The sequence below is a fragment of the Quercus lobata genome, chromosome 9 (genome assembly GCF_001633185.2).
Source record: "Quercus lobata isolate SW786 chromosome 9, ValleyOak3.0 Primary Assembly, whole genome shotgun sequence".
Taxonomy (NCBI): domain Eukaryota; kingdom Viridiplantae; phylum Streptophyta; class Magnoliopsida; order Fagales; family Fagaceae; genus Quercus; species Quercus lobata.
This window is the reverse complement of record NC_044912.1, coordinates 13,084,104-13,156,192: the sequence shown is the minus strand read 5'-3', so window position 1 is coordinate 13,156,192 and position 72,089 is coordinate 13,084,104. Positions and strand designations below refer to the sequence as shown.

The 72,089-nt window shown below is 33.9% G+C and overlaps 5 protein-coding genes and 2 pseudogenes across 9 annotated transcripts in view; 4 read left to right on the top strand and 3 right to left on the bottom strand.

Moving 5' to 3' along the window:
• The window catches only part of LOC115960365 (scarecrow-like protein 8), a 2,216-nt gene extending 660 nt beyond the window's left edge, over positions 1-1,556 (top strand). Inside the window, exon 1 of the mRNA XM_031079235.1 lies at positions 1-1,556. This exon is cut by the window's left edge and continues 660 nt beyond it. Coding sequence (XP_030935095.1) covers positions 1-1,473 — 1,473 coding nt within the window. The 3' untranslated portion in view covers positions 1,474-1,556.
• A 25,237-nt stretch (positions 1,557-26,793) lies between these two features.
• On the bottom strand, positions 26,794-31,418 carry LOC115961252. The gene is made up of 6 exons (XM_031080259.1): positions 31,056-31,418; positions 30,489-30,966; positions 27,980-28,195; positions 27,785-27,813; positions 27,326-27,557; positions 26,794-27,245 (listed from the first exon to the last, which is right to left on the bottom strand). Exons 1-6 carry the CDS (start codon positions 31,416-31,418, stop codon positions 26,794-26,796), a joined length of 1,770 nt encoding a protein of 589 aa, XP_030936119.1.
• Positions 31,419-32,614: 1,196 nt separating this feature from the next.
• On the top strand, positions 32,615-36,329 carry LOC115961251 (annotated as a pseudogene).
• A 950-nt stretch (positions 36,330-37,279) lies between these two features.
• LOC115959119 (protein PATRONUS 1-like) lies at positions 37,280-40,120 on the top strand. Its single transcript, XM_031077422.1, has 5 exons — positions 37,280-37,404; positions 38,674-38,765; positions 38,865-39,314; positions 39,406-39,464; positions 39,572-40,120. The coding sequence occupies exons 2-5, from the start codon at positions 38,708-38,710 to the stop codon at positions 39,785-39,787; spliced, it is 783 nt and encodes a 260-aa protein (XP_030933282.1). The 5' UTR covers positions 37,280-37,404; positions 38,674-38,707; the 3' UTR covers positions 39,788-40,120.
• A 765-nt stretch (positions 40,121-40,885) lies between these two features.
• Positions 40,886-48,260, top strand: LOC115959901 (proline--tRNA ligase, chloroplastic/mitochondrial). The gene is made up of 11 exons (XM_031078557.1): positions 40,886-41,336; positions 41,454-41,510; positions 42,106-42,216; positions 42,391-42,477; positions 42,593-42,706; positions 42,795-43,001; positions 44,619-44,756; positions 46,310-46,471; positions 47,009-47,208; positions 47,387-47,470; positions 47,787-48,260. Exons 1-11 carry the CDS (start codon positions 40,929-40,931, stop codon positions 47,926-47,928), a joined length of 1,710 nt encoding a protein of 569 aa, XP_030934417.1. The 5' UTR covers positions 40,886-40,928; the 3' UTR covers positions 47,929-48,260.
• Positions 48,015-52,956, bottom strand: LOC115961250 (annotated as a pseudogene). The gene is made up of 8 exons (XR_004085292.1): positions 52,695-52,956; positions 52,142-52,244; positions 51,857-52,072; positions 51,112-51,346; positions 50,350-50,677; positions 49,900-50,143; positions 48,911-49,617; positions 48,015-48,638 (listed from the first exon to the last, which is right to left on the bottom strand). The product of XR_004085292.1 is annotated as a ferric reduction oxidase 2-like (transcript).
• Positions 52,957-60,119: 7,163 nt separating this feature from the next.
• Positions 60,120-66,423, bottom strand: LOC115959900 (ferric reduction oxidase 4-like). 4 transcript variants are annotated; one of them, XM_031078555.1, is made up of 10 exons: positions 66,202-66,423; positions 66,020-66,122; positions 65,669-65,857; positions 65,117-65,351; positions 62,889-63,002; positions 62,675-62,753; positions 62,363-62,600; positions 61,220-61,929; positions 60,754-60,905; positions 60,120-60,605 (listed from the first exon to the last, which is right to left on the bottom strand). In XM_031078555.1, the coding sequence occupies exons 1-9, from the start codon at positions 66,350-66,352 to the stop codon at positions 60,766-60,768; spliced, it is 1,959 nt and encodes a 652-aa protein (XP_030934415.1). In that variant the 5' UTR covers positions 66,353-66,423; the 3' UTR covers positions 60,120-60,605; positions 60,754-60,765. The 4 variants fall into 4 exon arrangements, 3 of the variants coding, with proteins under 3 accessions (XP_030934415.1, XP_030934414.1, XP_030934416.1); XR_004085043.1 differs by having other exon boundaries at positions 60,711-60,905; positions 62,675-63,002; XM_031078554.1 differs by having other exon boundaries at positions 62,675-63,002.
• Positions 66,424-72,089: the final 5,666 nt, after the last annotated feature.

Below are 72,089 nucleotides of genomic sequence, written 5' to 3'. Positions count from 1 at the left end.
ATCGGAAACAGAATTGTCACTACAAACACCAACACCAACACCACTCAGGCCTTGCCTGGCGTTCCGTGTGTCAGTACGTCGTCGTCCCATGTTTCGGAGCAGAAGATTATGAATGATCGGCTTCAGGAGCTGGAGAAGCAGTTATTAGACGACGACGACGACGATGTGAACGAGGAAGAAAACGACGCCGTTTCGGTGATCACCAACGCTAACAGCGAGTGGACCGAGACGATTCAGAACCTGATGAGTCCGACGAGTCAGAAGCCACCAATCTCGCTCTCGCCAACTTCGTCTTCTTCGTCCACGTCTTCATCGTCGGTTGCTTCGCCGAGTTCGGCTTGCTCGAAACAGTGCATAATCGATGTTGCGACGAACATTTCGGAGGGCAAAAGCCAGGTCGCGTCGGAGATCCTCACGCGCCTGGATCGGTTCTCGAATCCCAAAGGGAATTCGGAGGAGAGGCTGATGAGTTGCTGGGTGTCCGCTTTGAAATCCCGAGTTAACTCGGTCGAGAACCCACCTCCCGTGGGTGAGCTTTTCAATAAAGAAAACGTCGAGTCGACTCAGTTGCTGTACGATATGTCGCCGTGTTTCAAGCTTGGGTTCATGGCTGCCAACCTCGCAATTGTCGAAGCTACATTAGATGAGTCCGATGCTAAATCGGACATTAACAACCGCGGTAACAAAATTCATGTAATTGACTTTGATATTGGGCAAGGTGGTGGTCAGTATGTTTATCTTCTCCACGCGCTCGCGGCGCGTCAGAACGGGAAGCCCTTCATTGTAAAGATCACAACTGTAGCAGCGGATAATAGCTCCCAAGAGAGGCTAACGAAGGTTGGGAACGCACTGACTCAAGAAGCGAAGAAAGTTGGGGTTTGTTTCACATCTAAAACAGTAGCGATTCTGAAACTCGGCGAGCTGACTCGCGAGTCGCTGGGATGCGAACCGGACGAGTCGCTGGTGGTGAATTTCGCTTTCAAGTTGTACAGAATGGCCGACGAGAGCGTTTCGACGGACAATCCTCGCGACGAGTTGCTGAGGCGCGTGAAGGGGCTGGGGCCGCGCGTGGTGATTTTGGTAGAACAGGAGATGAACACAAATACGGCGCCGTTTATGGCGCGGGTGACGGAGACTTGCTCGTATTACGGTGCCCTGTTTGACTCGTTCGAAGCGACGATGAGCAGGGATAACTCGGAGCGAGTTAAGATCGAGGTGGGACTGAGTCGGAAGTTAGCGAACTCGGTTGCTTGTGAAGGGAGGGATCGTGTGGAAAGATGCGAGGTTTTTGGGAAGTGGCGGGCCCGGATGGGAATGGCTGGGTTCGAGTTGAAACCACTGAGTCAAAACGTGTCCGAAAAATTAAAAGCTGAGAACCGAGTCAGCCCGGGTTTCATGGTTACAAATCAAAACGGTGGCGTTTGCATTGGTTGGATGGGTCGGACCCTCACAGTCGCATCTGCTTGGCGTTAACTTCACTCTTTTTCTCATTTTCTCTCTCTTTCAATTTTTTTTTTGGGTTTTCCTTATTATTATTAATTGTTAATGTTTTCCTGAGAAAATGGAAAAGGAAAAGGAAAAGAAAAAAAAAAAAAAAAAGAAAAAAAAAAAAGAAGAAGAAGCAAAAGACAAAGCCACCAAACGGAAACAATTATAAAAGAGTGTTTGGATTATAAGGAAATTCTAGTGCCACTGCATTTTATTTGTTTTTTCTCTCTTATCATTTGGGTTTGCACTGACCACTTAGTGAAAGTTGTTTTAGTTTGGTATATGGCTGACTTTGTTGCTTGGAATTGCCTTTACATTACCAACAATTTGAGGGCTCCACTTAATGAAATTATATATATATATATTTTTTGGGTGGATTATTACATTTGGGTTTTAGTTTTTTCGAAATTTTTGCTATGTTTGGATCATCAAATGCCCACGGTTCATTGGATTGTAGTACAAACTAGAAAAGACCAAGCTATTTCATTAGGAAACATATGGTTGTCACTTGCGTGTGATAACGATTCACAAAGCACATGTTCTGTTTTTGTTGCCACGACACTTTTGCTGCGCAAATGCATGCATTGTTACCGAAAAATAATGTGTTCCTTGAAATTTGTCGATGTGGGAACGATGCACTGTTTTTCTCTATTGCGAAAATAGAATGGAACCTAACAAGTAACATGGTGATGGAGGAAATTTCGCTACAGTGTATTTTTCTGTGAACAAAATGTTTCTTTTGAGACAAGTTTACTTTTAGAACCCACAATGTTATTTGCTAAAGGTTCTGCCAAATCTGAAAGGGCTATTTCCAATGTAGAATATGCTTTAGATCTAGGATGACCTTAATGTAATAATAACAAATGAAAGTATAAAGAAAAATCACATTACAAATCCCTAACTAAAACAGCATATCTAGCCTACCATTTTTGCCCATTTTAATCAGACAAATTATATTCTGTAATCAACTTTGAAATTATTTAGTGTTGCCACTAGGAATTCTTGAAAGAATACTTCATTTTAGCAGTAATATTATTTACAGTATTCAAAGGAGAGCACAAAAATCAAGCTTCAACTTGATGGTGTTTCTTGATTAATCTTATACATATTTCTAGTGATTCTCTCTTTTTCTCTCTCTTACATACACATATGGGTGTGCTTCAAATAAGTAATTCAATTTTTTTAATGATGACCTGTGTTACTAGTTTAAGAAAACAATAGGATGTTGAAGATTTTGATTATGGAGGCATGGAATTCTGTTTTACTTTCGAGATTCGGTCCATTCATGTTCTTTATTAGTGTAGGTCCTTTGTTTTAGTTTTGTGGGATCATTGGCTAGTATGGTGTCATGGTGTGCTCCTTGTTCTTTACAGCTAGTCCTTTAAGACAAAAATACATAGGTACATACATTGATCCACATTTCTTGATCAATGCGTCATTGTTCCATTCAAATTTTGTATTATGTTGACAAGAACTAAATAGATAAAGGTGTGAGAGAAAATATGAGGGAAATATTTCACGACAACAAGTAGAGGATATGATCATTGATTTAATATTTGTTGAGTGTGTGTATGACATTATAGTTAAAAAAAAAAAAAAAAAAAACTTAATTCACGTATGCTTCAGAATAAGAGAGAAAGGAGGAATTTGCATTTATTTTTTTACATCTAGTACGCATCTCTTGAATTGAGATACGGTGTAATAACCAAGATCTTTTTAGAATACATATTCTTTCATTATTCTTTTTGCACGCTAAAATTTATATTAATCAGATTTCATTTATCATTTGATCTATGTATTTATGAATTTAATATATTATTATATTTTAAAATATAAAAATTAAACTCTAGAATAAATTATATCCACTAATATATCTAATATATATATATATATTAATATTATTGGATACTACAGTTTTCCGAAAGACAAATAGAGAAATCAGACATGATTTAATCTTGGTGGAGAAACATGAATGCTCAATATAATGGGAAGTGAATGGCGCTTTATCATGATGGCAGATGGTAAAAATTTATTGTTGTGTTTCCTAAAAATAGGAAGTGTAACAAGTACTCAATAAATAATTTGCATACGAGCAGAAATGAATTAAATGATATTCATCAAAAAGTAAATGGTATTTATTACTGGATTTTTATTTTTTTATTATAGCAAAGTAGTGGTAGCAAACGTGCTATAGAGGAAGTGAATTGGATTACATAATTCAATGAGGTATTATGTAATCCAGAGACCAAAAATAGAGAAGAAAAATAAAAGGCATGGATTCAGAACAGTAATGATAGGCAGAGAGCCAGACAGTGTGTTGGATTTGATGGCCCGTGGATTATACTAAATGTCACCCAAACCAAAAGTAAGAAGAAAAAAATATATATGTCACGTAAGAAAAAGGCAATAAAAGGTCAAAATACTTTATTTTATGGTATTTGGTGGCGAAGCTAAAACTTTTTTTAAAAAAAAGTATCGTGAATGAAAATTAAAATATGTTTTTGTTTTTTTAAAGAAAAAATTGCATGAAAGAATACTGGAATAGGTGATTTTTTAACACCTAAGGGGGCCACCCTCCTCCAACCTCCCTCCGCCAACCATATTTTATTTTCAAACCACAAATAAAACAAAGTATTTTTTAAGTTCTATTTTTTTTTCTTTTTTATAATTTGATAATTAGGGAGAGAAAATTTGAATTCTAGTAGACATTTAAAGATGTTAGTTGAACTACAAAATTCTTGAGTTTCTGTTCTAAATTTCTAGTACACTTCTTTTTTTTGAGAATTTTTCTTTTCTAATACACTTTATAATTGATTTTGTTTTTTTTTTTTTTTAAGTCGGTGACATCAAAATGGCTTTCCTATATTCTTTGAAGAACTTCATTAATGAATATCTTGAAGACATAAGTTAAGATATATTTATTTTTAATTAAATAATAATTTTTACTTTCTCAAAAAAAAAGTCTATACCCAAATTATAAAAAAAAAACAATGACTTTCGAGATTGCGATTTATTTATTTATTCTTCTTTTAAGAATTTTATTTGCTAAGTGTTAAATTTATCCTTATGCTTTTTTTTGACCTTTTGAGTTATATAATCCTAAGCAGACGTCATGAAGGTGGGAAATATATATATATAGTTGCATGATTTTCCTGGTCCAAATTCTATTGATCAGGCCTTGGCCCAAAGCGCAACCTACAATAAATATTTGTAGAGGATGGGTCAAAGAACTTAACCTCAGTGAGCCTATTCGGTCTGGTACATGGACAATATTATTGCAGAAAACAAAAGCATAAGAATGGATCTCTCAAGTGTAATTCTATTTCTTCAGTTCGTAATACAGTTTCTCCGTCCCCTTCTTTGAGGGACTCCACTACATTATATAGTTCCCCTCCTCTCATCTCAACCTTACACTTGTTAATCATCTAAGCATCTAATTGAGTACCTGTCCCATCAGACGTCCTCATCTCTCCCTTTGTGAGTTGCAGAGGCCAAGACGGTACTGTTCAGGGGTTTTTTCCTCATTAATGCGGCCAAGAGGGTGGTTGGGGCGCAATTAATGTGGTGGTAGCTCTCCATAAGATATTTTGGATTTTATTCATTTTATATGTTGGGAGGATGAACTGAAATGGCTGGGGAGAGTTCCTCGTCTGGGCTTCGTGATGTCTGAGGAGGAGTTACTCCTCGGACAGGTTTCCTTGGCGTTTATTGGGATTGGGTAATGCTTCATATGTGGTTTCTCTTCGGACAGGACGCTCCTCGGACGGGCCTGAATTTGGAATAACCCATTATTTCTGGGCCGGGCCCCACAATATATATATATATATATATATAGTGTACATGACTACATTATTACATTAATTATCGGAATTATCCATCTATATTGGACATTGGACATGATTTTATCTTAGTGCTTGCATCTTTGCATGTGGTAGTGCCTGATCTAATGGAAAAACAGACCAGAATTGTACTTAACGTTTTTTTTAAGAGAGGTTTTTTTTTTTTTTTTTGGGTAGAATTTTAAGAGAGTTTTATCATATGAAATCTGCTTTTAATGATTGCTCTTTGTTATCAAATCAAAACACCATTTTTTTTTTTAGAGAATTGAATGATATATGGGTGTTCAAATAAGTTTAAAGAGAAAAGAAAAAGTAACCCTTAAACAAAATTATTGGCTAGTATTATTTGAAAAATTTTTAATATGTAAAATTTTGTTTTTTTAGGTACCCCGTGTAAAAGTATCATTTGTTGCCTTAACACTTCAAGCATTATTATTGGTTTGCTAGTTGCTACCAAACAGCTTGGAATAGGAAAATCCCTACCTTAAGTCCTTACTGTGATGCCTATTTCTTTATCTATTCTTTATATTTATTTATTTATTGGCTATCATGTGGTTTACAATCTTTTGCCAGACCCCAAAGTGGTTGAAAAAAAAAAAAACTATGTTCACATATACTTATTGCATAATTTATTAACCAACACTCTATAAATATTTTACATAACAAATTCATACCAAACCCTTTTATTTTATTTATTTATTTTTTTTAAATATCTCAAACTCAATTTGGAAAACCAAAGCGTATCCTGTTTCTCTTACCATGAGTTTAGTAGAGCGGGTGAACAACTAATATACTACTCAGTATTTAACTAAAATAAAGTATTAACTAGCACTCTTACAATAAGTATTATAAATTTATAATTCTCAAGTTTCAGGTTAATACAACATGTTTAAACCACTAAAAAAAACATAAAATCCAATATAATAGTATAAATTGTTTCGCAACACATAATTTTAAATTATAAAAAAACACTACAGACCAAATTACCACCTACATTTTTATATTAAATCCACACACTTAGCTTGGGTTCGAGTACTTAAATTGTAAAAAATTAAATATTTTCAAACACAATTGAAGATTTCCTGATACTTCATATTAAGGTCAGGCTGAGTTAAAAAAAATCACTAAACCTAACCTATTACCATCCCTTTTGGTTACATATAATTAATGAGAGACAATCCTCTATATTCTTTGAATTTCCACTAGTGTAGGTGAGATTCATGGAATATCTTATTTCATAGCAAATTGATGCAATAAATTTGAGGTAAACTACTCTAACCTCTTTGGAACAAGGATCTCCTTTGTGCTTTTGAAATTACACTTTATATTAGAGGATTTTATAATCATAAAATAAATATTGATACAATCTTACTCTAATTACTTTTAACAACAAGACAAGGATCATGCATGTTTCAATTCTAGGAAGAAAATTTAAAATATAACATTGCCTATTAGGGCTATAGAACCTGGTTTTGAAAAATTCAAAATAGAAAAAAAAAAAAACGTTTATAATATTCTTATAATGACAAAATTAAAGGTATTTTAGGTATTTCATACCATTTTAGCTAGTGCTATTCTTTCCAAATTTCAATCAGTCAATGACAAATTGAACTTAGTGTATGTCACATATATAATATGGGAAACGTTTTGAGTAATTTCTAAGGGAAGTTAAAAGTGTTTTACTTTTACCCATATATGTTTCTTGTATGAGCAAATGAGACACTATTTACACGAATAAAAGTTGACATTTTTGTTCATGCTAACAAGGTGTGTATGTTTTCGTGGTCTGACCACGTGTAAAGACTAATAAAAGACCATCGAGAACATTATTTCAAACAAAATGCATGGCTATTACGCAAGGTAAATGGGAATGCAGCAAATGTGTAAAATGCTCATGGTTTAGACTTTTATCATTTTTTTTGGTTCTGTATCCAAATCGATTACTTGACCCCTTCATATGTACCATTGACTAAATTAGAGGCGGTAGGTTTCACATGTGATACCCCAACAGCTCTAGAAGTACATCTTTTAGGGAGGAAAAAAAAAAAGATTCTAGTAAAATATAGATTCGAGTATGACTTGGACTTTTCCGATTTTGTGATATGCCGGACTGTGATTTATATGCCACTTTACCTCAAAAATAATTGGTGATAAGAAAGTCGCATTCAATTATTTTATGACAATTGATACTGTATTTTGTCAACCTATTAATTTTTAGAGTGATCGTAGAGAGTCGAATTATGGTGCCCAACGTAATACATAATGTATCAAAGATTATGAGTATGTATTTGGACTTTTCCTCCAAACCATTGCACAAATTAATTGATTGTTAATGATATGAAGGTGGGCCACGAACCCATGACTTGTGCACGAGGGATTCCATTTAAAATTTCCATTGGACATTTATCGTAGACAACAATTTTTTAATAATATGATATTTAATTTGAAGACGCTTTATAATGCTAGCTGGAGGAAAGGAAAGAGCAAGTTGAATCCTTATATGGGAGTTCACGGATTACTTTATGTTAAAATATATAATATGGAAGTCGAACATGTTATAGTCCATATATATATATATATATATATATGGACCAACTTTTGAGTGATAGTTTAATTTATAGTTTTCGCTTTTAATAATTGTTCTTTATTATTATATCAAGATATCAATTGACTTTTGATTTTGGTGTAGGTGAGGTTGAAACTTAGATCTTTTATTTTACAATAAGAGACTTTACTAATTAAGTTAATTGAAATCTACTGGTCAAGATATCTTTAATGGCTTTTTTACTTTTATTATTATTTTATAAATTTTTATTTTGTATGGATTGCTCTTTTTTGATAAAAGAAGAATTTTATTCAAGAAGAAAACAACTACAAAACAACAAGGCATCCAGCCTCCCTCCTGAGAAGTGAGAACATCAACTTTTGCATGAATTGCTCTAATATATATAACTATATATACGAGATGCTTTTTAGCAATGTGTAATTAAATATCAACTACTTTATAGGGGAAAAAAAAACCCTTTTAAGACTAGCATGTCAGTATTGCCATCAGACAGGGTTTCAACAAAATTAGAAGCTAGAGTATAACATGAAAGCTTATCTAGATGACTAGGTGCAAATTCATTTGACTTTTCTACTAAAAAAAAAGAGAGAGAGAGAGAGAGAAGGAAATATAGGGAAAAATGGCATTGGTTGCTCAAGAATTTAGTGAGGGAATCTATATGCTGTTCCCCACATTATATGTGGACTGGAAGAGAGTACACTGCAAAATGCTTTTATTTGGTTGAACGGTTGGATAAATAAACAAAACAAGCAGTCACAACAATTACAATCTGCCCACAGCGGCTAAAGTATTGGCAACAATCCTATAATAACACAGCCCATTTTTATCTGCTTCAATCAGTACATTCAGATCAGCAGAGGGGGCACACTGCAAAATGCTTCTGATTCTTTTTAGTTTTTACCCATTTTAGAGAAATTTTCTTTAGCTTTATTAGTCTTCACAGCTGATCCTTTGTGCTTGGAGCTTGAAGTAAAATAAGGCCTTGTGCTCTTCAAAGCCCTTCAATGCTCCTGACCCTGATGGGCCTTAATCTTAGGTCACAGTGGGGCCTTCTCTTTAAAAAAAAAAAATTCCAAAACATTAAAATAAGACATAAAGATATTAATAAATAAAAAGAGGCTCACCTAATTTGATTGTCCTTTATAATTTAAGAGCCTGATTGTTTTTAAAATAGTATAAAAATAATTTTCAAAAAATTGAACTTGAAACTAGTTTTCAGATAATAATTTTTATATCTTAAGTGTATAATTCCCATTTTTAAGAACAATTTTCAAAATAATAAAAACAAAAATAATTATTTGGGAGATTATTTCTATTTTTGAGATTTAAAAAAAAATTTACAAAAGTAATATGTAGATTACTTTTTTTTTTTTTTTTTTGTGTGGATAATGATAAGAGAATAAAGCTCATCATTAATTTGAAGTGTGAAAGTTCTTTTTGTGAAAAAGATAAACTCCTTAATTTAAGAGATAAAAGAGTTTGGACAAATATGTGGAGCCTATTGTTTTCAATTATTTACAACTATGTCATTAAAAATATTTTCTGTGTATTGAAAACACTCCCTTAACTGTTTTCAAAATCCTATTTTAAATCAAGAAAATAGGAATTTCAATTTTTTTCTTATATATTTGATTTTGTTAACTTCGTCCCTCAACCATTAGTTGTATCAATTTTATCTTTAATCAACTTTTAAAAATACATTTCTCATTTTATTCCAAAAGTATCAAATTAAATCAAAAGTACTAAAATTCTAAATTGACATATAAAATAAAACAATAATTTCTCATTTAATTCCAAATTCAGACTTGCTATTGTCTTATATTCATCATGTCTATACATAAAAAGAGTCAATGTGCAAAGCTACACTAGTTTTGGTTTATTCAATCAAAATTGTTTCACTGGTTTCTTTTTATTTTAATTATTATTTTTTGGAAATATCGCCTATTGGATACACTTTTTATTTTTTATTCTTTTATCTATGTATGAGATGTTACCTTAAAAAAAAATATTAACATAATAAATTGCCACAATATTTTTCACAATTGTTGAGGTGTTAATACCTTATGTGGGGCCAGAGAATTTGTGATCCCGACCCACTTTACATTAGGGCCCAAGGCCCACGTCGAGGAGAGGCATTGCCGAGAACATGCAACAGAAGTCCAAATGGCCTAGAGATATAGCCGATGACGATTCTTTCCTCGGCATCCCAAAGCGCTCTTGAAAGAAAGGGCAAGTACAGTATAGGAATAGTTTAAGGAAAAGTTGAACACCTCCGCATTGATGGAGAAAGGACCCCTGAACAATATGGTGACAAATGACAAAGGAAAGACTGCCATTATTACAATTAAATACTCTGCGCCTGACAGAGCAATACTTTTCAGCTTTTACAACCACCCCCAACCACTTTGGGTATGGGCTGATAGGACAAGTATCAGCCCTAGAAAGCTGAACCTACACGTGGACGTTGGAGGGAGGGTAAATGCTAGTATAAAAAGAGAAGTAAGAAATCCAGAAAAGAGACTAGGAAAAAAGGCCAAGAACCAGAGCCTCCCAGGCCGTGCCGAGGAGAAAGACTTCTTGGACAAACTTGGTTCACTTCTGAGCGTCCACTATGAGCACCATGACTAACCACTGTCCGGTGACCAAAGCCTAGCCTTTCAGCCCACGCTCTACAAATTTTATTGTTTGGATCTTAAACGTTCGAACCCAATAAACCAATTGGGGTCGTTACAAATTGAGTCCTTACACCTTATATGCCAAAATAAAATAATAAAATATCATATTGGAACCAACTACAACTAAAAATAAAGGTTTTGTGAAAAAAAAAGTGCGACATTCATAACATTTTTTACAACACTTTTATAACAAATTATAGATGGTAAATTGTTATCAGTTCTAATTTAAATTTATCAATGATATTACTTTTTTGCACACCAAAAACAACCCGTAACAACCTACTATTTTATGATTTGTTGTGAAAATGTTGTGGACATAACATTTCTCTTATGAAAATATTAAAACGCTTTGTTGTTGTTATAATATTTTCACAACTACTAAAATGTCATTTCTTTATAAGTCAAAATAAAATACAACAAAATTATAAAGGTATTATGAAAAATGTTGTACCATTATGTTGTGTTTCTAGAAATATTTTTTTAGTTTAGTCAATTTTGTTGTGCCAAAATTCACCATTTCACGTATAGTTTTCTTGGGTTAACTTTTTATATTTCTTATTGTATTTTTATCTTTACGCACTATTTTAAGTAAAAACACATAGTTTTACACACAGAAAATAATTTTAAAAAAAACTTAGGATAAAAACACTTTTCATCTATTATGTTTGGGGTAGTTCACAATTCTACAAAAAAAATAAAAAAATAAATAATAAATAATCTTTTTCCTTTTCCAAAAAAAAAAAAAAAAAAAAAATCCGTTATGCATGTTTAAACCACACAAAAAAAAAAAAAAAAAAAAAAAAAAAAACATAAAATCCAGTATAATAGTATAAATTGTTTCACATCACATAATTTTAAATTCTAATTGTCCAAAAAAACATTAGAGACCAAATTGCCACCTACATTTTTATATTAAATCCACACACTTAGTTTTGGTTCGAGTACTACTGTAAAAATTTAAATATTCTCAAACACAATTGAAGATTTCCCGTTAGTTCATATTACAGTCAAGTTGAGTTGAAAAAAGTCATTAAACCTAACTTTTACCATCCCTTTTGGTTACATATAATTAATGAGAGAACAATCCTCTATATTTTTTGAATTTCCACTAATAAAGGTGAGATTCATGGAATATTTTATTGCTTAGCAAATTAATGTAGGGACGGACTCAGATGGGGGCCCAAAGGGGCCCAAGCCCCCCTAGGTCCATTTTTGTTTTTGTTTTTGTTTTTGTTTATAGTTATTATATATATATCATTTTTGTTGTTGAACCCCCTTTTAAAACCTCAGACCCTTTCTCCTCAATCAGCCTAACTAGTATAACCCAAATAGCAACTATTCAACTCAAAAACTTAACAAAAACAATAAAAACATTCACAATAGTGATTGTATTTTAGCCAAAAAAAAAAAAAAATTTCACCAAAGAATCAAAGAATCATGTGTTATTGGAGAAGCTAAAACTAAATTTTTTGCAACTACAATAAACTGGTATAAATACCAATAAATTTTTTGCAACTACATTAAACTAGTATAAATATTAGTTGACTGTAGCAAGTTGTTAAAAATAAAATGCAATATTATGTTAAGATTATATATCTTCTTTCAATTAAAAAATTCAAATTCTTTTTCTTTATTTATTATTTTAATGAGTTGTTTATATTATTTTAAAGGAAGTGATTAAAAAAAATAGAACATTTGATATTGGGTGTATTGTAAAGTGAGATAGTAAAATAGATAAAGTAATTTTTAAGGTGCTTAAAGCTAAAATTTTTAGTACCACCACTGTGAATGCTATAACTTCAAAAAATAAAAAATTAAAAGTCCTAGCTAGCCTACTATTAAAAATAAACATTATTTTGTTTTTGTTTTTGTCTTTGTTGGTAGATAATTGCATATTAATGTATTTAAAAACAACGATTTTGTGTATTTATAATTTTTTAATACTATATGGATGCCTATTTGGAGTTTTTTTTTTTTTTTTTTACTCCGGCCCCTGTTAGTTTAAAATTCTGGGTTCGTCCCTGAATTGATGCAATGAATTTGAGGTAAACTACACCTCTTTGGAACAAGGATCTCCTTTGTGCATTTGAAATTACACTTTATATTAGAGGATTTTATAATCATAAAATAAATATGGATACAGTCTTTTACACTAATTATTTTTAACAACAAGACAAGGATCATACATGTTTCAATTCTAGGAAGAAAATTTAAAATATAACATTGTTTATGAGGGCTAGAGAACCTGGTTTTGAAAAATCCAAAATAGAAAGAAAAAAAAAATCGTTTATAATATTCTTATAATGACAAAACTAAAGGTATTTTATGTATTTCATACTATTTTAGCTAGTGCTATTATTTCCAAATTTTGATCAGTCAATGACAAACTGAACTTCGTGTATGTCACATATATAATATGGGAAAGGTTTTGAGTAATTTTTTAAGAGAAGTTAAAAGTGTTTTACTTAATTTTACCCATATTACTTTCTTGTATGATCAAATGAGACACTATTTACACAAGACAAAAAGTGGACATTTTTGTTTGTGCTAATAATGTGTAAAAGCTTTCGTGGTCTGACCACGCGTGAAGACTAATAAAAGACCATCGAGAACCTTATTTCAATCAAAATGCATGGTTAAGGCAAGGTAAATGGGAATGCAGTGACTGTGTTAAATGCCCGTGGTTTAGACTTTTATTTATTTTTGGTTCTGTATCCAAATCGATTACTTGACCCATTCAAATGTACCATTGACTAAATTAGAGGCGGTAGGTTTCACATGTGATACCCCAACAGCTCTAGAAGTACATGTTCTAGAGAGAAAATTAAAAAGAAAGTAAAAAAAAAAAAAAAAAAAGGAAGGATTGTGGTAAAATATAGATTCAGAGTACGACTTGGTCTTTTTCGATTTTGTGATATGCCGGACTGTGATTTATATGCCACTTTACCTCAAAACTAATTAATGATGAGAAAGTCATACTCAATCATTTTATGACAATCAACACTGTATTTCGCGAGTCTATTAATTTTTAGTGTGGTCGTAGAAAGTTAAATTATGGTACCCAACATGATACATAATGTATCAAAGGATATGAGTATGTATTTGAACTTTTCCTTCAAACAATTGCACAAGTTAATTGATTTTTAATGATATGAAGAGGGGCCATGAGCCCATGACTTGTGCACGAGGGATTACATTTGAAATTTCCATTGGACATTTATCGTAGACAACAATTTTTTAATAGTATGATATTTAGTTTGAAGACGCTTTAGAATGCTAGCTGGAGGAAAGGAAAGAGCAGGTTGAATCCTTAAATGGGAGTTCACGGACTAATTTATGTTAAAATGTATAATATGGAAGCCAAACATATTATAGTCCATATATATATATGGACCAACGTTTGAAGACGCTTTAGAATGCTATTCTTGATAATTGTTATTTATTATTACATTAAGATACTAATTTGTTTTTAGTGTAAGCGGGGTTGAACTCAGATATTTTATTTTACAATAAGAGATTTTATTAGTTAAGTTAACTAAAACCTACTAATCGAGATATCTTTGGTGACTTTTTTACTTTTATTGTTATTATTATTATTTTATAAATTTTTATTTTGTATGAATTGCTCCTTTTTGATGAAAGGAGAATTTTACTCAAGAAGAAAACAACTACAAAACAACAAGGCATCCAGCCTCCCTCCTGATAACATCAACTTTTGCATGAATTGCTCTAATATATATAATTATATGTACAAGATGCTTTTTAGCTATGTATAATTAAATATCAACTACTTATAGGGGAAAAAAAAAAAAAAAACCCTTTTAAGGCTAGCATGTCAGTATAAGCATTAGACAGGGTTTCAACAAAATTAGAAGCAAGAGTATAACATGAAAGCTTATCTAGACTTTTCTACTGAAAAAAAAAAAAAAAAAAAAAAAAAAAAAAAAAAAAAAGGACAGAAAGAAATGTAGGGAAAAAATGGCATTGGTTGCTCAAGAATTTAGTGATGGAATGTGTATACTATTCCCCACATTATATGTGGACTGAAAGAGAGTACACTGCAAAATGCTTCTGATTCTTTTTAGTTTTTACCCATTTTAGAGAAAATTTCTTTAGTTTTAAAAGTCTTCACAGCTGATCCTAAGTGCTTGGAGTATGAAGTAAAAGAAGCCTTGTGCTCTTCAAAGCCCTTCAAGGCTTCTGACCCTGATGGGCCTTAATCTTAGGTCACAGTGGGGCCTTCTCTCTTTAAAAAAAATCCAAGACATTAAAATAAGACATAAAGCTATTTATAAATAAAAAGAGGCCCAACTAAATTGTTTGTCCTCTAGAATTTAGATTACTAGAATAATTTCAATTTTTTTCTTATTCGTTTGATTTTGTTAATTTCGTCCCTCAACCATTAGTTGTATCAATTTTATCTTAAATCAACTTTTAAAAATGCATTTCTCATTTAACTCCAAAAGTATCAAATTAAATCAAAAGTACTGAAATTCTAATTTGACATATAAAATGAAACAATTAATTTCTCATTTAATTTTAAATTCAGACTTGCTATTGTGTTATTTTCATCATGTCTATATATAAAAAGAGTCAGTGTGCAAAGCTACAATAGCAAATCTACAATAGTTTTAGTTATTCAATCAAAACTGTTTCACTGGCTTTCCTTTTCTTTTTCTTTTTATATTTATTTTTTTGGAAATATTGCCTATTGAATATGCTTTTTATTTATTTATTTATTTTTTGATCTACGTATGAGCTGTTAACCTAAATATATATATATATATATATATTAATACAATAAATTATTACAATATTTTCACAATTGTTGAGGTGTTAATTCTTTATAGGCCAAAATAAAATAATAAAATATCATATTAGAACAAACTAAAACTAAAAATAAAGTTTTTGTGAAATAAAAAAGTGCGACATTTACAACATTTTTCACAACACTTTTATAATAGATATATGGACAAAGTTTGAACCCCAAGGCCAAACCGTATGAAATCCTAGTCCAAAAGGCCCAATACAATGAATTTTGTAGAGTATGGGTCAAAGAACTAGGTCTAGATGAGTTGAGCAATGACTTGCATGGGATTAAGGAACAAACAGACAAGAATAAATGCTATTATGATCAAGAGACCTTCTGTCCGAAGAGACTTAGAATTTTATTTATGAATACAGATCACCACATTAGGGTTCTTTCGCATGCTCCCGTCTTCTTTTTCTCTTTTTTCACCCCTTTCTTCATAGGGGCTTCTCTATATTATATAGGCTATTTCTGATTATCTGGGCCTTACACTTGTTGATCATCTGGACCTCTACTTGAGAACCCATCCCATCAGACACCTTTTTCAGTCCTTTGTGAGTTGCAGCAGCTAAGGCAACACTGTTCAGAGGTCTTCTCCACATTAATGCGGCCAGAAAAGTAGCTGCAATGCATTTAATGTGGTGGTGGCAGCTTTTCCTTAGATATTTTTAGTTTTCTTCCTTTCACGTGTTTAGGGGGCGTACTTCAACCGCTTGAATACACATTTGGACTGGGTTTGCCGTGTCCAAGGAGAAGTTCCTCCTCGGACTTTCTTCCCTTTGTCTTCCAATGATGAGGCTTGTAAAGTAGATCACCTAAGTCATGTTTCTCTCCTCGGACTTGTTAGTGTCCTCGGACAAGGCCCAAGGCCCAATACATTATTTTGGGCCATAGTCCTCATAATAGATTATAGGTGGTAAATTTTTATTGGTTCTAATTTAAACTTATCAATTAAATTACTTTTTTGCCCACCAATAACAACCCGTAACAACCTACTACTTTATAATTTGTTGTGAAAATATTGTGAACATAACATTTCTCTTGTGAAAATATTAAGATATTTTGTTGTCATTATAATATTTTCACAATGACTAAAGTGTCATTTCTTTACGAGTCAAAATCAAATATAACAAAATTAAAAAGGTATTACGAAAATGTTGTATCATTTTATTGTGTTTCTAGATTTTTTTTTTTTAAATTTTTTATTTAGTCAACTTTGTTGAGCCAGAATTCGTTATTTCACGTACATTTTTCTTGCGTTGACTTTTTGTATTTTTTGTTGTATTTTTATTTTTACGCATAATTTTAAGTAAAAACACATAGTTTTACACACAAAAAAATAATAATAAAAAACTTAGGATAAAAACACTTTTCATCCTTTATGTCTTTGGTAGTTCATAATTCCACTTTAAAAATTTTCATTGTGTATGGTTAAAGGTATTCAATGAAAAACTTCAATTGTAATATACAACATCATTCATTATGAAAATTTAAGTATTGTAGCAATGTCTGAGCAAAACTCAGTTGCTTGTTGTTGGAAGATAATGATATTCGTTATCATTTTTAGAAGTTTTTAATAAGTGGATATTGCCTTTAGCAAATAAGTATTAAGAAACTATTATAGTAAAATAGATATTCATATGTTGAATAGGTACCCTAACTTTGTATGTGGCATACATTTTTTATGTATATAATTTCATACTTCTTTTTTTATTTATTTTTTATTTTTTTAAATTATCTTAATTTTTTCACTTAAGAGGTAGCAAAAATTAACACCTGCCTTGCACATGCCACCCAAAGCCCTAAACCTTAAAACCACTAACTCACACCAGAGAGACTATAATAGAACAAACCAGAGGCATCCATATTAACAAGAGAGGAAATATCAGAGTTAGGAGGCGAAACAAAAATAACAAAATCCTCCGACATAGAACAACCCCTGTTTGTTAAAAAAAAAATTATACCTATTTCTTTATCTATTCTTTTTATTTATTTATTATTATTTTTGGCTATCATGTGGTTTACAATCTTTAGCTAGACCCCAAAGTGGTTGAAAAAAAAAATTATAGGCGTAAATGCACTTTTAGTCCCTACATTTTGACGTTTTTCCATTTTAGTCCCTACATTTTATTTTTTCCATTTTTAGTCCCTAAAATCAATTAACGCGTTCCATTTTGGTCCTTTCCGTTAGCCCACTACCGGAATTTGCTTAGGTGGCAGCCGGAGGGATTAAAATAATAATTAAAATGCCACATCACCATGACACTTCAACATATAAATTTAAAAAATTAATTTATTAATTTTAAAAAAATTTAAAAACATAAAAACAAAATTTAAAACATAAAAATACATCAATTTGAATCAAACACACAAAAAACCCAGAATTGTGGTGACTTTTTTTCTCTTTCTTCATTCTCTCATCTCCTCTCTCTCTCTCTCATGTTGCTCTCTCTTCTCTTCAAACCCATTCTCTTCAAGGCTGAAACCCATGGTCATGAACACCATCACTAGAGCCACCCATGGCCGAACCCACTGTCACAGTCCACTGCAAGCCACCACCCACTCTTATTATTTCTCTTCCCTCTCTTCCTTCTCTCTCTCATTACAAATCAGCGGATGGTGTCGAGATTGGTGTTTAGGGTTTGGTTGTTTGAAGATCGGCATTTGGGGCGTGGAGATCTGCCTTTACCGTAGTGGAGATCGGCGTTTAGGGTTTCTATAGGGTGTGCAGATCAGCGTCGGCATGGTAGAGATCAGCGGGTTGTGGAGGTTATGGGCCGTGTGGGTTGTGTGGTGGAAGTTTTGGGATGTGTGGGTCATATGGTAGAGGTGGCTTGTGTGGCAGTGGCGTGGTGGCAGTTTCTGGGTTTGGATATGGTAGAGGTGGGTTGTGTGGCGGTGGTGTGGTGGCAGTTTCTGGGTTTGGTTGGAAGTTTCTGAAAAAGCAACCCATGGTCTCCACCAAGCAAAACCCAAACCCACAACAAACAAAACCTAGACCCACGGCGAGCAAACCCACGACAAACCAACAGCGAGCAAACGACGAGCAAAATACATGCAAACGGCGAGCAAACCGAAAACCACCAACCCATATCACAACCACCGAAACACAAGACCAACACTCTAAAACCCAGATCGCAAACCGAAAATCACCAACCCAACTACCACCCAAATCGGCCAGCCACCACCATTGAAACCCAAATCGCAACCCACTGACCAAAATCTTAACCCACCGGCCAAAATCTTAACCCACTACACCCAAATCACAAGACCCACTGATCCACAACCCCTCCAATCCACTGCCAAAAAATCGAGAGAGAGAGTCCAAGAAAGAATAAAGAAGAAAGCAGAGTGAGAGAAGATGATTTTCTAGGTTGTAAGTTGATGGCTTATGACGGATGTTCTTGGTTTGATTTTCTGATGTATTTTTATGTTTTAAATTTTGTTTTTTATGTTTTTTAATTTTGTTAAAATTAATAAATTAATTTTTTAAATTTTTATGCTGATGTGTCATTGGTGATGTGGCATTTTAATTATTATTTTAATCCCTCCGGCTGCCACCTAAGCAGATTCTGGTAGTGGGCTAACGGAAAGGACCAAAATGGAATGCGTTAATTGATTTTAGGGACTAAAAGTGGAAAAAATAAAATGTAGGGACTAAAATGGAAAAACGTCAAAATATAAGGACTAAAAGTGCATTTACGCCAAAATTATATGCTATGTTCACATATACTTATTGCTTAATTTATTAACGAACACTCTGTAAATATTTTACATAACAAATTCATTCGAAACCCTTTTAATTTTTAATTTTTTTATTTATTTATCTTAAATATCTCATACTCAATTTGGAAAACCAAAGCGCATCCCGTTTCTCTTACCATGAGTTTAGTAGAAGTAGAACGGGTGAATAACAAATATACTACTCATTTTATTTAACTAAAATAAAGTATTAACTAGAACTTTTACAATAAGTATTATAAATTTATAACTCTCAAGTTTCAGGCTAATATAGCATGCTTGTTTAAACCTCTAAAAAAAACATAAAATCCAATATAATAGTATAAATTGTTTCACATCACATAATTTTAAATTCTATATGTTCAAAAAAACATTAGAGACCAAATTACCACCTACATTTTTATATTAAATCCACACACTTAGCTTGGGTTCGAGTACTTAGTGTAAAAATTTAAATATTCTCAAACACAATTGAAGATTTCCAGAAACTTCATATTAAGGTCAGGTTGAGTTGAAAAATCGCTAAACCTAACCTATTACCATCCCTTTTGGTTACATATAATTAATAAGAGACAATCCCCTATACTCTTTGAATTTCCCCTAGTGTAGGTGAGATTCATGGAATATTATATTGCTTAGCAAATTGATGCAATGAATTTGAGGTAAACTACTCTAATCTCTTTGGAACAAGGATCTCCTTTGTGCTTCTGAAATTACACTTTATATTAGAGGATTTTATAATCATAAAATAAATATTGATACAATCTTACTCTAATTATTTTTAACAACAAGACAAGGACCATGCATGTTGCAATTCTAGGAAGAAAATTTAAAATATAACATTGCCTATGAGGGCTAGAGAACATGGTTTTGAAAAATTCAAAATGGAAAAAAATAAAATAAAAAAACGTATATAATATTCTTATAATGACAAAACTAAAGGTATTTTGGGTATTTCATACTATTTTAGCTAGTGCTATTCTTTCCAAATTAAATTTTGATCTGTCAATGACAAACTGAACTTCGTGTATGTCACATATATAATATGGGAAACGTTTTGAGTAATTTCTAAGAGAAGTTAAAAAGTGTTTTACTTTTACCCATATATGTTTCTTGTATGAGCAAATGAGACACTATTTACACAAGACTAAAAGTTGACATTTTTGTTTGTGCTAATAAGGTGTATATGTTTCCGCGGTCTGACCACGTGCAAAGACTAATAAAAGACCATCGAGAACCTTATTTCAAACGAATTGCATGGTTAACGCAAGGGAAACGGGAATGCAGTGAATGTGTAAAATGCTCATGGTTTTGACTTGTTTTTTGGTTCTGTATCCAAGTCGATTACTTGGTCCATTCAAATGTACCATTGACTATATTAGAGGCGGTATGTTTCACATGTGATACCCTAACGCCTCTAGAAGTACATCTTTTAGGGAGAAAAAAAAAAGGAAAAAAAAGAAAAAAGATTCTAGTAAAATATAGACTTCAGTATGACTTGGACTTTTTTTATTTTGTGATATGTTGGACTGTGATTTAAATGCTATTTTATCTTAAAACTAATTGGTAATAAGAAAGTCGCACTCAATTATTTTATGACAATCGACACTGTGTTTCACAAGTCTATTAAATTTTAGAGTGGTCATAGAGAGCTGAATTATGGTGCCCCAACATGATACATAATGTATCAAAGGATATCTTTAGTGACTTTTTTACTTTTATTATTATTTTATAAATTTTTATCTTGTATGAATTGCTCTTTTTGGATAAAAGAAGAATTTTATTCAAGAACGAAACAACTACGAAACAACAAGGCATCCAACCTCCCTCCTGATAACATCAACTTTTGCATGAATTGCTCTAATATATATAATTATATATACAAGATTCTTTTAGCAATGCGTAATTAAATATCAACTACTTATAGGGGAAAAAAAACCCTTTTAAGACTAGCATGTCAGTATTGCCATTAGACAGGGTTTCAACAAAATTAGAAGCAAGAGTATAACATGAAAGCTTATCTAGATGACTAGGTGCAAATTCATTTGACTTTTCATCAGAAAAAAAAAAAAAAAAAAAAAAGAAGAAGAAGAAGAAGAAGAAGAGAGAGAGAGAAAGAAATATAGGGAAAAATGGCATTGGTTGCTCAAGAATTTAGTGATGGAATGTGTAAGCTGTTCCCCACATTATATGTGGACCAAAAGAGAGTACACTGCAAAGTGCTTCTGATTCTTTTTAGTTTTTACCCATTTTAGAGAAATTTTCTTTAGCTTTAAAAGCCTTCACAGCTGATCCTAAGTGCTTGGAGCATGAAGTAAAAGAAGCCTTGTGGCCTTCAAAGCCCTTCAAGGCCCCTGACCCTGATGGGCCTTAATCTTAGGTCACAGGGGGGCCTTCTCTTCATAAAAAATCCAAGACATTAAAATAAGACATAAAGCTAGGCCAAAATGGCCCATTAGCATTAATTTTTGAAATATTTAGCAACAGAGCACTGTTTCGAAAATAATTAGGGAAATACCACTTTTTCGGGCCCTATAGCGGCGTTTTCCTGCAAAATTTTTTTATAAGTCCTATAACAAGTTCAAGGGGCCCTATAGTGGCGTTTTTAAGCCCTATAGTGACGTTTTTGGGCCCTATAGCGGCGTTTTCCTACAAAATTTTTTTATGAGCCCCATAACAGGTTCAAGGGGCCCTATAGTGGCGTTTTTAAGCCCTATAGTGACGTTTTTGGGCCCTATAGCGGCGTTTTCCTGCAAAATTTTTTTATAAGTCCCCATAATAGGTTCAAGGGGCCCTATAGTGGCGTTTTTTAAGCCCTATAGTGACGTTTTCGGGCCCTATAGCGGCGTTTTCGGAAAAAGTGGTACTTCCCTAATTATTTCCGAAACAGTGCTCTGTTGCTAAATATTTCAAAAATTAATGCTAATGGGCCATTTTGGCCCATAAAGCTATTTATAAATAAAGAGAGGCCCAATCTTGTCCCTCATATGGTCTATACTAACTTGGATGGCATAATACAACCATAAAGGCTCCCATTTTTAGTTTAGAAAAAAAAAATAATAAAAAAAATAAAAAGAGGCCCAACTAAATTGTTTCTCCCTTAGAATTGAGATTACTAGAATAATTTCAATTTTGTTCTTATACATTTGATTTTGTTAATTTCGTCACTCAACCATTAGTTGTATCAATTTTATCTTTAATCAACTTTTAAAATGCATTTCTCATTTAACTCCAAAAGTATCAAATTAAATCAAAAGTATTGAAATTATAATTTTACATATAAAATAAAACAATTAATTTCTCATTTAATTCTAAATTCAGACTTGCTATTGTGTTATATTGATCAGGGCCTATATATAAAAAAAGTCAATGTGCAAAGCTTCAGTACCAAAGCTACTATAGTTTTGGTTTATTCAATCAAAACTGTTTCATTAGCTTTTCTTTCCTTCTTTCTTTTTTTTGAAATATCGCCTATTGAATATGCTTTTTATTTTTTATTTTTTTAATCTACATATGAGTTGTTACCCTAAAAAAATATTAACACAATAAATTGCCACAATATTTTCACAATTTAGAGGTGTTAATTCCTTCTAGACTAAAATAAAATAATAAAATATCATACTAGAATCAACTACAACTAAAAATAAAGGATTTGTGAAAAAAAGTGCGATATTCATGACATTTTTCAGAACATTTTTATACTAAATTATAGATAGTAAATTATTATTGGTTCTAATTTAAACTTATCAATGAAATTATTTTTTTACCAACCAAAAACAATTCGTAATAACCTACTACATTATGATTTGTTGTGAAAATATTGCAGACATAACATTTCTCTTGTGAAAATATTAATACATTTTGTTGTCATTATAATATTTTCACAACTACTAAAGTGTTATTTCTTTATGAGTCAAAAAAAATTTATAAAGGTATTACGAAAATGTTATACCATTATGTTGTGTTTCTAGAACCTTTTTCTTTTTGGTTTACTCAACTTTGTTGAGCCAAAATTCATATACAGTTTTCTTAGGTTGAATTTATGTATTTTTTATTATATTTTTTTATCTTTACACAACATTTTGAGTAAAAACACATAGTTTTACACACAAAAAATAATAATTAAATACTTGGGATAAAAACACTGTAGGTATGATAGGTCCAGTAGTATATATTTATATATATGTTGGGCTGAGGGTCCAATCCTAGGATATCTAGTAGTCCAAGGACAAGTAAACGCTGTTATAGAAGTCCGCATTAGTGAATAAATAAATGAGGTCTTGTCATAAGGGTCCTCGATTGAGCAAAGCAGAGGTCAGAAAGTGTGGTCTGCCATCCAGAGCAACGTTCTGGGAGATTCTATTGATAAGAATACACATCATGAAAGCACAGGACAAAGGGGAACTATGAAATATCTAAGAGAAAGTTGTTACCGCTGCATTAAATACTTTGTAACTAACTCTCTGGCTGCATTAATATAGAAGTGATATCTGAACAGTAATTTTCAACCTTAAAGCTACTCCAAGAGACTTAAAGAAGGTATTGATGGGATAGGGATTAGCGCCAAAAATCTGGTCTACGTGTGGAGGGTGGAGATGAAAGAAGGAAGACAGTATAAAAGGGAAAGAATACCTTGAGAAGTGGGGATCAAGAAATTAAGGAAAAAACACTATAACAGGAGGAATTAGACTTGTAATCAAATTCAAAAGAGAGAGAGAGAGAGATATATATATATATATATATATATATTTATATAAGTACACATCTCCTCGGATTGTGCCGAGAACAATTTTCTTTGGATAAAACTTGTTTATCTTTGCTTTCAGGTCATCTAGACTTACCATAATTGTTGTTCAATTCATTAGAGCATGGTTTTCTGATTCACTCTTTACAAATTTATTGTATTAGGCCCTTTGGGCCAAGATCCTTTTGTCTCTTGGGCTTAGGACTCAAATCGGGTCCTTACAAACACTTTTCATCCTTTATGTTTAGGATAATTCAAAATTGTACCTTAAACTTTAAAATCAAGCAACTTCCCCCGTAATATTTTGGAAGAGAGTAAATATGTTATATTGTTATTCTCTTAGTTAAACCATAATGAAAGCTTATGATTCTTAAAATATTACATTGTGTAATGTCTAAAATACTTCCACTAAATTTTAACAATCCAAAAATTTTCTTGACGTATTTTAAGTTTTAGGTAGTAGTAATACTTTGAAAGTTTGAATGATGATATAAGATGTTTTATTTATTATCTAAAGAACATTTATTTTTTAAGTTTAAATCTTCAAAACTTATAAAATATAATGGGAAATTCCATGACACATGTTTTTTGTTATCTTTTGTTTTTCTGGCCTAAAATAGGTGTATATTAAAAACTAAGTAAGCTAGACATTGCACCTAAACTCATATAGAATAATAAAGAAGAAAGTACAAATGAAAAAAAATTCCATTGCATATAGTTGAAGGTATTTAATGAAACACTTCAGTTGTAGCTATAGGGTCTCGATTTACAGTCCAAACCCAAAACGTATGAGATATTGATCCAATGAGCCCAATACAATAAATTTGTAGAGAGTGGGTTGAAGAATTAGGCCCTAATGAATTGAATAATGGATAGATTTAATTTGAATGACTGTAAAACACAAACAAGAGATTTGATCTTAATATATTTTCAGTTCGAGGAGGTTCTCCTTCTATAAATTAATCACAATTGGATACAAAGATAATTTAGATTGCTACCGTCTTTTCTTTCCTCTTTTTTCCAATCTCTTCTTCATGAAGAGTCTTTCACATTATATATCCTCTTTTGGACCATCTTCATCCTACATCTGTTGATCATCCGAACCCTTATTTGAGTACCTGTCCTTTCAGACATCCTCTTTGGTTTTCTGTGAGTTATGATAGCCAAGGTAGCTGTAAGGTCAGTTTTTGGGGCCCAGGCCCAGCAAGTAGGTGGTTCTGGTCCAAAGGACCCTAGACAATGAATTTGTAGAGAGCGGGTTACCGAACTAGGACTTGGCGAAGTGAAAGTTAGTTAATTTTAGGCCATGCAACAGTTTGGACGTAAGAACACCTCCTTTATGTCTATTGGATACTCGGTCTGAGGAAACATATGGGTGCACCTCTGTTTCTGATTAAAGGCTATAATCTTTTTCTCTCTCTATATCTCCTTCTTTCTTTCCTTTTTCCGATTCCTTCTTCAGGGGGATTTCATTCTCTTATATAGCCTCCTTAAATTAATAACAGCCTTACACTTGTTGATCATCTGGACCTTCACTCGAGTGCCTGTCCCATCGGACATCTACCTTATCTTTCTGTGAGTTGCATTGGCCAAGGTAACACTGTTCGCCTGTCTTCTCCATATTAATGCGGCCAGAAAAGTAGCTTTCTTGCATTTAATGCGGCAGTTGTGGTCTCCCCATGGACGTCTTATACTCTCTTCCTTCTCCCAGCTTTGTGAGGCTCATCCTTACTACCCATATTTGTTTGGGATGATTCCTCATTATGGATAGGGCGCACGTTGGACCCAGATTTGGTATGTCCGAGGAGACATTCCTCCTTAGACGTCTTTTTAAATAAGTTGGGCTCATTAGGGTTGGGCTGGAAGTCTTTTGGCGCCCCATTTTCTCCTTGGTTGTGGTTGGACTTCGTACGGGGCCCAAGGCCCATTGTTTGACTTGGGAATTTTACCCTTATAGTAGCATTGTTCAGAGGTCTTCTCCACATAAATGCGGCTAGAAAAGTAGTTGCAGTGCATTTAATACGGTGGTGGCAGTTTTCTCTTATATATTTTTAGGTTTCCTTTATTTTCGTATGTTTATGAGGTATGTCCCTATCATTGGAGTTTCTTGAAGGATCGCTCTAATTGTTGGAGTACATATTTTGAACAATATTCATCATGTCCGAGGAGGAGTTCCTCCTCGGACAATCCTTTCATTTGTTCCCTACTTGTGAGACTTTAACTGGAAACATTTAATAATTATTTGTTCCTCCTCGGACCTATCAATGTCCTCGGATAAAGCCCAAGACCCAATATGCGATCTTGGATCCTCACCCCTACAGTAGCATATGACATCATTTATTATGAAAATTTAAATATTGTGACAATGGGCTTGTTTGGATAAGCTGTTTCAAAAGGTGCGTTTTAAAAATTAGCGTTTTTAAAACGTGCATTTTGAAAACTCCATTTTAAAAACCACAGATAAGTGTTTGGTAAAAATGTGAAAATATGCGTTTTCTATTTTTAAAGCCATATTAAGCATTTGGATAAGCTGTTTTAAAAATAGCTTTTTTGAGTATAAATTTCAAAAAAAGACTTAACTATTTTTTGAAGGTTATACTGTCATTTTTCTTGTGATCAATGTTTGTTTTTTTTTTTTTAAATTTTTTTTTAATTATTGAAAATATGTAATTAAGCTTAACAATTACATTAATAATAACAACAATAATGATGTTTTCGTTGTTGAAATTCATGGAGAGAAGTTTATCAAATTTAAAATATTAAAAATAACTCTTCAAGAAAAAGATATTAAAATGATTAGGAAAATAATTATATTAAAATGTTAATTGCCAACAATATCAATACTAGACAATCCATTATAATAATAAAAAAAGTTCTTATTCGAAAAATTTAAAACCAAAACACCAAAACAGAAATAATAAAAATATTGTTTACAACCCACAAATGGATCGAGCTATTTTGTCACGAACAAATTTCATCTCCTCATCTTGTATATTTTTAACGTTTGCCTGTCTACTACTACCTTCTCCACTACTATTGCTTTTTGGTCTGTCCAAGTCATGTTCATCCCAATTGAATCCCTCATCTTCCCTATCATGTTTTCTAATAAAATTATGCAAAACACAAGTAGCAACTATAATGTTTCTTTGGTGCTTAATGTCATAAGGTGGCATTTGCTTCAAAATTTTCCATTTATTCTTCCAAACTCCAAAAGTTCGCTCAATTGCACTTCTAAGTGATGAGTGAACATAATTAAACCTCTCTTCTGTGTGATTCCCTCGACCAGCTCGTCGAAAATCTGAAAGATGATACCTCTGTCCCTTATAAGGTGGCAAATATCCTTTCTTTAAAGGGTATCCAGCATCAACTAAATAATATTTTCCTAGTAAAAGAAAAAAAAATGTAAGATGTACATAAATAATATCTTTTATACATATTTAATATATACAAAATTTTATATACCTGGTGGTGGTTTTGAAAAGTTGACAGATTGTCGACGGATAGCATCTAAGGAAATATGTGTATCATGTGCTGCACCCTCCCATCCAGTCATAACAAATGTGAAAAGTAAATCAAAATCGCATGCTGCCATCACATTAAAAGATGTCACACGCTTTCTATTATAATATGGAGCTTTCTTGTCATCTCCAACAACAACTTGGATATGTGTACCGTCAATGGCACCAACGCAGTCCTAAAATAGAATATAAATTTTAGTTACTTAGGAAATAATCCTAACAAATATTAGAAACAAATTAAAAATGTATGAAATAAATACCTGAAAGTGTGGCATGTACAATGGATTCTTCTTTATATGTCTTCGAACTACACTAAATGTAGGGTTAGAAGGCTTGAAGATATCCAGTGACATTATGTTAATGTGTTTCAGAACTCTATGAAAATGTATGTGTATAGTCTCACCAGAATGTTAGAATCTTTCTTGAACCATCCTATAACAAGTTCCTTGTCCAAGTATCATTAAACATATACCTATTGACTCTTCAAGCCTAATATGCCTTGTGTGCTGAAGTCCATATGTATGGTGTAAAACATTACACAATTGAAGGAAAACATGTGGCTTCATTCTAAACATTTCATAACATTTCATTTCATTACCTGCCAAACAATCCATCAACCACATATAGCCAGTTTGTTTAGAATCTTTACAGGGTTGTTTATCAATATATTTCATATAATATGTCACTGCAACATGACATCCAGCAGCAACAAGATCATATAATTCCTCATCATCATATTCCTCGTTTTCCACATCATAAGAATGATCTTCATCACTATTATCAATATGATCATTGTAATTCATAGGAATATCACCTAAAATATTATAGCAATAAATTAGATAAATCACAATAAAGAAAATGAGTAAACATTTAAAATTATGTAACTGGATAAATCAAAATAAGTATCTATCATACAACAAAAGCCCACAAAAGTATCTACCTAATAGTCATGACTGCCCATAGTTAGTCTGTGACAAAAATCCCCGAGGTAGACTCAAAGACAACTTATCTTAAGAGCACCTTACAGTGGATGTGTTCTTAAGTAAAAAGTGCTTTAGGAGCACCTTATACAAAATGACAATAATACCTGGCAATAATACTACTGTCAGAGCCTCCCAATAATACCACCTTGTACAAAAGTACTGTAAGTTTAGTTTCTTATAGGCCAAACTCCTTAGGCCTACATATTGGCAATAATGGTACTGTCAAAACCTCTAAAGTTGAACCAAAGCATCAAAGAAATGTGTCTAAAAGAAGCATCAATGAAATAGAGCTCAACCAAACATAGAGATCCAACACCTTCAATTTTGGTACCAAAAGAGAAATTTTAGTAACAAACCTACCTTATATAATTGTAAGAAAAATGAATTCTAGTAACATTTTTATTGGAAGCACGAGTCAAAGAAAATGTGATATATTTTGGAAAAGTTTACCTCATAATCTTCCATAAATGACATGGAAATTAAGATCGGCTTGTGTCAGAAGACAGCCAAATGGCAACTAGAAGCCAATTGTCTCCAAGATATGAATTCTAAGAAGAATATATATAGTAATGTACTTTGCCCACAAATTAAAAGTATTTTCATTCAATTTTTTTCTTGGCAATTATATATTTTGCCAAGAGGGGGAAACAAAGGGAGGGGAACAGCCCAACTACATGAGTTCTATATGTGAGCTACTAACCAGCTATAGCAACCATGTCTAACAAATTATGAGGTGAATCTGTGATGTCTTCAAATTATGAGGTGAATCTGTGATGCCTAGTACAATACTCTTGTCTTTGAGGTGCTACCTTTTTCTTCTCTCTATGTTAATATGTAATGTACTATATATAATGGCATTGTCATGTATAGAGATAGAGTTATAACTATTTTTAGGAAAATACATTATGGTTGTTTTAGATACTGGTATTTTGATATTATTGTGCAGTTGTTGATTCTTATCAATTATTATAAATCTTTTATCTGCCTTTAGCATGGTTAATAAGTTTTTTCTCTATTGTATTGAAAGAGTAAAATGCACAATCTCGTTTTTTGGTCAATTGTCAGAGTTTTGGTACTAGCTATAGTTGGTTTAACAATTAACTAACTGTGACTGTGAAGCTACTTGGTATTGGAATTTCAAGGAGCATCAATGTAAATTTTTCTAGGGGATGTCTTAAATTCACAATGCGAGACATGTTTGCTTCAGTATTTATATATAGACCTGCAGTTGTGAATTTGAAGGCATCACAGATTCACCTCATAAATTAGACAAAGAGGGCCACGAGATTTTTAAACTCAATTATTGAAATTCCTATGTTCCTGAGACCAGCTTTTTCCTTCTTTCTTTCTTTTCATAGTTATTTATTTTAAATTTCCTATATGGTCTATACTTTAAAGTGACGCTACTCGTCTAATTGACCAGAAGTGAATCTTTCATTTGCCTTGATAAAAAGATCCCCAAAGAAATAGTTAAAAGCATCAATAATGCTTTTCCATAGCCAAGGAATGAAACCAAACACAACTATTGCATTCAAATAAAAATTGTTTCTAAACGAGTAGAGTTCAAAACGATGCTTGGTAACTTAGAAGGCAGGACAGGTGACCAGACTGTTTCATTGATATCTAGAAAATCACACTTACATTACATCTACTGACTCAGACAGTTATTTGCCCTTGGAAACTTCAGTTTGCAACTATCAACCTGAATGTTATATGGACTTTTCACAATACAAATGTGATTGATTCATGCATTAAACAATCAAACATATTAGATAAACTGAGGACCTCTAATCAAATTCAGAAATTTCCATAAGATTCACTACAAAAGCACCATATAAAAAATTACCCTCCATGTAATACTCTATCTTCGTAATTCAAACACCTAACAACCTAACAAGTTAAAACACCCTAACAACCACATTATTCAAAGGATAAAACAACAACAGAATGAAAAACATCTCTCTCTTCCATAAAACATTATTCAAAGGATAAAACATAAAATATCCTAAGTGCCATAGTAGTGCCCTCCTAACAATCTTGCCTCCTCTTGCAGAAATTGAAGTTGTAAATATGGTTCTTCCATCACGACAAACATTTCTCTCTTCTCTCGTTTCTAAAAAATACGTGTTGCCATGAGGTAGAGTTCGGAACCCTTCTCAATGCCATCTAAGGTGCACATGCGTTCCATGACATTACGAATAGTACTACTTGGCTCCACTGAAAAAGATGAGTTCCTTAACTCCACAACATCACAAATACGACTAAGTTGTTGTGCCAGCTGTAATGTCGTTCCTCCTTTCTTCCCTTTGCTTTGTGTGGATGATGGTAAAACTCGCTTCTTTCCTTTGTTTTGTGTTGGGTAAGGTGGTTGTGTGAGGTTAGGAGTCTCATCTTCATAAACGTCATCATCATCATTTGGAGAAGATGAGTCAACAAAAGTATCACCTAACCCCTCCTTAGGTGTCTCAAGATCATCGGGTAACACATCTGAAGTGGGGGCCCATGCTAAATCTCCTGTAGCTGCAATGTCCTTAAACATAATGTCTAATAAGTCAACATTCTTCAAACCTTTCTCTCGAAATTTTGCAGCTTCAGGAACCTCCTACTATTTTGACTATTTTCATTAATAACTCAAATAGCATGGTTTATCTACTACTACAAAATATGTACAATGGGTTATACAAAACATACCATTAGTTTCCTCTCCCACCACTCTTTAGTTGCAGCTATTGTTCCTTTGGCTGCATCCCAACCCAATCCAGTTTCACCTCCCTTCAACTTATTCCAAAGTATCCAATCTTTCTTCAAACTATCCCATTTATGCTTATACTTTGCCCTGGGATATTCCTTTCCAATTTTCTTTTCAAAAGTTGTTATAATATTTGCCCAACCCTTTTTACTAAAGTGGGTATTAGGTCGATTACACTTAAATACCTCATCCACACAAGCTTCACAAAAGATAGCCGTTACTCTTGATGGCCATTGAACTCTAACATTTGAGCTATTTTGGGATTGTGTGGTGTTAGGATTTGAATTCTCCTTGTTATTTACCATCTAAACAAAATATAGGTTTATTAATAACAATGTTCACACGTAATAAACTAACAATACATTTTAGTTAAAAATTAGTAAACGGCAAAACTAGCAATAGAATAAGTAAGTGGTTGGAGCCTTCTATTAAGTAAGAATATATAAATAAATTTTTTGGGTCAGAAATAAGATGATTTGAAGCATCATGACTCATAATTGACCGGTGTTGCATGTGTTTGAGAACCATCTTGTTGTTTCTCATTGTTTTTGTAGATGGGCATGCATGAACCAATCTTTGTTTTTTATTCTTTTTTTGACTGAATCGTAAAATTGAAAAGAAACAACAACACAATAAACTAGCTGCCCAAAGCAAAAGGCAAAAATAAAAGACATAAGAACAAACAAAATTACTTAAGGCCTCTTTGAGTGCACTAAGCTAGAAACACAATAAGGAGGATTCCATAGACAAATTAAAAAATAAAATAAAATAAAAACTGAGAATTTACCCCACTTAGCAAGTGTGTGAGCAGCCACATTCCCCTGCCTATTTATCATAAAAAGCTAAATTCTAATCTCGAAGCATTCTAAGTTCGGCTTAAGTGTAGGTTCAATTTAAAAGGCAGCAAGAACAAATTGGATGAAACAAATGCCTAAAATTTTTAATGAATCATAAAATTAATTGATGATAAAAAAAAAAAAAAAACAAATGCAAAAAGGACATATTATAGTTGATAACACTTCAAAACAACATTATAATAGAAAAGCAAACACCATCAAGCATCTTCAAATGTTTTGAGTAATACACTCTTAACTGCAAAAACACTTAACTGCAAAAGTAAAAAGCACTGCAAAACACTCTTAAACTGCAAAAGCACATCAGAACAACAACCTGAAATTTTCCATTAACCCCATCTATCTGATTTTTTTTTTTTTTTTTTAAACTTCACAACCAATAAATAAATAGCAGCAACAATAAAAACCTGAAATATTCTTCAAACCCATATACTTTCCAACAAGAAAAAACAAATCCCGTCCAATCCAAATGGTTTTGATCAATCTCATCTCTTTGAAATTGTTTTAAAAACTTCACAACTAGTAAAGAAACAACAATAGCAACAACAAATCCCTTAGTCATGTAAGTTCTAATATTTTGAGTTTCTTCAGTCATCTAATCTAACATGCAAAAGCCCAAATCAATATTATTATTTCAGAGAAGGGTAATGGAGAATGTTTACCTGGAAATCGTGATGCAGAACAACGATGGAAATCGGAGAGAGCAACTAAGCAATAACAGAGAAGAAAGAAGTGAATATCATGAAATTGATGAGGAGAGAACCAAGACTGATGAGATATGCGAATGTTTACTTGGAAAATGGAAATCGTGATGCAGAACAACGACAACAATCAGACAGAGCAACTGAACAATAACAGAGAAGAAAGTGAATATAGTGAAATTGATGAGGAGAGAACCAAGACTGATATATATATATATATATATATGGAGAACGGGATAAGCTGGGATTTCGATAAATAATTTCCTGAACCGCGCGAAACAATTAGCGGCAACGCAATTGCCCCAACTGCATGATGCTGAAAAAGCAGTAGAAAATTTCATTTTCGGAATCGTGAAAATTTGCGGAATTGAAAACACAATCCCACAGATATCGCCTAGCCAAACGCAATCCCAGAATTGCGATTCGCGAAACTGCCGTTCTGTGCAATGTAAACGCCTAAACAAACAGGCCCAATGTCTTAGTAAAACTCAACTACTTATTATTGGACAATGATGATGTTTGTTATCATTCTTTGAAATTTTTAGTAAGCAAAAATTGCCTTTAGCAAATAAGTACTAAGAAACTATTATAGTAAATAGATATTCATATGTTAAATAACTACTCTAATTTTATGAGTGCTAACATTTTTTATGTATATAATTTCATACTTTTTCAAATAAAAATTTTATCTTAATTTTCCCACTCTAAGAGCATCTCTAGTAGATTCATCAAATTTTTGTATTATTTGGAGAATGAATAATGACTTTTAACTTTTAGCTACTTACTTTTTCAAATACAATTTCCAATAGATTCTCTATTCCATTCTCTATCTCATTTAAATATTATTTTTTCATTCATCATTAATTTTTTTTAACAACTACATATTTTCTAACATTTATTTTTATTTAATACCTGATTATTATAATAGAAAAAAAACATTTGAAGAATGAATAGTAGCTACATCGTTGGAGATGCTCTGTCAGTGTGTGTATATATATATACTTTTTTTTTTTTTTTGGATAAACGGAATATCCTCCAACATAGAACAACCCCCTTTTGCAAGCAGTAGGCACATTTATTCCCTTCCCGGAATACATGCTCCACTCTGAATGGTTGAAAGCTGCAAGGAGTATTTATATATTACGAATGCATGGGATGAAATATAAACAAGTTCAAAATTTTTTTTTTCTATATAAAAATGACCAGCTTTGAATAGTGTATAATCGATGCTGCAACGAACATTTCAGAGGGCAAAAGCCAGGTCGCGTCGGAGATCCTCACGCGCTTGGATCTGTTCTTGAATCCCAAAGGGAAGTCGGAGGAGAGGTTGATGAGTTACTAGGTGTCCGCTTTGAAATCCCGAGTTAACTCGGTCAAAAACCCACCTCCCATGGGTGAGCTTTTCAATAAAGAAAACGTCGAGTCGACTCAGTTGCTCTACGACTTGTCGTCGTGTTTCAAGCTTGGGTTTATGGCTGCCAACCTCGCAATTGTCGAAGCTACATTAGATGAGTCCGATACTAAATCGGACAATAACAACCGCGGTAACAAAATTCATGTAATTGACTTTGATATTGGGCAAGGTGGTGGTCAGTATGTTTATCTTCTCCAAGCGCTTGCGGCGCGTCAGAACGGGAAGCCCTTCATTGTAAAGATCACAACTGTAGCAGCAGATAATAGCTCCCAAGAGAGGTTAACGAAGGCTGGGAACGCACTGACTCAAGAAGCGAAGAAAGTTGGGGTTTGTTTCACGGCCAAAATGGTCAAATACTATCAATTCTTGAAATATTTTGCCCAAAAATACTGTTTCGGAAAAATACAGTGATCTATCACTTTTTGTGGTACTCGAGCTTGGTGAGCTCAAGTACCATATTTTTTAATCCGACGTGGCCCGATGACATGAAAAGTTTAATTAAAAAAAAAAAAAATTTGGCCATTTAGTACTCGAGCTTGGTGGGCTCGAGTACTGTTCATGATACCCAAGTCCATCAAGCATGGGTGCCATTCTGTGAATGTGTTTTCTGTGAACAACACATATTTTAAAACAAAAAATTTTGACATCTGGATCATTAAGAAAAGAAAAAAGAATCCTAAATAACCACTCCATGAGGGCAACCATTTCCCTAACATGTTAAAACATATACCTTTAGGAAATGGGGCAAAAGATTTCCCACAGCCCTTCTTCATAATTTCTGCCTCATCTGAAAGAACAAGTTGGCCTTCAGAATCAGTACCCAGAAGAAGGGAACACTTACATCAGCATCCTGCATAAGATGAAAGTAGAATTAGCTCCAGTAAAGCAAATGATGATCATTACAAAGAAACAAGATAGAATTAAGAGGTGCCCAAAACATGGAGCATATCATTTTAGGAAGAACAATATACTCACAGTAGCTATAAATGCAGTTTTTGAAGAGCTATCATAGAGAATAAATGCAAACTTCCCATGGATATCTATCACAACCTGGTCGGCAGGATAAGGACCTCTATCTCGCAGAGTTCTGTAAGCTTCTATACTAATGACCACCTCATTTGCGGTTTTGTTCAATCCATATTGTTGCTTAAGCTGTGCAACATTTTCAATGTGACCTTGAAACAAGCAGAAAATGTCGTCGACCACTGCAAACAATTTGATAGTATGATTTGTTAATATCAGAAATTAATTTTATGGACTCGAGCTTGAGGACTCGGGTATCATGAACAGTACTCAGCCCACCAAGCTCGAGTACTAAATGGCCAATTTTTTTTTTTAATTAAACTTTCCATGTCAACAGGCCACGTTGGATTAAAAAATATGGTACTCGAGCTCACCAAGCTCGAGTACCACAAAAAGTGGTACATCACTATATTTTTCTGAAACAGTATTTTTGGACAAAATATTTCAAGAATGGATGGTATTTGGCCATTTTGACCTTTGATATTTAAAACAGTAATGATTCTCAAACTGGCGAGCTGACTCGCGAGTCGCTGGGTTGCGAACCGGACGAGTCGCTGGTGCTGAATTTCGCTTTCAAGTTGTACAGAGTGGCTGATGAGAGCGTTTCGACGGACAATCCTCGCGACGAGTTGCTGAGGCGCGTGAAGGGGCTGGGGCCGCGCGTGGTGATTTTGGTAGAACAAGAGATGAACACAAATATGGCGCCGTTTATGGTGCGGGTGACGGAGACTTGCTCGTATTACGGTGCCCTGTTTGACTCGTTTGAAGCAACGATGAGCAGGGATAACTCGAAGCAAGTTAACATCGAGGTGGGACTGAGTTGGAAGTTAGCGAACTCGGTTGCTTGTGAAGGGAGGGATCGTGTGGAAAGATGCGAGGTTTTTGGGAAGTGGCAGGCCCGGATGGGAATGGCTAGGTTCGAGTTGAAATCACTCAGTCAAAACGTGTTCGAAACTTTGAAAGCTAAACTCAGTGCAGTGAACCGAGTCAACACAGGTTTAACGGTTACAGATCAAAACGGTGGCGTTTGCATTGGTTGGATGGGCCTGACCATCACAGTCGCATCTGCTTGGCGTTAATTTCATTTTCTTTAGTTTTAGAAGTCTTCAAAGCCCTTCAAGGCTTCTGACCCTGATGGGCTTTAATATTTGGTCACAGTGGGGCCTTCTCTTTTTAAAAAATCCAAGACATCAAAATAAGCAATAAAGCTATATTCAAATAAAAAGAGGCCCAACTAAATTGTTTGTCATTTAGATTACTAGTACATTTGATTTGGTAATTTCTTCCCTCAACCAATAGTTGTATCAATTTGATCTTTAATCAACTTTAAAAAATTCATTTCTCATTTAATTCCAAATGTACAAAACTCAATCAAAAGTGTTTGAAATTCTAATTTGATCTATAAAACAGATAATTTCTCATTTAATTCTAAAATTTAGACTTGTTATTGTGTTATATTCATCATTTATTTATGTATTACCAATACATGGCCCCTTGGGACGTGGCGCATTGGTAGGAATCCTAAACTTGGTCACACTTGCAAGTCCAGAAGTTGCAAGGTTCGAGTCGTGTGCTTTGTAAAAATGTTGTGTCACGACGTGAATAGCCCTAACTTGCCCAGGGGTGTCCCACACCATCAATAACAGATTTAAGTGGGCTGAGTCAATAATCACACAAGTGAGACTCTTTTTCGTTCATTAAAAATAAAAATACAAATACATGGGATGAAATATAAACAACAGGCTGTTTAATTGAGTTCAATTTTTTTAAAAATGACTGAATTTTGTTATAAAAGCATAATTGAATAAAGCCAGTAAATAAGAATTTGTACTACCTTTAAAAAAGAAGACGAAAAGGAATATGTACTTATGGAAATGTATGAAAAAAATTGGAACAGGAAGAATGCAAAAATTTGAAATAATAAAAGTGTGGATTAGAAGTATAAAAATGTAGGTGGTATTTTGGCCACAATAAAATTAATTTGATAAAAAAAAACCACTAGGAATGTTCTTATATTCAGATAGCAAAAAAATTTAAAAATTCGGAATGGTATTGGTGGTACCTACCTTATATCGGTAACTATCTCAGCGAGGGGCAATAATGTAACAGCGCAAAATGTTACCGTTAGAACCCAAGGAGTCCTCAATATATATAGCACCAACCTAATTGAAAGACCCATTTTCAAAATTTGCCTACAGGAAGAAACAGAAAATTCGCAGTAAAACGCAAGAAAATCGACGAGAAAGTCCCGAGAAAATCTTAAAACAATAGAGAAAGATCTCCTCCTTGAAACCCATCTGTGAGTTCTCCTTAGTTTTATTTCTTTTGGTATTTTTTTTTTTTTTTTTTTATCTGATTGAAAAGTAGATAAATTTTTAAAGAATATCAAATAAAAAGTAGAAGGTAAAAGGTGTTTGGTTGCCGAGAAAATGTGAGTTAGTTAAAGAAATTAAATATTTAATGTAGGGTTTCATTACTTAGGGTTCAAGAACTTGAATGTTTCCAGTCGATCAAGTCTAGATAAGAATCAAATCAGAGACCGAAGTGCCATTTTCTCAACAACCAAACAAAAGGGAAAAGTGTTTTTGGGAATTCCCTATTAGGGTTTTTTATTTTCTAGAGGATCTTAGGGCTTACGCATGAAAATTAGAAGATTTATCTTTTTATTATTTGAGAAAGGGCTTTCTTTTGTGTGTTATGATTATTAGGGTTTCGTGTATTTTCTTCTTCGGAATATTTTTATGCTTTCATTTTTCTGAAATTGAATATTGGAGAAAACAAGAAATTATAACCATGCTCTGTTTGGTTGTCAAGAAAAATTGAAGAAGAAAAAAAAGATAATTATAAATTTGAAGCCTTTGATTCTTTCTTTGTTTAGGGCACTCCCTTTGCACCCAAGAAAATTAAAAAAGAACTGAAAGAGGGAATAGTTTAATCCAACTGAATAGACAATTACTGTATCACAATGTTGTTATTTTTTTACAATTTCTTTCTGGCTTTCGCAGTGTCGTGATAGAGGGGTCTTGTTCTTGGTGATGTAGGAGATGGGACTTGTTTTACTTTTTGATATGGGGAGATAATTCTTTTAGGGAAACTACAATTTGTGGTATTATTTTATGTAATTGATCTGTGCATTAAGAATGTTTGAATAATGCAATTCAATTCTTGCCTATTTCTCTGGCAATTTGTAAGAAATATAGGGAGGTGAAGCAGTTGGTGATACTATTAGTAACAAGAATACTTCAAATCTTCTTGGTTTGGTGTTTTTAATGTCATGCTGTTTGATCGGAGATGGAAATTGGTTGGGCGGGGTTGGGTTGGGATCTTCTATTTGCTAAAAATAGAAAGCAAGTGAATAGCATTTTCTATACATCTAATCAAAGATTAGACGAACATCTTACAAGATGGAGTCTTAGGATGCCACTAGTAGAGGGCTTTGGATGCTATTTGATCGTTCATTTTTGTTTCCTAGGTTTTACTCTGTTTGTATACAATAAAATCTGTTAAATCTACTACTTCTATATTTTATATGCTTGGTTACTCATTCATAGGTTGCTAAGCTTTGCAGGCTGTTGATTTGAATTTTGCCTGAAAAATCGAGAATGGCAATGCATTCTGGTCGTCTGATTCAAGATCAGAATTTTCTTATTCCCCACAATGGTACATTATCAAAGTTTTTTGTACAATGCTTTAAATTACTCATTTCTCTCCACTAATCTCTTGGGCTATGCTGGTCTAACCTTATGATATCAATTGCAGGTTCTTCTGTTGGGAGTAAGACTAACGTCCTGAAAGGGAAAGGAGGTCTTGGCGGAAGGAGACCACTTGGTGATTTGTCGAACTCAGGGAAGCCTGATCTAAATCATGCGCCAAAAAAGCAAACTTCCAAGAATCTCGCTGTCATTGGTGAAGAATCTGGTGCCTCACAAGTAAGAAATGATACAAGCAAAAAGAAAAGCGTCTCTAAAGCCTCAGAGAAGGTGAAGACTGGTACCAGGAAAGCGCTTTCTGACATTTCAAACTCTAGCAAGCCACATCTGCATGGGGCATCAAAGAAGAATCTTAACCAGAAGTTTAGTGTGGTGGCACAGGAAGCACTTCATCCTATTGCTGAGGAACAATTTTTGCACAATCATCAAGAATGCATCAAAGCACAGACTAAGGCTATGGACGTTGATGAATTTCTGACGACAGTTGGACTAGATAATGGTAATCAAACTTTGTTAACATGTATATATCTTAAACTTTGCAATTTTGCCTAGAAATTTGGTTGTTGATTGATATATTTTTTTCTGTTCAGATCTTTCCAAGTGCTTAGCATCTCCATGTGCTGCACCACCAGTGTGGAGTAAATTGAAGGTTTGTTGGCATTTCTCTCTTAGAAAAAATTTCTTATATTTTGGTTTGGTTTGTCGTAACCTTTTCTTCAAGGATCCTTTAATAATTACTCTCCTTTATTGGTTCAGCCTGAAAGCCCCCTGAAGTACCTTGAATTGGAAGAGATGGCTGAGCTGCTGATTGAAGATGATGGGTCTTCTTGGAAGCATGAGTTGTCAGGCATGCCTGCCTCTCCACCTCCTTTCAAAACCCCAAGATCACTGAATCATTTCACACCCTGGAAGAAGGACTGCGACTTCATCAATTTTAAGTTGATGGAGACTCCAGAAGTGACGAAGAACTGATTTCTCGTGTAAATGTTTGTTCTCTTGTATGCAATCTGTGGCAAGAATGTGATGACAATTCTCTCCCTTCCTCTGTCTCTTGGATGGATTGAAATGCAGACTTTCATATTCTAGACTCGTATTAGCTGTGGCTTGTTAAGTAATAGAATGTTGCCTTGTTCAGAATTTCATTGCTGGTTGTAGCCCCAGAAAGAATGTTTTCTTCTTTGTTGCCTTGTTCAGAAATTTGTTTTAGCTGCTTGTTAAGTAATAGAATGTTGCCTTGCTGCTTGTTAAGTAATAGAATGTCTGAATGATTTTAAAATGAAGCATAGTTGGTTGTTCAGAATTTCATTGCTGGTTTGTGACTTATGAGAGTTGGCAATTCAGACTAACTCAGAGATTGTAGAACTATCTTTTTGCTTTAGTCCTGGATTTTTCATTTTAGTTCAAGAATGTATTAGCATGTTTTTGAAACTTGTGGGGCAAGCATAATAGTATGGACCTCAAATGTTGATGTTAGATATCTCTGGGGATCCGTCTAGCAGCAGCAGGCATGTTTAACTTTGAATCATATCTAATGATGTGGTACCATATATACGCTAATGAATTCTCAGGGATGTAGATAAAAATCAAAATGAACTCTTGAGGATAATGTGGATAAAAATCACATCTAGTTTCATGTTTTTAAGACAAAATTTGGTGAGTCCCCCCCACTTATAAAAACTTGTTCGGTTGAATTTTAAACACGAACACTACCAAAAAAAAAAAAAAAATCCTATTTTGTAAAGAACGTATGAAGCGGCAACATATAATATACTTTTAGTTTTCCAGCTCGTTGGGTGTGTGAAGTGAAAATATTTCAAAGTGAACATTATCAAATAGTTGTTGTTCTTTCCATTCTCTTTTGGTTGAAATTTAAGTGGATTTGTTGCATGTTGAACTTTGGTGACATAGACTTTGTACTTGAAATTTCAGTTTGGATTGGGAATGGTCTGTTGGATGAAACTAGCTGTGGGCTTCGTATCTTCCATAACATGATGGGCCCCCAACTCAAAATAAAAATTGGGCCTATCAAAACCAAAACAGTCTGATAACAAATAAACGGTATATCAAAACCTCATCTCCCTCATTCTTTTCTTGCACACTCAACACAGTAAAAATGGTGGTGTCTTTGAGACTCCCATCTCTCACTTCTCTCTTCTCTCCCATCACAACCACCACCGCCAATTCTCTCCGGCGGCGAACTCCGGCGTTTTTACGGCGGAGTCGGAGCCACCGGTTTCAGTCTCAGCAGCTGCTGCCGCCGCCGCTGCCGCTGTTAGCTGCTCGATTCTCGTCGGCTCAGGGAACTGCGGCTGCGGAGACGGCGAGCGAGGAACAACGAGTCGATAGCAACGCGAAGAGCCGAGTCAACTCGGACAGAGACCGAGTCATCACGCCTCGGTCTCAGGACTTCAACGCTTGGTACCTGGATGTCATTGCCAACGCTGAGCTCGCTGACTATGGTCCTGTGCGTGGCACCATGGTTATTCGCCCCTACGGTTATGCCATTTGGGAAGCGATTCAGGTTAATTCTATTTTCCAATGTAATTTCATTTCTCGAGAAAAAAAAAAAGCAAGGAAAACTATTTCTTTTGATTTTTGGATTCACATTGAAAATTTTTGGGGGGTTTTGTTTTTGCAGGAATATCTGAATGCTAGGTTCAAGGAGACAGGTCACAGTAACATGTATTTTCCACAGGTGTGTTGTGGCTCTAATATACGATTGTTAGCTTTGAAGCCTAAAAGAGAATTGAAAGAACAACATTTACTTGATTGTGTTCACTTTCTTATATTTAGCTTCATATATTTGTTCAAGATAAGCATATGAATATATAAATTCAGTTTTTTTAGCTTAATTCAGTTAACCAATTTGATCAGAAAGTTCATGGTTTTTGCTTTCGAAATATTCTATTGAGGGGGCATAGATGCACCTTGATTTTGCACTCTGTTGTCTTGCAAAATGGGCTATCTGTGATTCAGTGTTGAGTTCTTTTTTGCAAAAGGGCGATAAAGTTACAAGCTTTTTTTTTTAGTATAGGAGGTGATTTTGGGGATGGAATGACCTTAATGAGGTTCCCTTTATTGGCTTGTAACTTGAATGAGGTTATTGACACCTCGTAGTTACAGATGGGTAAAGTCGATTGGAAGGGGCTATACCCGTGCAATTGACCGTTCGAAATTGACAGTTCTTTGAATGATATCAGTGCATTCTTTCTATGTAAAACCCTGATAAATGTGATGTATACTCAAAAACCTCTATTGTTTGATAATTGTATCCTCATTTTCTGTTGCAGTTTATACCATACTCATTTATAGAGAAAGAGGCTAGCCATGTTGAGGGCTTCAGTCCAGAATTAGCTCTTGTGACAATTGGAGGAGGAAAGGAACTTGAAGAAAAACTTGTGGTACATACACTCTTCAACTGCCTGGCATTTGGCCTATATTTTCTTGACATATATGACTGTTTTCCTATGATGATTTTAATCATAAGCTGACTGAGGCATGTGCCTTCTTAAGTTCTTAAAAGACTATGACCTAAGGTTTGGCTTTGATTGTTGCACTTCCTGAGGCTCTGGCAGGTTCGACCTACAAGTGAAACCATGGTTAATCACATGTTCACTCAATGGATTCATAGTTACCGTGATCTTCCACTCATGGTTAACCAGGTAGAGCTATGTCATCTCATTTGAAGTGCCTCCAGTTACATTGAAATGCGCCCGGGGGGGGGGGGGGGGGATTACATACTATTGTTTCTTATTCGGTACAATTTATTTGGTTCAGTGGGTGAATGTCACAAGATGGGAACATCGCACAAAACCCTTTGTGAGGACTCTCGAATTTCTTTGGCAGGAGGGACATACTGCTCATGCCACTCCAGAAGAGGCAGAGAAAGAGGTTTGCATCTTCTTTCCATAATGACTACTCTTTGATAGCTGTATCAAAGTATAGTTTTTGTTTAATGCTTGGTGCTTCTGAACTGCAGGCAATGCAGATGATTAATGTCTATACAAAATTTGCTTATGAGCAAGCTGCAATACCTGTTATTGTAGGTCGAAAATCTAGAGTAGAAACATTTGCTGGTGCTTCTATGACCTATACAATTGAAGCCATGATGGGTGATCGGAAGGCATTACAGGCTGGAACCAGCCATAATCTTGGGCAGAACTTCTCTCGTGCTTTTGAAACCCAGGTGGTTGACACTACTGTAATTCTTAATGAGTAAATTCAAATGTACATTTACACTGCAGCATTCTAAGAAACTCGTTGATTGTGCTTCTTTTTTTAATCTATGCTACTAATGAAGTCAACTGTGAGGTAGTTTTCAGTGTGCTGTTTTCTCATAAAATCCCTAAAATCACCTTGTTTAACAAGTAACAACTAACCTTTTAGATAAAAAAACTTAATTCTTGTAAGGTTGTTATGGTAGTTTAATAATTTTAAAAAATTCTATACTATTATAACCAACTCTTGACTTTTTCCTCTACTCTCTCCACCTGCTTGCGGTACTTTTCTTCACTATTGAATAACTCAATAGCCTCTACTCTACAAATAACTTCTATTTTGTCCTCAAATTTCTGTCAATAGATGTTCTCTCTCTCTCTCTCTCTCTCTCTCCCTCTCTTGGCTAGTTTATGTATGTGCATGCATGTGCACGTGTACGCGCTCACACACACACACACACACACACATACATATATATGTGTGTGTGTGTGTGTGTGTGTTTATTTATATATGCATGTAGCTATGCATGTATAAACTATGATTTTTTGATACCCTATCAATCTTGATGGGGCTTCACCTATACTTATGAAAATTTATTACAGTTTTGAGATATTGAATAGGTTAAGGGTTCTTATGCTAGAATAATACAATGAAAAACAATAATTTAAATAATTTTTATTTCTTTCTATTAAAAATTGGTATTTTATTATTATCTCTATATGCACAGTTATCTCTATATGCATTTTATTATTCAAATTCAAGTGAAAATGAAGCCATTTGGCTTAGTATTTTGAACCAAATTTAGAAAACTTATGTATTTCAACGGTTTTAATCTGCAAGTGATCTCACCAATGTATATGAGAATGGGTGTGGCCTCATCAATGTTGATGGGGCTGTCCTATCATACTTATGTGTGTGTGTATCTATACAATGCACTTTCCCACTTTTGACTCTTATTTTCATGTTCCTCCCTCTTCCCCTACTTCTTTATTCATCCATAATTCTTAAACCCTTGCTTTAATCTCAAGGAAGGCTTGGCTTGCATGTAGGTGTGTGTGAAGAGTCTTGTTTTTAATTAATAAATTTGTTTTACTGCAGAAATTAGTCAACACCTTTTTTATTTATTACAATGAACTTATTTGGAACAATTTTTCTTTACCAAGTGTTCTTTTTATAAAAAAACAATTCTCTTAGTGTGTAAAAATTCAATATTCATGTTATAGGGATGCATTTTCAAGATTATTTTGGCTTCTCTTTTGGTCACTACTTTCATCACTTTTATTATTTTGTTTGGGTTGCAATATAAGTATATAACTTAGCGTATTGATGAATGAAATTCTGATTATAAGCCGTCTAGTGCAAGTGTCATAGTGAGTTGTGCATGGTTTGCCCTCACTAAACTGCTTTCATTCTAAAATATATGAGGTAGATGATCTGTTTTTATTATTCACTATTGCCGTGTTTGTTTCAGAGAATTCAATTTACATTGTTCTTCCTAAAAATTCATTAATTACTGATTTTCTTTCTTGAACTATTTTTATGATCTGTCAACTGAAATGAAACTGAACAAAATGTGTTTCTGTAGTTCACAGATGAAAATGGACAAAGGCAACATGTATGGCAAACATCATGGGCAATTAGTACCCGTTTTGTTGGTGGTATTATCATGACCCACGGAGATGATGCAGGCCTATTGCTTCCCCCAAGGGTTGCACCAATACAGGTAGATTGCGATGCCTTTTGGTGTTTTCATAATCATTATATTGCATTTGTTGAGATATATTTTAAACGGTTGAATTCCTAAAGTTTAGGAATGAGACTCAATGTAGTTCTTGTGATATAAGCCTAGAAAGTTTCTGTGTTTGATAAAATAGCATAAAAAATTCTTACAATGAAATATTAGCAGTTGTAATTCTGTTTGATTTAACTTAATAATAAATATAGTTTTATTTGTGAGTCATTTAAGTTGGATTAATTCTGACAAAAACAAAAAGATCTACTATCTTAGTCAGTAATTTATGAAGATATTGGATTGGTGTTACATGTGCAAGTGTAATGGTGAATCGGTTGATCATCTTTTTCTTCATTGTCTGGTTGCTATGGATTTGTGGTCTATGGTTTTGGGTTTATTTGGAGTAAGGCTTTATTGTCTTCGAAATGGTCATATATGGTTTATTGTTCCCCATTGCTTAATGTGGGGTCTTTGGAGGGAATGAAATAGTAGGTGTTTTGAAGATAATGAGAGATTCATACTAGACCTCAAGTTATTTTTCTTTAGAATGTTATTGGATTGGTTGGCTGCTATGTGAAACCAATCATTCTCTTCCTTTCTTGATTTTCTTGATTCTTGTAATTTTTGTACTTGAATTGTTGACCCCTTGTACACTCCCTGTGTGCTAGGGTGTCCCCCTTTTTGATATCAATAAATCTTATTACTTTAAAAAAAAAAAAGATCTACTATCTTAGTTAATGGCTGTCTTTACTGCCTTTTCTATATTTGTATAAGTAATTGAACTTCATTAAAAATTTTAAAAAATGTATACAGGTAGTATACTATTGGTGAAAAATGCAGAAAGGAAAAAAAAAAAGGAATTAAAAGATCTAAGCCTTTCTATCAACAACATGGGCATATAGATCTAGGAACTCCACTAAAGAGTATTTAGAAAGGGTAAAAGACTGTGATACCCATTCGAATAGAGTCTTCAAAAAGAGAAACTTGAGATTTGGCAGAGATAGCTCCTTTACCTCAAACATGATCGATTGTGTTCCCTCCAAATACGCCACATAAGACAAGCCGGAGCTGCCCTCCAAAATTTTACAAATCTTCAAACTTCGCTCACTCCACCCCAAGATTCCGGCATGGCGGCAACAGAATTTGGCGTAATCTAATCAACCCCAACTAGACAAAATATGAACGACCACAAATCGGAAACAAGAGAACAATGCAGCAGCAAATGACTAACAGTATCAATCCACTATAACAAACCCTCTCTTCCTGAGGTTGTTTGTTGTCAAAATTTAACTGTCTTTACTGCTAGAATCCTGTTATTACAGGATATAGGTCGTTTGTTTTTATCTCAGCCACATTCTTGAAAAGTAACTAAATTTTACACAAGCAGACAACCTACTTAACTCTGTGGTTTAATGTTCCTGTTTCTCAGAAAAATGGATGCATAGTTAAATTCAACTTTTTTTAAAAAAGTTATTTTTATTTTTATTTCTGTTCATTCTTGCGCTTACAATTTATCTTTTAAAATGTGCATTGCATGCTTCCAGGTGGTAATCATACCTATTTGGAAGAAGGATGATGACAAGGTGGGAGTTCTAAATGCTGCATCATCTGTAAAAGAAGTTCTGCAAACTGCAGGGGTCAAAGTTAAACTTGATGACACGGACCAAAGAACCCCAGGATGGAAATTCAATTTCTGGGAGATGAAGGTTTGTCCTTACTCTTAGGCATCAAACATAAATGCCACTCTTTGGTTGCTGGCTTGCTGCTTCTTCCCTAGGATTTAATAATATGAATTTCTTATGTAGTAAGCTATTAGCATAAGTTGAAAAAACCATCAGCTGTTAACTATTTCGTCTGTTCATATTCATGCTTGATGTGGAAGTTGATGGAATGGGCCTTTGATACCTGTCACAAATTTCTACAGACTTGGACATAGTTTTGGACTTCATCATAGTATTCAATCTGTGATATGATCCCATATGGACCTGTTCTCATTCATATACTGGGTCTTGATTGTTGCTTTTAGTATTTTAGGTGCCTTTATTCATTTTCACCCAATATTCATTGTTGCTTTTTATGCTTACATCATTGTATGGCTTGCATAATATAGTTGGATCTTGATTCTTGCTAACATGAACTGGACCTATTTTTTTCTTTTTACATGAGAGAAAATAAGAAAAAGAGTTTGCCCGAAGATATTGTATTACCATCAAGTACCTCAATAAGATCCTGTTTTTTTATAGGGAGTCCCTCTAAGGATTGAGATTGGTCCTCGGGATGTTTCCAGTGGAAGCGTGGTCATATCTAGGAGAGATATTCCTGGAAAGCAAGGGAAAGTGTTTGGAATATCTATGGAACCTTCAAGTTTAGAAGCTTATGTAAAAGACAAATTGGACGAGATCCAGTCAGCTCTTCTGGAACAAGCAACTTCATTTCGAGACAGGTGCATACTCTTGATATGGCATTTATTACAAAAAAAATTATAATATGAAAATATAGGGCATGGACAGTCTGCATACAACATTGTTCAACAAGTTGATAAGTCAGTTCTTACTTTCATGTGATTTGACACACATTACACGGACATTTGCACCCACTGACAAAGATGATATCTTCTACAGCAATATTGTTGATGTGAGCTCATATGATGAACTTAAAGTGGCAATCTCCCAGGGCAAATGGGCGAGGGGTCCTTGGTCAGCTAGGTATGTTATATTTAATTATTTTAAATCTTTAGAGGACATGTATGTGAAATATGTTGAAACATACAACTTAGATCTATGACATTGTAATTCCATTAGGAAAATACTAAAGCTATTATCACTTTTACCATAAAAGACTTAAAAACTAATGCAACAATGAATGTGATCGGGGTCACATCAACAACATAATAAATAAATATTAAATTATCCTTTTACTTTGTATTTAAAGTTGAAACATGAGTTTGTAAGGTTTATGTAGTAAAATTTCTAGTGATTGTAGCATCACTCATTTTAATATCAAGCTACAATCAATTTACAGTGACGAAGATGAGTTAAAAGTGAAAGAAGAGACAGGGGCAACCCTTAGATGCTTTCCCTTTGAACAGCCTCAAGGAAATAAAACGTGCTTGATGACTGGTAATCCTGCAGAGGAAGTGGCCATTTTTGCAAAATCATATTAAGGCTCCAAGAATTCTTCTCTTTGAACGAGAAAATCATTGTTTTGGCACCAGTTGTCAATCTTGTCAAGAACTCTTTCTTGCAACTGTATAATTTGGATTAGATTCCAAAGTGATGTACATTATTGATTGTTATTTTCAGTTTGCAATTTTTCTTGAATCTAGTGGAGATGGTTGAGTTTTATGACTTTGAAGGGTGTGGAGTATCTAGAGGAGAAAAGTATATGGCTATTAGCACTTCTAATGTAATCATTTTTGCACTTGTTATGTTCTCAGCATATGACATATATTTTTGTTTTGCTTCTTTGCAATGGAATCAGTTTGATTGATTTTCACTCTACAAGTTTCTTTGGATGAATTTGCACTACATGATACTGAAAGCTTTTCTTTGATCTTTCAATCTTTCTAACAGCGTATTCAAAAGATCATTTAGATTATTACAAATCTTAAAAAAGAAACGGTAATCCATAGTACTACTTTTAGTAGGTTATAACTGAAGAAGTTCTAAATATTCTATAGGCCTAACATTTTCCAAGTGTGGCTTGTTTGAATCCATGATAGCTTTTCTTAAGCTCACCAGCTAAAGCTAATAGAGTCGAAGTGTAGGTTATTTGCCAAACCAGATGAACAGATTGCTGCGACATCGTGTCTTAATCTTTTTGGGCCACTAGCAAGAACTCCAATGCTTGATCCTTCACACCCCATTAGCATTTCTGCAAGAATTGGAAATGCACAGATATCAGATACTGTGACACATTATTTGGTTCTCAAATTCTACAGAATTGGATTTAATGATTTGTTCAGGATGCTGTAGGCAAATAGGAAGTTGGTAACCAAGTGCACAAGCGTGCAACGATGCCAGAATATGGCTTGAAAGTGACATAACTCCATCAAAAGTTTGGATAAAAACTATCCATTTGAGAAGTGCTATGTATGTGAGGAATTTTATGATGTTCAAGATCATTGTTGAAGATAAATAGCATACTTTTCAGATTTGGCCTTTCACCAAGGTGGATCTTTGTGGTCTGGACAAAAGACTGACTGGAAAGGATGTCCAATTCTTTATCAACATTGTGAAACCATGAGCTTGGCGAGGTCATTGGTGTTGGCATATCCATGTTCTGAATTTGCTTCAGTTCCTTATCATTCTGTTTTTTGTTGCAAAGAAAAGCTGCAGTGGCAGTCACAGCTATTGACACACATATGAATAACATGTTTAGAGCAGACCTCAAAGTGTAAGAGAATATCTTATCAGAGTTACGGTCAATTGGGTATATATAACAACGTGTGAGAATGCCAATGAGTAGGAGGAAAATGATAAAAGAAGTAGAAATTATTGCGCCAAGCCAGAGCCAGTTATTTGTGCCTAAAACTGCAGAAATTGGTGCATCCAACGAATTGGGTTTGAACCAAATGGTTTGAAGGAGCTTTTGGTTGTGTGTTGTATGTTCTTTCTCTCCTGTTACATAGGCTTCAATTTGTAATTGCAAGCGAGAACTGTCAAGGTTGGTGTCTGAAAGTGGGAGGAGGAGGTCTAGCATGGTAAGATCCGATGACTTCTTGAAAGCACATATAAGAAGAACCCGTGGAGTCTTGCCACCTGTTGTGTTGGACCTAAAGAGGAGCTCACGAATAACTGAGATAAAGGGAGTAATGCCGCTTCCTCCGCTCACCATTACTAGCATGTCATGCCTGCACCGCATTTAGCATATGCATCATCTCTTTTGCAAACAGGCGAGTCCCATATTGTGTGTGATCCACATGTTGTGAGAGAGATGATGCATGTATCTGATGAATGAGATAATTATTGAACACATAGCACATTATAGTGAGTTTTGAATCTTCGAGGGAAAATGTCTTAGCAATTGTACATCAATCTTATTTTCACAGCTTTAAATACTATATGAAAACTGTCTTTTAGATAAAACATGTTTCAAACCAAATATAGGAACAGCTTTAAATGTATACAAACACCTTAGAAATTGAGTTGAAAGAGGTCCATAGGGTCCTTCAATGGAGACCTCAATACGGTCCATAGGTGAAGGGGACGACAACTTCTGATATAATTTCTGTGACCAACTTCCGTTACATTTGATTACGACACTTAGGTGGTCAAGATCCATATTACTGCTGGAGGTGATGGTAAAAGGGTGCCATTGCAGCTTGGAAATGCTAGGCACATTTATGAACATAGTGCTTGTTGGAGTATAGCTCAACTCTGGCAAGAAAATTGCATATCTTAATGTTTCTTCTATATATAATAAGCAGTTTAGGTCCCATTACAATTCCTATCCATGATTCCATGATACTAGTCCAACTACTTTGTTAGAGATTAAATTGAAGCTGGACCAAAAAAGAAAAGAAAAGAAAAAAGGAGAGCATAAGATTAAATCAATTATGACTTGCGAAAATGAAAATTTTCACCTGGGCTCTTGGAGAAATTCAACTCAACTACTTGACATGGTAAAACTCGGGCTGAAACGAAGCGAACCCTTTGTTGGGATTGTAAGAATCTCAAGTACCTATCAATTAAGAAGAGGTATAACCCCGGAAGCATGATGCAAGAATAGGAGAATTCCACATGAAGCAGAAAGAAGACAACAAAGATAATGTAGAGATGATGAGTATAGAAGAAGATCTCGAAAATCTTTCGCCTTAGGGGTGTGAAGGTTGTTGCCCACATGACTAATCCTGACAGCAAAGCTACTTCTCCAGCCACATTTGAAATACCGATCTTGTTCCATTTTAGCATCTATGGTCAAGCGCAATCAGTTATATAGTATATAGAATATATGACTTATTTTAAAGCAACATTAATTTTTGTGCCTTTCAGAGAGTTATGTGTTGATTTGCTGAATGATACTACAAACACAATAATTTTTACAATATTTTTCACAATAATTGAATTGGTAAGCTTTTACTCGTTTCCATCTAAGTCTATACTAACATCATTCTTTCTACTCACTAATAACAACTTGTCACGTCGGTAGTTGCGAATTTTGTTTCCAAGTTATATCATATTTAGCTTAAGATGAAGTGAAAATTTGATCAAATGAATCATGCCATTGCTTAGGCCCCAAGAAAGGCACGAACTTTTGTAAGGCACCATTTATGCTTGCACGTTCAAGAGTTCACAATTCCATAGTCTCTTAATAATAAAAACTTATAAAGAATACCATAATTCACCTGTGAAATTTGATGTGTCTTAGCCCAAAAGAGAATGTAACCTAGGCCATGAGCAGTAAATAGGGTCATTACGATATGGCCTAGCCAGATATGGTACTTGACGCTTGCCTCAGACGTGAGGCCAATGAGTTGTAAAACCGAAGATCCTCTAGATATCGGAAAGAAGAGAAAGGCTAAACAGATATTCCCAACAAGGCCTAGCATTAGCGCTGAACTTTCCAACTTTGCTTCCCACCTGCCAAAATTGCTAGCTTTAATCACTTTGGGATTCACTTTCTTTGCCTTTTCCTTAGTTCACAAATAGTACAGGAAGAAAAGGAGAAAAAAACTTATTAGATACTCACAGTTCTGTATTTGAGATCTTTAATTAAATTTAATCAATGCACTTTTGGTCAATGGGGCATAACCATGTGATTTCTTGGCCTAGTGGCCAATGCATTTCCTTGTGTATACATAGGAGTAGTTTCTAAGGCCACATGATTGAATTTAATTGGGAAACTTATGGTGCTATACCTAATGAATGGTACAATGTTTTTTAGTTAAATAGTGGGAAGAGGGAGAGGAAAGTTTTGAACCATACATGGTACTAACAGTAACACAAAAGATGTTATTATTACTAGGTTATCACTTAAAACCTTTTAAATTGTTAAAGATTCTTAAGAAATGAGTTTAGCTTTTTAGTTTTTGGTATGATATCACTTAGCATCCATGATAAAAATGGTAAACTTTGAAGAGGATCTCTTACACATGCTCTCTCTTTTGTGCTGCCTCTTGGTTGATATAGGCAAACATACCACGTAAGTAAGAAAAGACCGACCAAATCAAGAGTGCAATAAACATGGTCAAAAAGCATAGTTCAACCCAAGAAACAATTCCAAGAGGGCCTCTCACTAGCACTGGTCTTCTCCATGATGCCAAACAAGAATTGTCCACCGGGCTATAAACAAAAGATCGTTAATTTCTTTGTTTGGTAAAGTCATTTTCTTATTATCTTATGACAATATAAACATATATAAATAAACTTCCGTACCTTTGATTGTTGTTATCAACATTTTTCTTTCTCAAATGAAGGTATAGGCAGGCCAAAGTGGCTATCAATAGGCTGGGGAATGTGAAAATAAGCATATTTGCACCTATATAATGAAAAGGGAAAAATATGAGACTGAAAAACTTAACTTGGTTACAACATGAGAAAATGAGAAAAAAAAAGTGCTCCCTTTGGCCAGTTAAGAACATAACTAATTAATTTACCGATGGACCTTGTGTAGTAGTTAGAGAGTTATAATTTTGTAGATAATGATTGAATAATTAAATTCATCATCTCATAGCATGAAAAAAAAGATGGTCTGGAATTTCAAACCTTGTCTCTAAAGTTCAAACTTTTAGGACAAATGATAATTTATCAATAACCATTTGGTTTAAATAATAAAATATCTTTACACCTGGATTGTTTTCGTAACAAATTTGAACCACCAACATCAGCTCAATAGTAATAATGTTTTGGCTTTCAATTTAGGAATGAACTTTACAAACTTCCACCAAATGATATAAAAGAGGATTAAATTTTTATTATGAGTACAAACCTTGTGTCCCGAAATATGTTGAATCTGTTTTTGAATGGATAGCAGGCAACCATTTCAAATAAAATGTGTTTGTGGGCATCATGATCCAAACCATGGTGTAACCAATACAAATCACCATCACAAACAACCTCATGGCTGATTGAACGGCCTTCATTCCTTCACTTGAAGCAGTTGCTTTCATCTCTGCCGAATCCATTTCTCCCTCACTATATGTGCCAAGAGCCACAAGAGTACTCCTTGGTCTTGGGAGAGTTTGTTCCATACCTTACATAGCAAGAATGTAAAATCAATATATCAATATAAAGAAACTTTATGTGGGAGAGCATGAAGTTACACCTCATCAAATTTTGCACTCATGTTAAAGTACTACTAATTATTATTATTATTATTTTGAGAATCATATTACTAATTAATTATCATGTTTTAATGGGATTTAAATTTATTAATTATCTTGGTATACTAATTATTAATAATTATATGGATTTTGTTGACAAATGTCCTAAGTGCAGGGGTTAAGTGCATTTAATTCGTTATTAAATGATTTCTTAATAAATTTTCGAAAAATAAAGTCAAATTCTACATATTCATAAAAGCACAAGTAACCATAATGAATTTGTGTGTGTAAGCTAATGAATCATTAACAAGTGTATTTGCTTATTTGGAAAAGTGCATTAAAGCTCATAATTGAAAAATTATTATTCATTTTTTGTGTCCTATTTTGTACTCCACCAATCATGGTATGCAATGTTATTGATGTTTTTTTTTTCCTATTTTAAACTTTGGTTATTTTACAAGGAAAGTCAAATAAATATATAACAGATTGTGATTTATATAAAATTAATTTATATGGCTATTTTATTAAAAATTTATATAAAAAATAGGAAAATAATTTATTTGGAATAGTAATTTTTTTGGGTTGAGAATTTAGACCCAGCGGCCAATTTGGAATAGTGATTATTATCCAAAAATAATAATGGATTTGGAATATAATTCTTGCTCATATATTTAGTTGTTTTGCCAACAATTAAAACAAAAACAATAAAGAGAAAAAAGAAAATTTATTAATGTATGCCATCAATAATATACAAAATTATTGTACATTTAATTAGAAAAAATTAATTAAATGTAATTTTTTACTGAATAAATAACTAAATATTTATGAATTCACTATACACATATTGTTCATATTTTAATTGTATGAATTTTAGTTTTATATATTTATAAAACAAACACTGTAGTAGCCTCAAAAATTTTTTTTTTGAGAGATAATTACAATATGCTGATAACCTTGCAGTTCGAACCCTTTCCTCCTTAGACCCCCAAACACTTTGTGCATGGGGATGTGCCAATTAATAGTATTCATGTATCAATTATTTATACATGGTGCACTAATTATTTATATAAAATATTTATATTTATATTTTTTAAGATTTATATGAAAAACAACTTATTGTGGATTTTTCAAGTTGACTAACCTATCACTTTTGCATAGAATTATGGTTAAATGATTAAATTTATCACTTTCTAACAACTTAAACTTTTGGAAAAAATGATAAATTATCATAGTATCAAAATAAGTGGTTGTAATTTTGAATCCTGTTTGTACTATAAAATCCCACATGCTATTAGGAGTTTTTAAGACGATTTAATTTATCAACTTTGAAAATTTGAATTTTTTTTAAGAAGATAATTTTCCTATGTCTGACCGAAGAGAATTACCATAGTTATACGACATTAGATAGTTACAATAGCTTAAGCATTTTACAATGAAAATTTACAAAGAGTTCCAATTAATAACAAAATAGTACAAGACTTGAAAATATACCAATACCCTATTTTAACATTTGGCAGTAAGAGCATTAGCATTGGAAAATGCTAATGCTATCCTATTTTACCATTCTAAAAACTCACTTTATCATTATACCATCTTATTTTACAATACCTCCACATCTCAAAACTCTATTCTTATTAAAATATTATTTTTTAATCTTATTTTACAATACCTATTCTTATTTTACAATACCTCCACATCCCAAAACTCTATTCTTATTAAAATATTATTTTTTAATCTTTCTCTACTACTACTTTCCAACCGTCACTTTTTTCCAAATTCCAACGGCTCCACCATCACCAATCACCACACCACCACCACCACACCACACCTCCACCTCTACGACTCCACCATCATCAATCACCACACCACCACCTCCACGGCTCCACCATCATCAATCACCACACCACCACCACCAAAATGCTTCAGCCTCTCATCATACACAATTAGAAAACCCAAACCTATTTCAACAGGCCCGCAGCCATTGATGAACGCAGAGGAACTCATGAACCCAGATATCGCTAATCAACCCCGATCACAACAGGGGGAAAAAAAAAAAATCCTAGATCAACCACGATCAAAACCCAGACACCACCGCGTTGATCAACCCAAATCAACCACCAAAATCCCATCGGAACAAAAACCCAGACACCGCCGATCAACCCCGATCACAACAGGGAAAAAAAAAAAAAAAACCAAATCAACCCAATCAAAACCTAGACACCGCTGCTTGATCAACCCAAATCAACCACCAAAATCCCACCAGAACAAAAACCCAAACATCGCCGATCAACCCTGATCACAACAGGAAAAAAAAAAAAAAAAAAAAAAAACCAGATCAACCCAATCAAAACCCAGACACCGCCGCTTGATCAACCCAAATCAACCACCAAAATCCCACCGGAACAAAAACCCAAACACCGCCGATCAACCCCGATCACAACAAGAAAAAAAAAAAAAAAACCCAGATCAACCCGATCAAAACCCAGACACCGCCGCGTTGATCAACCCAAATCAACCACCAAAATCCCACCGGAACAAAAAACTAGACATCGTCGATCAACCCCGATCACAACAGGAAAAAAAAAAAAAAACCCATATCAAGCCAGATCAAAACCCAGAAACCACTGCCACTGCCGCCACTAGATCAACGTTTCCTTCATCGTTGATCAACCCAGATCAATGTTTCCTCCACTGTGATGTGTTATGTTGATGGTGGGAGGAGGAGGATGCTTGGTTCTAAAGAGAGGAGAGAGCAGATGAGAAAGAGAGAAAGGAAGAGAGAGAGAAGATAACAGAAATAATGAGGGAGAGAGAGAAATTTCGGGGGAAAATAAGATTAAAATATTATTATTATTTTTAGAATACTGCTACAGTGCAATTCTATCAGAATACTGTTACAGTGCAATTCTAAAGATAGAATTGCATTGTAGCAAGTATTGTAAAAAATTTACAATACTTGCCTTTAGCATTCCGAGATGTAACATGTTTTGAAGCTTAAAATGCTAAATACACCTTACATATAGAATGCTAATGCTCTTACAACCAAGGGTGAAGTCAAGAAGGTTGGGAGGGGGGTCGGGGGCACAAATGCCCCACCGGCCCCGTTCAAAAAAAATAAAGAACCTATAATAAGACCATAATTCTTATTGTTAGGTTTAGTATTGGCAAATCCATGTCAGTGTATCTTGTTTTGGAGTTGTAAGTGTCAGATATCAAGTACAAGATCAAGCTCCAAGATTAATCTCAAGAAAGGGTATTCATTGTATTTTCAACGGACCCTCAATCATCCCTTAATCGATCAAGATCAACTTGTTGATTGTCTCTCGACTAAGGCTTGCTTGATTGAGACATGGGAAACTTGATTCTTAATCAAGCTCATTAAGTCAACTAATGAGTTGGTAATTAACCCCTACTTCCTAAACTATATAAGGGCTCACTAAAGTCAATTGCAAGTAGATTAATTAAAGAGTGCTTTGTTATGCATCTAACAAGATTAAAAATTTAAACTGCTCAATTTCACCAAATACCGAGTGTTCTACAAGTGAATATAAAAACTAGTATTTTTGATTGGTGATCAAAGGTTGAAGTCACAGAGCCTTCTTTGTTCATTATGGTGGAGAAGAAATTTTCAAAGCACTCTAAAGTCATAAACGCGGTTTGTTAAAATTTTTTATGATATATAGAAGAGTCTAAGTTGCTTAAAGCAGATAGTGGGATCACGTTAATAAATATTTATTGGGTAATAATTAGGAATATGGGTATGAATGCGTACATGGTTTTACAATTTTTTTCACTACATGGTTGTGTTATTTGTATGATTGCTTTATTTGGAGATGCGTTTAAACTGTAGTTATTAATCGGAAATTAAATTCAATACATAATTAATTAAGTAATATGGTTAATTAAATTTTAATTAAATCAACCAAGGGGTATAAAACACTTAATGCTTTTTACAACACAAACCTCCTTAACGTATTATATAATTTTATTATTATTTTTTCTCTTTTCCTTTAGCAAGATTTTCTTGTTGGTATGATAAATTTGTAAAGTTGTGACTTACAATTATGTTTTATGTTGACTTTATTCCATGATAAAAAGTGTTGTAATTGCTTTAATTTTGTTCATTGTATTTTGTGAGATTTTATTGTATTGGATTCAGTATTAAATTGGTGAAGAATCGAGCATGAAATGAAGATCAGTGCATTTTGTGACTAGCTCGCGAGAAGTTTGCGAGAAGGGTTCTTGCGAAAAAGGCATGTGAGAAACACATGACTGGTAGCTGAAGAGTTGTATCAGGCTGTTAATTTCACAAGTATTTTGCGGGTAAGGCCTTCCTGCGAGATACCCGTGAGACTCTTTGTCTGGAAGATTTTTAAGTATGACTTTTTTACCCTTCACCCATACTATATATACCCTCATTACCCATAGAAATTGTAAGGAGGCCATTTGGAGAGAAAACCCTAGATAGGTTTTCTACTATACACACACCCATATTTTAGAGAGAGAGCTACTCATCCTTAGTGAGAAATCATTCTAGCATCTTCTCATTCCCTCTCTTATTGTCATACCTTGAGAGGAGATTTGTTTCCAAACACAACCCACACCTTTTCAGAGTGTAGAGAGTGTTTTGGAGTTTGGGAAGCTTTAGGGATTTGCCAATGCAATCGGGTGTATTGTTCCAGAAAGCTAAACAAGACACGGTTTCGAGAAATCTTGTTGGAGTAGAAGTTTGGAGGGCTTAGGTACATTGGGTAGATTAGGTTTAGAGGGTCTCTTGCTATTCATGTATCTCAACTTATTATCTAGTGGATTGATTTACTGCTTGGAGGGCGGCGGAGAGGTTTTTCGCTAAGTTCTTCGGTTTCTTTTTCGCTAAGTTCTTCGGTTTCCTTTTCGATAACACATCGCCGTGTTATCTTGTATTTGTATTTCTCTTTCCTTACTCCTATGCTTTCATTTTACTGCTGTGTTTTAATGAACATGGCTTAGAGTAGCTTTATTGTTTATCCGCTCATATTTACTATATTTCGCACTTAGATAAGTTAGAGTAAAAGCAATCTAGCCATAATTTTTAATTGGGGGTCTAAACAAGCTCTTGTGTTTTCACACATATTCAAGCTTTCATAATTAATAAACAATTATATGTCAAATTTTATTTAAAGGGAATAAAGAAACATATTTTTCAATGTTTATTATAGTCACTATATTAAATAAAAATATTATAGGAAAAATTAAAATAAAGAAGCAATAATTTTGATTGAAGAGAAAAAAAAAAGAACATTATTGTTAGCTTTCAAAAGTTTTAAAAAAATGATATATATATATATATATATATATATCATGTTAACATTATTGCATTTCATTCTCCTTCATTAATGGAGAAAATATCATGTTAACATAATAAAATTCAAACTTTGATATTGTTTTCAAATGTATAAATATTCATAGTATATATAGTTGCAAACTATTACAATTTTAAATTATATGAGTCTATATTAGCCAACATACAAGAAATCTATGCGTTTTTTTCAGGGTCTTATTAATGGGTACTTTTAGAATAATTGTTAATAAATCATTTTAAGAAAATTTTGACACCACTTTATAGGGAAATATAAAAATCAGTCAAATAAATTAAGTAATTTTTTCTTTTCTCATAAAAAGTTTCTAAAAATATTTTCTAAACTAATGCTCTTAGGGTATCTGTTAACTTTTTCCTAGATAAATTATAATGAACATGATCTCTTTTTTGTGTTTTTTTTAAACGTTAAAATATAACTTAATATTCAAATGGATTGTTATTTATTTTTGAAATTGATCTTTTATATATATATATATATATATATATAGGGTTGAGTTTAAGTTATATATGGTGTGACTCTAAGTAATGTTATATTATCCAATAACTTGTTATTGAATTCATATTTTGAAAATCTCACCGTTGAATTACATGTTTTATATATTTTTAACATGCATGTCAAGTTTTACACAAATCAGATATTATTTACTATTCGATCTATAAACTCATATCTTATGCAATATTTTAAACTACAAAAATTTGAATTTAAACAATTGATTGATGACATGACTATTGATCTTTGATTACCTTGAAACTTTGCAAATATAGAGAATATACAAAGATAGTGTAATCCAATGATTAATTTGTCAAAATTCGCATCAAATTAAAAAATATTAAGTGGTGTAACATTACTTAGAGTTATACCTAGTATAACTTGAACTCAACTCATATATATATATATATATATATATATGGGATGAGTTCAAGTTATACTTGGTGTAATTTTAAGTAATGTTACACCATTCAAAAACTTATTATTGAATTAATATTTTGAAAATCTAATTGTTAAATTACATAGTATTTATGTTCTTAACATGCATGCCATTTTTCATATCAATCGGATGTTATTTATCATTTGATCCATAAACTCATCTTTTATGCATTATTTTAAACTACAAAAACTTGAATTTTAACAATTGATCGATGACATGACTATTAATCTTTAATCACCTTTAAATTTTGCAAGTATGGAGAATATATGAAATAAGGTAATCTAACGGTGGATTTGTCAATATTCGCATTCGATTAAAAAATATTGGGTGTTGTAATTTTAAGTAAAGTTATATCAGGTATAACTTGAACCCAACCATATATATATATATATATAAAAACATGTTAAAAATTTCGTGAAAAAGTTGGTGCCCCAAAATTTATCCTTATTATCTCATTATCTACAAAAATTCTAGGACCACACACTTTTTCACACCATTTCCCATAACTATTTATATGTGGTTGTTAATGAGTGGTGGAAGAAAAAGTGATATGTCCATGTAAAAGTGTTAAGCAACCAGTTATAATTTGCCACATAAGAAATTTTTTTTTTTTTTTTGGTTGTTGTTGTTGTTGTGGAAAATGTCAATGATTTTAAAAATCAGAACGGAAGGCTAAGGGCTCGTTTGGTTTGACCATGACTCAGTTTTCATAACTCAATACTCATAACTTAAAACTCAAAACCCATAATTCATAACCCAAATCTCACTTTGTATATAAAACTCCAAAATTCTAGTTTGGTCACATTACTCAATCACATAACTCACCTTTTGCCATCATAACTCATATTTCAGAAACTAAAAACACCATCCATCACTCAAATTTTTAAGTTTTGAGTAATGGAAACATCACCCAAAAACTAAGCCAAATAAGATTTTTTCGATGGGACCCATGCGTTTTGGAAACTCAATGATGAAAACTGAGTGATATCACTTAAAATCATGGTGATCCAAACAAGCCCAAAATCATCCTTAAAAAAACAATGAAACTTCGGTAGAACATCCTTCATCCACACTAAAATATCAAGAACATTTAAAGAATGTTTGGCTAGATTATAAGCTAAGTTATTCCCTTCCTGTCCAGTGTGAGAAAAGTTTAAACAATGGAAACACTTAAAAAAGATCATCGAATCTCTAATAAATTAAGCTACCAAAACCAGCAAAACTCAGAGCATCATCGGCAAGGGACTGCACCACCAGCAAAGAATCCCCTTCCAGTGTAGCTTGTAGTCCTGAAATAATTCAATTATCTATCAAACAGGGTGAGCAAATATTTACAAATGTCAAAACATTTCTTGAGCTATGGGCTTAAAAGTTTCCAACATCGCATCCCCTACGTTAAAAGTAGATTGTCTGCAATGCTATATCGAACACAATCACCTTCCAAATACATCACCAATTAAAGCTGATGGACTCGAAATGCAAATTATCTGCCAACCCAGACGAACAAATTTTGGCAACCTCATGTCGCATAGTCCTTGGGCCACAAACTAAGACTCCAATATCTGATCCTTCGCACCTAGGCAGAATTTCTACAATGCAAGAATGTCACCAGACATATTAATCGTGGATAAATGCTTAAGTTACCATCAATTTTCTACAAAAGACCTACAAACTGATATAATAATATATATACACACACGTGATTGGTGTCACTTTAATAACTAAATAAATAAATGATTGAATTATGCTCTTTTGGTTAGTGGTGACACATAAATTTATAAGGCATATGTAATAAAACTTGTAATATTCATAGCATCGCTCTTAATAAAATAAAATAAAAAAGAAAAAAAATAAGGCCGTGTGCACATTTACTATCATATTTGGGTGTGGTAGTGGAACTAACCCTTAAGATCAGGCTTTGCACCAAAATGCACCTTGGTGGCTTGAACAAGGGACTCATGAGGAAGGCTTTCAAGCTCCCTATCCGCAACATAAAATTGAGACCATGGTGAAGTTGGTGGTGTTGGAGCTTTCAGGTTTAGGATTCGCTCATATTCCTTGGCATTTTGTTTCTTGCACCAAAGAAAGATTGCACTAGAAGCTATAAAAAAGCAGGTACAAACCAAAAATATGTCCCAAAGAGCTCTCAAGGTGAAATGGTAAGGCTCATAGGTTTCTTGTTCAATAGGGAAAATGTAGTAACGAGTGAAAATGCCCAAAATGAGAAGGAACATGACAAATGATGATGAGATTATTGCACCAAGCCATAACCAGTTGTTTGGGCCTAGAGCTGCAGAAATAGGTGAGTCAAATGGATCTGACTTGAACCAAATGGTTTGGAGGTGCTTTTCGGAATCTGTAAAAGTCTGCTCATTCTCTCTGGTCACATAGGCTTCTATTTGCAACTGCATTTTGGAAATCTGTGTGTGTGTGTCTGAGATAGGAAGTAAGAGATTTAACATGGTGAGATCTGCCAAGTTCTTGAATGCACAAATTAGGAGAACTGGCGGAACATCTAATTCTTCACTTTGGCTTCCGAAAATGATCTCGCGAATTATGGAGATAAAAGGAGTAATGCCACTTCCTCCACTCACCATCACCAAGGACTCGTGCCTAGTGCCAAACAAAGATTAATCATATTAAATGACAAATCAATTCAAAGTCATAAACATATAGGGGTTGTTTGGTATGGTTATTTGAGCAATACTATTCATTTTTTAAATAGCATTGTATGTTTTTTCACACACTTTTTCACCCACACGTATTTTTAAAAAATACAAACAACATTACTAGAACAATATTACCAAATGGCTTCATAATAATGAATTTTACAATATAATATTTATAAATTAATTTGTCACTAATCACAACAAAAAAATAACGTTAATTTATTATGTTTTTGAAATCTACCAATTATATTCATTGTTATATCAGTTTGTATAAGTTATGTGTTGTCAAATTTGCAACAGTTTAGCATATGTTATAATTTAGAAGCTAGACCCTTTGCAGTATTACAGTAGGGAAGTCTTTCATGGTTAAAACTGACCTCAAAAAATGAGAGGAAGTAGGACCATAAGGTCCTTCAACAGAAACATTAAGGTAATCCACAGAAGAAGAAAGTTCCTGGTAAAGCTTTTGGGACCAACTTCCATCGCGTTTGATGACAATGCTGAGCTTATCTGGCTCCATATTACAATTAGAAGTAATTGTAAAAGGGTGCCACTGAAGCTTGGAAATGCTAGGCACATTTAAAAACAATATGCTTGTGGGATTATAAATCAACCCTGGGAGGCAAAATTGCATGTTAAATGTGGAATAGTTGTAGTAAATGTACACATTGATTATTGTTGTTTTATACCTGGGCTCTTGGAGAAGTTCAATTCAACAGTGTCACAAGGTAAGATGCGTGCAGAGACTAATCTAGCCCTTCGTCTGGACTGTAGGAATCTCAAGAACCGATCAATAAAGAAGAGGTATATTCCAGGAAGGATCATGCAGAAGTAGGCAGCGCCAACATGCAGTACATAGAAAAAGATATAGAACCCATAGAGATGGTGGGTATAGAAGAAAACCTCAAACATCTTTCGCCTCACGCGAGGAAAGCTTGTCACCCACATTCCCATTGCAAATACAAATGCAATCTCCCCAGCTACATTTGGCACCCAATCTTTTCTCCATTCAAGCATCTGCATTAGTTATTGCCGAAACCTCATGTTTTAAAGGAATTGCCGACAAAACCTTCACATGCATGTAAGATTATTCTTGAGAAGCAGTGCTCATTCCATTCATATAAATAGTACTCACTATTATATGAGAAGAAGTAGCATTACTTTTGGAATACTGAATAATTACTCTCTAGATGTAGAGACTAAGTTAGGATACCCTTTTTTTTTTTTTTTGGGGGGGGGGGTGGGGGAGTATGAAATCATTTTTTTTTTTTAGAAAATCCAAATTAGTATCTATTTAGTATTAACAAAATATTAATAAATGAAAAGATGCAAGAGAGAAGAGAGACAAAGACAAGCAAGAGAGTGGGTGTGGGTGATATATACGACATGAGTGCAATGATCTCAACGATGATGCGTCGTGTAAGATGGCATCTTGTGTGGTTTGTACTGCTATGCAATCGAAGAGATTCTTTCTATTCAATTGATATCAATATCAGTCTTAAAACTAAACTAGTCAAAGAATAGGAAAAAGTAGAGGTTCAAAGTTTTAAGGTTAGATCAAGATTCAATTGAAGTTCAAAACATGATGATGTAATAATTATTTTAATAATCATTTAATGAGAAAAAATATATATGTAAAAAGAATTTAAATAATTACAAATAAATCTTAATTAGAAAAATGATATCTTTCACAGTTTATTACAAATATTAAGTAAATATTCTCATATTATTAAAAAAAATTTAATAAATTTATACTACACAAAATATTTATAAAAGCTGAATATATTAGTAATATAATAATTAAAGAAAACAAAAAATTCAAAGTTAATATATAAATATATCTATAAGCACATGAATTCAAGAGGCGAAAGGAGGAGAGAAAATGAAAAGTGTAATACTAAGGACACAACAATAAGTTTATACTATTTCTAAATTATCATACCAACTCACACATGAACTTACCACAACCACCAATTAATTATTTTATTAATGACTGGTATACTTATTTGGGAGTGTGGTATAATTATTGTAATTTTTTGTTGAGCTTGTAGCATTAAGTCATCTCTCATCTCTAAGACCGAGGCTTACTATTTTTTTTTTTTTTGAAAAAATAATAAACTAAAAAAAAAATCATTTCCAAGGTAACAATATCAACCCATTAATTACCTCTTTTGACTTTTCAATTTTTCTCTCAAACAAAAAACAAACACCCATTAGTTTTTTTTTACTCTCTCTCTCTCTCTCTCACTCTCTCATTACAAAGGGGGGCCAAAGAAGAATTTTTTGGGGCCAAATACTAAAATCTCAGCTAAATACATTTAGTATTTTGAAAATATATGACTCTATCCCTGCACATACATGTTTATGCCCTTGTGGGCATAATGAGTAACGAACACATACACGCAAATGCATATAGACATATATATAACAATTATTTTTAATAATATAATCATATTTGAGACATTTTTCCTTAATACCAATTTTACTACAAATTTTTTTTAAACTAACATAACAATGAATTGTGATTGGTATCACTACAATAACATAATAAATAAAATATTTGTTTTATTTTATGAGTAATGACATATTAATTTTTAAGTTTTATGTAATAAAATTTTTTAGAATTCACTCAAACTATAAAGAGTGATGCAAGCTAGGTATATTACAAGTTTTATGACATAGATTTTACAAATTGACATGTGTCAACTTTCAAAAACAACATTAAAAAAGTAAAAATGTTAAAAATATTTCAAATTTTACTAAAAAATGTTTATAAATTGATGTGACAATAAATACCATTATTGCATTATAATAACATAATAAATAAATATTTAATCTTTTTTTAAGTAACACATATATTGAAAAAAGAAAGATTAAGAAATCTCTTCTAAAAAGAAAGCATAAAGTAAACTAGGTCTACTATCACAAGGACTAACATAATTCTCTTCCAAAAACAAAGAGACAAAGGATTCTAACTGCAAAATAGATAAAGAAATCTCACGTGTATCATCTTATAGCACAATAAAGATTAAATTAATGCTTCAATAGTGACTTCCTACCTCTCTAGGTACTAAGTCACTATTGGACTGACTTCTATCCTTTTCATAAAAATTGCTTCAATAGCGAATTACCTCAGCCATTTGGTGAGTCGTGCTCCAGTAAATGATGAAACCGATAGTATGTGCGGCAAAAAGAACCGTAGAAAGATGGCCGAGCCATATATGATACTTGATGCTAGACTCTGATGTGAGCCCAGCAAGAGGCAAAATTGAAGACCCTCGACTCACAGGAAAGAAGAGAAATGCCCAGCATATGTTTCCTACATACCCCAGTATGAATGATACACTTCGAAACCTTGTTTGCCACCTGCAATCGAATCCCAAAAGACCTATTTTCTTAAAATGTTGCCTTAAGATAGACAAAATTGAAGATTATAAGTGGGGTTTGAATCACAGATATGGAACACAATCAATGATACAATTGTTGTTGAGCTGCCATTTGAACCCAAAAAAGTAGATTACTATAAGGAATCATACAAATAAGGTGTTTTTTTTTCTTCAATAAAATTAGGCTCTTATCCTTGGGACAAGGCTTATAAACCATCTTCCAATATACTACCAAATCAATTAAGCTTCATTTTTTTTTAATTATTGAAAATCAAATGAAGAGGTCTTCCTACTTACAATTTCTCGCCTGCTTTATGCACAAAGGGGTGATCGAAGGTGTAATAATTTATGTAATTAAATAGAGACCAGATTAAGAGTGCAATGAACATGGCAGAAAAGGCAAGCTCCGTTGCAGTAACAATTCCCAGAGGAGCCATCACAAGCAGCGGACGTTTCGAGAAGGCCAAACGATGACTTTTAACAACACTACAATAATATGCCAGTATTTATGTTACTCCATATGAGTCATATGAATGAAAAATATTCATATTTTGATCAAGAAAGTGAAGATTTAAAATAAAAATAAAAATGTTAAGGTGAAGAACAAGTAATAAATGGAAGATTTACAATAGAAATATTATAATTAACCTTTTGGAGTTAATTTTTTTTGATTCCTGCTGAACATGGAGATAAACACAGCCCAAAGCGGCTATGAACATCATGGGAAATGAGAAAAGCAGAAGATTTGTCCCTGCACAATTAATGATATAAATTTAAGCATATAGTTCTAAGGGGGGAAAAAAGAAGCAAATTAGAGAATTAAAGGCAACCTTGTTCTCCAAAATATGTTGAATTGAGCTTGCAGTTTAGCTTAGGAGTCCATGCTTGTGTGTATATCGTTGTTGGCAACAAAACCCAAACCATGAGCCACCCAATAAACACCACAAGGAAAATCATCCTCAAAGCTGTCCCCATACTCATCTTCTTAGTTCTTTCCCTTGTGAATTGGGGAACTAATGGGAAAAGACGCTTTTTGGATTTGCTAATGGAGACAAAACTCTTCTGCTATGCACTAATAAGCCTTTTGAAATTAAGAAATTTATAGGTGACAAAACTTCCTTCATACATCATCGTACGTATCTGCATTCATGCACTTCTACATGCACCACCTTATTTATGGGACTATCCTCCTAGAGTTTTTAGAGTAACTTCATTGTCAAGTTCTTTAAAATTTTTTATTCATTTAATTTGAAATAAAGTGGGTTGGATTATGCCTGATACTAAAATAGTGATAGTCAACATTATTTAAAAAAAAAAAAAATTAATGACATGGTAAAATACTAAAATCTAATCGACTCATTTTAAAATGAAGGGTTAGAATTTAAGAAATATATATGGTGACGTTAACCTAAAAACTCTAGTGAATTGTAATCATGTTTATGAGATTTATTTTGCACAAATCTAAAATCAGAAACCTCAACCTTATTAGTAGCCTATGGTTATGTCATGTAGAGGAAACATAGAAAAGGAAATAAAATTTTCTTTCATTTAAAAACATTATTTAGTACTCCCATTAATTACATGAATAGTGGGTCATATCATAATAAATTAAGTAATGCTACAGGTATAAACTATTTTATAACATTTTTACAAACTGTTGATGTGAGAAATTCTTACTAGTTCTAATATGGGCCCATCACTAACATCACATTTTTATTTATAATAACTATTTGGAAAATACTAAAACTACATCAGTAGTTTGTAAAAATGTTGTAAAATAATTTGTGTTTGTAGCATTACTCTAATAAGTTTAATTAGTGAGATCAACATTCATATAAATAAATGAATAATTACTATTTCATTTAGCCCTCCAAAAACTTTACACATATATGGAAGAATAATTTATTGTCATGTGTTAATGGAGTAATTGCATTTATTTCTATGTGCTATATATTAATTATCTATAGGGATAGTATTCTCTCCTCTTAAATGAATTGTGAGTTCCATCATAAATTTAATTAATAGGACCTACTATTAATGTTAAAAATGACGGATTTGGTTTAGGTCCAGTGCATCCAGTGCACTGGACCTAGTTAAATGGTGACACATGTTCCAAAGTGAATACATGTCATCAACTCAATGGGTCCAGTACCACTAGACACTGGACCTAAGTTTGACCCAAAAATAACTTCTTCATTTAGCATTCTACTCCATTAAAAGTTTGCATTTATCTCAAAACATTAATTTATTGTCATGTGTTAATGGAGTAATTTAATTTATTTCCATATATTAACTATATACAGAAGGTGCACTAATTATTTATGTAAAAGGAATTCAGGCATTTACTTTTCTTAAATATATATTATAAAAAATTTATTTGTAATACTTATTTAATTATTAACAAAAAAATAATTAATATGAAATACAAAATTCTTGCTTATGTTTAGTTAGTTTTGATGGGATTGATGAGACCTTTCTCCCTAGACGGCCTCATCAAATATACTCATCCGCCTTAGTTGAACACAGGTAAGTCATTAATAAGAGCATTAAATAGTTCGGACAGTTAATAAACAGTTGGCAGACCGTTGGAGTCTCATCAAAACTCATATTCATGAGCCTTGAGGAGTTACAAAAAGGGCACTAAAGCCACAATTAAGGCCCCAACGGCTAGGAACCATGAAGTTGTACACACTGATTAGAGACAAACCAGGTACATAGACTCACTCAAAAGTATTCATAGACACTTATATTCAATCCTTTCTTATTATTCTCTGAAAACTTCTATATACTGACTTTGGCATTGGAGGCGTGGTGGCAGGCACTACACTAGTGACTATCTTAAGGGAGCCATTGTTCCACATTTGCAGAGATAGTGACGAGGACCTAGCTCCATCTAGACGAACTTACAAGACTGATGATTTGCACTTTATCAGTTTGGTGCCATCTGTGGGGACAACATTTTTGCACTTAGGTTTGAAAGCGTAGTTTCCAATCAATCCCTAAATTCAGATAGAGTCCAACCATGATCCTGCAGCATTAGCCCTGCAAGTCCAAGCACTTACAACTAGCATCAAAGAGCTCACTAGACAGAATCAGGAGATGAGGCTACGACTTTAACAAGAGGAGAACTGGTCTAGGATCAATCAAGAAGACAACAAGGATAGTCAAAGAGGGAGTGACCGTCGAAGGAGAACCATCCAGATGAACCAAACTCAAATCTTCTCTGGGAGATGAGAAAGGAAATGGACGAGCTAAAGAATGCCATTAAAGGGAAGACAGATCGAAGCCTGGATAGGATGGTCAGGATGACAGATTCACCTTTTACAGCGGCAGTCTTAGAATGCCTAGTGCTGTTGAAATTTCGCTTACCTCAGCTTGAACAGTTTGACGGCCTCAAGGACCCCCTAGACCACCTCAACACCTTCAAGACGACACTAGGCCTTCAATAACCTCCTAATGAAATACTATATCGCTCTTTTCCCACCACTCTCTTGCCTAGTACTGCAAGGGAGTGGTTCACAAAGTCACCAACATTATCCATCGACAGCTTTGAGCAGTTGGGCAACGCCTTCTTGCGACACTTCGTTGGAAGGCAATACTTGAAGAGACCAGCAGACCACTTACTCACCATCAAACAAGCGAAGAAAGAGACCCTGAGGTCGTATGTGAAATGCTTCACTCGAGAAACCTTAGAGGTAGATGAAGCTGATGACAAGGTACAATTAACTACCTTTAAAGCTAGATTGAAGTCCAGAGAGTTTGTGGTCTCACTCGCGAAGAATCCTCCAAAGACGATGGAAGAAATGCTCCTGAAGGCACAGAAGTACATGAACGCAAAAGACGCTTTAGCCGCGATAAAGGATAAGGAAAAGACTAGTGAAAAAGGAAGGAAGGAGGATGACCGTAGAGGACGAAAAAGGCAACGTCAAGATCATCAAACAAGAGACGAGGGTAAAAGAAAAGACAAAAAAGCTCTTTGAACTGTAAAATTCACTCATTTAGTTATGCCTGTTGATAAAATTTTGGCATAGATTAAAGATGAGAACTATCTCAAATAGCCTAGGCCATTACATTCGTCACCCAATGTGCATGATAAGAAGAAGTATTGCCGTTTCCACAAGGATCACGGTCATTACACAGAGGATTGTAGAGACCTGAAGGAGCAAATAGAGGAGCTCATATGAAAAGGCAAATTGCAGAGATTTGTGAAGAAGGGGTAGCACAATAGGTCCAAGGATGATGATAAGGACAAGCGTGAAACCTCACCAAGGGACGTGGACCATACGCCCCAACGTTCGCCAAGCGTGATTGGGGAGATAAAGACGATTACAGGCGGGTCATCCATAGAAGGGTTGTTCAAGTCCCTTAAGAAGTCATATCAGAGGCAAGTGAATAGCGTCCATAGGATGCTCCCAATGAAACAGAGATGAATAGATAGGGACATGTTTTTCTCTGAAAAAGATACCAAAAGGGTGAAGCAGCCTCATAATGACCCCTTGGTCATAATATTAACGATAAAAGGGTTCAACACCTGGAGAATCCTTGTGGATAATGACAACTCCACGGACATCATCTACCTCTTTGCTTTTTCAGCAATTGAAGCTAGAACTAAGAAGGTTGCGCCTATTTGACTTTCCTTTCATCAGTTTCAGTGGAGACAAGTGTATCCTATTGCATAGTGACACTGACGGTCATAGTAGGAGCTCACCTAGGGCAATTAACTCATCAATTGGACTTCTTGGTAGTGGATTGTCCCTCATCTTATAATGTGATTATCGGGAGGCTCACACTTAACCGTTGGAAAGCAACCATGTCCACCTATTGCCTAAAGGTAAAATTCCCAACTGAAAATAGTGTAGGCGAGGTAAAAAGAGATCAAGTACTGGCCAGGGAATGCTATTAGGCCGTGTTAGCTGTAAAAGAAAACCATACATGGATGATTGAGGAGAAGGAAGAAGACAAAGTGGAAGCCCTGGAGACAGTAGAGTTGGTCGAAGAAGAATCAGCAAAGATGACCAGAATAGGGACGGCTTTGAGTCCTGAGATGAGAGCGAGACTTGTCCAGTTCCTTAAAGAAAACCTGGACGTCTTCATATGGAGTCACAAGGACTTGCCAGGCATATTCCCAGACGTCATTCAACATAGGCTAAACGTGAACCCCGAAAAGAAGCCCGTCCAGCAGAGGTGATGAGTCTTTGCTCCAGAATGGAACCAAGCAATTACAGATGAGGTCAATAAGCTGTTGTCAGTAGGCTTTATTCGAGAAGTATATTACCCAGACTGGCTCGCCAATGTCGTCCTAGTGAAGAAAGCGAATGGAAAGTGGAGAATGTGTGTGAACTTCACGGACCTAAATAAGGCTTGCCCAAAGGACAGTTTCCCCCTACCAAGGATAGATTAGTTAGTGGATTCCACAGTAGGGCATAAACTACTGACGTTTATGGATGCGTTCTCGGGGTATAATCAGATCAAGATGGTTGAGGAAGATTAAGAGAAAACTGCTTTCATCACGAGCCAAGGACTTTATCGCTATAAGGTAATGCTTTTTTGGCTGAAAAATGTAGGAGCAACCTACCAAAGATTAGTGAATAAAATGTTCAGTAAGCAAATTGGGAGAAACATAGAAGTATATGTGGATGAGGATGATATGCTCGACAAGAGTAAAGAAGAGCTTGCTCATCTGGACGACTTTAGAGAAACGTTCACCACAATCAGATAGTACCAGATGAAGTTGAACCCCAGTAAGTGCGCCTTTGGAGTCGTCTCGGGGAAGTTCTTGGGGTTTATGGTGTCCCAAAGGGGGATAGAAGCAAATCCAGAAAATGTGCGAGCCATACTTGACATGACGTTGCCAAAGACTGTCAAGGAAGTCTAGAAGCTCACAAGAAGGATAGCTGCACTCAATAGGTTCGTCTTTAAAGCGACAGACAAATGCTTATCCTTCTTCAAGACATTGAAGCAAGCCTTCGCCTAGATTGACGAATGTGAGGGAGCTTTTCAAGAACTCAAGCGCTACCTAAGCCATCCACCCCTCCTAAGCCCGTCTAAGGAAGGGGAAAACCTGTATTTGTATTTGGTAGTATAAGCCACAGCCGTGAGCGCAGCCTTGATTCGAGAAAAGGAAAGGAAACAGATCCTAGTTTACTACGTCAGCCAAGCTTTCCAAGGGTAAAAGCCAAGTACCCGAAGATTAAGAAGATCGCATTCGCATTAATAGTAGCTTCGTGTAAACTGCGACCTTATTTTCAGGTGAACCCCATCCTAGTAATAACGGACCAACCCATTAAGAAGTCCATGAACAAGCCCAAGGTAGCAAGGAGAATGGTCCAGTGAGTGATCAAGCTTAGCTAGTTCGACATTAAGTAACACCCTAGGACAGCCATTAAAGCGCAAGTATTGGTGGACTTCATCACCGAGTACACCATCCCAGATGAAGATAACCTTCCCAATAAAGCAGAACAATGGACGATACAAACTGATGGTTCGTCAGCCCAAAAGAGGCAAGGAGTAGGCGTCGTCATCATCACGCTAGATGGAGAAATACTTAAATACGGGGTCCAATTAAAATTTTCGGCCACCAATAATGAAGTCACGTAAGAGAGAATATTGATGAAGATAAGATTAAAAAAAGCACTAGGAGCTAAAAACTTGCTCCTCTAGAGTGATTCTAAGCTGGTAATAGGGCAGATAAAAGAGGAATATGAAGCAAAGGTGGAGA

Coding starts and splice junctions, on each gene's coding strand:
- LOC115961252 (XM_031080259.1), bottom strand. CDS start 31,418: ATGGTAAATAACAAGGAGAATTCAAATCCTAACACCACACAATCCCAA. Junction 27,814..27,979: donor GTTGATGGATTGTTTGGCAG/GTAATGAAATGA, acceptor AACTTGTTATAG/GATGGTTCAAGAAAGATTCT. Junction 27,246..27,325: donor CTTTTCAAAACCACCACCAG/GTATATAAAATT, acceptor TTCTTTTACTAG/GAAAATATTATTTAGTTGAT.
- LOC115959119 (XM_031077422.1), top strand. CDS start 38,708: ATGGCAATGCATTCTGGTCGTCTGATTCAAGATCAGAATTTTCTTATT. Junction 38,766..38,864: donor TTTTCTTATTCCCCACAATG/GTACATTATCAA, acceptor TATCAATTGCAG/GTTCTTCTGTTGGGAGTAAG. Junction 39,465..39,571: donor CAGTGTGGAGTAAATTGAAG/GTTTGTTGGCAT, acceptor TTATTGGTTCAG/CCTGAAAGCCCCCTGAAGTA.
- LOC115959901 (XM_031078557.1), top strand. CDS start 40,929: ATGGTGGTGTCTTTGAGACTCCCATCTCTCACTTCTCTCTTCTCTCCC. Junction 41,511..42,105: donor GTAACATGTATTTTCCACAG/GTGTGTTGTGGC, acceptor TTTCTGTTGCAG/TTTATACCATACTCATTTAT. Junction 47,209..47,386: donor GCAACTTCATTTCGAGACAG/GTGCATACTCTT, acceptor TATCTTCTACAG/CAATATTGTTGATGTGAGCT.
- LOC115959900 (XM_031078554.1), bottom strand. CDS start 66,352: ATGAGTATGGGGACAGCTTTGAGGATGATTTTCCTTGTGGTGTTTATT. Junction 62,601..62,674: donor GAACTTCTCCAAGAGCCCAG/GTATAAAACAAC, acceptor TTTGCCTCCCAG/GGTTGATTTATAATCCCACA. Junction 60,906..61,219: donor TGCAAAGCCTGATCTTAAGG/GTTAGTTCCACT, acceptor CTTGCATTGTAG/AAATTCTGCCTAGGTGCGAA.